This window comes from Phacochoerus africanus, chromosome 10 (assembly GCF_016906955.1).
Source record: "Phacochoerus africanus isolate WHEZ1 chromosome 10, ROS_Pafr_v1, whole genome shotgun sequence".
Taxonomy (NCBI): domain Eukaryota; kingdom Metazoa; phylum Chordata; class Mammalia; order Artiodactyla; family Suidae; genus Phacochoerus; species Phacochoerus africanus.
The window spans coordinates 103,920,111-103,992,199 of record NC_062553.1 but is presented as its reverse complement, the minus strand read 5'-3'; the positions used below and the strand labels follow the sequence as shown (position 1 = coordinate 103,992,199).

The 72,089-nt window shown below is 37.3% G+C and overlaps 2 protein-coding genes and 1 non-coding gene across 3 annotated transcripts in view; all 3 read right to left on the bottom strand.

Moving 5' to 3' along the window:
* Window positions 1-26,951: 26,951 nt before the first annotated feature.
* On the bottom strand, window positions 26,952-54,886 carry LOC125137477 (rho GTPase-activating protein 20-like). Its single transcript, XM_047798141.1, is given in 14 exon segments — window positions 26,952-27,058; window positions 27,945-28,074; window positions 29,605-29,788; window positions 30,321-30,430; window positions 33,156-33,317; window positions 34,688-34,863; window positions 37,494-37,670; window positions 40,185-40,251; window positions 42,427-42,504; window positions 45,552-45,636; window positions 46,227-46,268; window positions 48,756-48,905; window positions 53,647-53,814; window positions 54,771-54,886. Coding segments are annotated over 14 exon segments (1,752 nt in total).
* A 5,667-nt stretch (window positions 54,887-60,553) lies between these two features.
* LOC125110458 (U6 spliceosomal RNA) lies at window positions 60,554-60,660 on the bottom strand. Its single transcript, XR_007130632.1, has one exon. It is a non-coding gene; the product is annotated as a U6 spliceosomal RNA (small nuclear RNA).
* An 11,427-nt stretch (window positions 60,661-72,087) lies between these two features.
* Window positions 72,088-72,089, bottom strand: part of MAD2L1 (mitotic arrest deficient 2 like 1) — a 9,571-nt gene continuing 9,569 nt past the window's right edge. Inside the window, exon 5 of the mRNA XM_047799322.1 lies at window positions 72,088-72,089. This exon is cut by the window's right edge and continues 831 nt beyond it. The gene's annotated coding sequence lies outside the window, so the exon portion shown is untranslated.

The following is a 72,089-nucleotide window of genomic DNA, read 5'->3' as shown; positions in this document are numbered from 1 at the left end:
GGGATCCAAGCCGCGTCTGTAACCTACACCACGGCTCATGGCAATGCTGGATCCTTAACCCACTGGGCAAGGCCAGGGACCGAACCTGCAACCTCATGGTTCCTAGTCGGATTCGTTAACCACTGCGCCATGACGGGAACTCCCAGTTTGTCATTTTAATAGAAAACAACATTTTGGTACTGTGTTAATATATTTTAGCAGTAAAGAATTCAGAGTTTTTCTTTTCAGCTTTTAATAAACTCATAAAAGCTGAGCCTACTTTGCCAACATTTTACTAGCTTTCATTGCTTCTCTTCAGACTGATAGTTTGCAGTTATTATAAGCAAAGTTATTTTTTTACAAACCTTGTGAACTTACTCTGACAATACGTGTTTCTCTCTCACTTGCTACAGAATTTTTGCTTTAAGACAAAACTACTTTCTTTCCCCGTTGATAAATAAAAATACATCCCATTCCTTTGTCTACCAGTTTAGTTTTTTTCTGGAACCATTGTTCCCAGGATAGCTTTAATGCTCATTTTAACTAAAACATCGAATTTATATTTCACATAGAAAATTGAGAGCCAAGTAATGACTGTTTCATACTCAGTCTTGTTAGCATACCAGTAAATTTCATGAGCACACATAAAACAATACTGATAGGTATAAGCATCATTTGTACACCTTCCTAAAGTGGCAAAAATAAACATGTTCAATAGATTTATAAGTATTTCATAGCATATGTAAATAATAAGAAAATATTGGTGATCAGTATTTCAGTATTCTACTTTATATAGAAATTATCCAAGTATTCAAAGATTATTCATTAATCCAATGTAATATTCGTACAGGCTTTTAAAGTTAACTGAAAAACTTGGAAACTATGTCTAAGCAGACACACCACTGAGTATAATTACTGTTGATATAAGAAGTTTGTCAGAACTATATTGCAGTTTAGTTGAATACAATTTATTTGACATTAGTTTCACCACTCCCTACTGCACGCTTTTCACATGTTGTTTCAGAACTTACAACCATAGAGTGAAGTAGATAGATCCTCTTAGCCCTGTTTAAAGATGAATTAACTGAAAAACATGGTTAGTAAGTGGTGGAACTTGTATTCTACCCTCAATCTATCTCACCATCCAACTTGCCAGGCTGCTTATGAATGTCTGTGTAACTTGAGAGCTCGTATTCCACATTTCACACTTCAGCACTTGTTATATATCTTGCCTTATATTGTTCCCTGATTCACATGACGAGTCTTAAATAAGTCAGTGATATGTAGTCTTTAGAATATATTAGGATCACTTACTGAGTATTTAAAAATATATATTCTTGCTCTCCCCACTCTCTGCCCACAAGGAGTGGGGAGTTGGATTAGTGGGTCTGTGGTAAAGCCAAGGAATATGCATTTTAACAACTTCTTTCCCTCTCCCACACTCACAATACTAATTCAAATTTCTTTTTTAGATAAACTAAGTTTGAGGGACAAAACCATTACATGTTGTACATGGACTAGTGTAAACTTTTGGCAAATAACTACTGATATATTTCTATTTCAACTGATACTTTTAGATACATTATTAGATATGGTGCTTTTGGCTGCACATAACAAAAAATCTGAGAAAATGGCTTAAAGGTAAGGACATTGGTTAGCTCACATAAAAAAATACAGTTTGGTTAATTTAGAGGCTTAACCCAACATTCTCAAGCTCCCAAGTGTTTTTGTCTTACTTTTTCTCCTCTCATCTCCATTCCCTTCCCTTCCTTTTTTTTCCCTTTTCTTCCTTTCATCTTTTCACAGCCTTTATTACCTCTTTATCCCACTGCCCCCTACCCCAGCTTTGGAAACCACCAACCTGTTTTCTGTATCTATGCACTTGGTTTTTATTTTTAAATTATTATTATATTTTGAAAAGTCCGCATAAAAGAGAGGTCATATGATATTTTTTTGCCTTTTTCTGCCTCACGTATTTTATTTAGCACAATGCCCTCAAGCTGCATCCATGTTACTGAAAATGGCAAGATTGCATTCTTTTTTATGGGAAGATAATATTCCAGTGTATATGTGTGTGTAAGACCTTAACTGCTTATCAGATATATGGTTTGCAAATATCTTCTCTCATTGGATAGGTTGCCTTTTAATTTTGTTCATGGTTTCCTTGAGCTTTTTAGTTTGATGTAGTCCTACTTGTTTACTTTTGGTTTTGTTACCTTTGCTTTTAGTGTCAAATCCAAAAACTTATCACCAAGACCTATGTCAAGGAGTTTACACCTATTTTTTCTTCTAGGATTTTTGAGGTCAGGTCTTGATGTTCAAGTCTTTAATCTATTGTGTGTTAGTTTTTGTGTATGTTGTAAGATAGTGGTTGAGTTTCATTCTTTTACATGTGGCTATCTGGTCTTCCCAACACCCTTTATTGAGAAGACTCTCCTTTCCCCTTGTATATTCTTGGCTCCTTTGTCATAAATTAACTCACCTTATGTGTGTGGGTTTGTTTCTGGGCTCTCTACTCTATTGTTTTCATGCCAAACTATACCAGCTGTTTTGATTACTACTGCTTTGTAATAAAGTTTGAAATCAGGGAGCATGATGCCTCCAGGTTTGTTCTTTTTCAAGATTCCTTTGGCTTTGGGTGTTTTTTTGTGTTTCCATACACATTTTAGGTTTGTTCTAGTTCTGTGAAGAATGCCATTGGTATTTTGATAGGGATTGCCTTGAATCTGTAGAATGCTTTGGGTAATATGGAAAATTTTTTTTTTGTCTTTTGTCTTTTTTGTTGTTGTTGTTGTTGTTGTTGTTGCTATTTCTTGGGCCGCTCCCGCGGCATATGGAGGTTCCCAGGCTAGGGGTCGAATCGGAGCTGTAGCCACCGGCCTACGCCAGAGCCACAGCAACGCGGGATCCGAGCCGCTTCTGCAACCTACACCACAGCTCACGGCAACGCCGGATCGTTAACCCACTGAGCAAGGGCAGGGAGCGAACCCGCAACCTCATGGTTCCTAGTCGGATTCGTTAACCACTGCGCCACGACGGGAACTCCGGAAATTTTTTAGCACAGTAAATTGGTATGAAAATTTTAGGAAGCTCAGATTAATTGGCCTCTTCATGAGGTAGTACACTTAAGTCTTAAAAAATTACATCTGTGCATGTACTCCATACTCATAAAATAGGGGAGACTCACGGAAACATTCTTAAACCAAAATTATCTAAGCAATCTGATTTATCCAAAAATTTACCTTGATTATAGAAACATTACAGAAAAAATTGGTAAGGATTTTTTTCCTTAATAGATTAGCACAACTAAAGTATTAGAAGTCAGTTCCTTTATATTTAGGAATTCTAGGAATATTTTATTTATGTAAATACTTAACATTTTATTTAAAACAATCAGAATTGATCTTTATTTTAAAAAATCTTATATTTTTAAATTTATAGAAATTAGTTTATTAATGTACATTGATGTAGGAAAATATTTCATGCTTACAGTGAGAGATAAAGACTCTTCTCAATTATAGATACAAGAGAATGTATATCTGTAGTTCTGTACCTTTAGTAATAGGTCACAAGTAAGCATCAAAACACAGCATGAAAGTAGTTTATATCTCAAAGTTCTATTTTTTCTTTCCAACAGAATTGAGACATATCCCTGCACCATAGGACAAAAAAGATGAGGGAAAAAAAAAAACTCTTTGATATCTCTCACTGACAGAGCTCATCTCTTGTTCAGACCATAAAACCAGATATTCAATCTTTACTGCTACCCAAGGGGAATATTATTGGTTGTGCCCAAATTAGAATCAAAACAAAACTTTGCCAGAAATCAGAAACAAGAGTAAAGTCTTGAATCCAATAGTACCAGCAGCACTACTGCTAATCTCTGCTCAGATTCCTGTTGACTTCTCATGTCTGCTGGAAAGGGTGCCCCAAATATAGCTATCCTTTGAGATGGGGTCTGAACTAATTTACATATTTTAGGTACTTACAGTAATGACCACCCTCCTTAGAACCTAGCAATAGAGAAAAAAGAATGCATAAATTTAAAAGTAGTGAAGGGGAAAAAGAAAATGAGGAAACTTGCTTAGTCTAATAGAATGTGGTAGTGGGATAGAAAGAAAAGGGCAAAAAGTATCACACATAGAAATTACAAAATAAGATATAGAAAAAAATCATAACATGTCAGTGTTTTCAATAATTTTCAATAGAATAAACTTCCCAATTAAAGATGGTCAAGGGCTATGGAATTGGATGTTAGGAATCTTGTTATATATTCTCTTTATAAAAGAGATAACCAGAGTTCCCATTGTGACTCAGCAGGTTAAGAACCTGAGAATGTGGGTTTGATCCCTGGCCTTGCTCAGTGGGTTGAGGATCTAGCTTGAATCTGGAGTTACTGCAGCTCCAATTTGACCCGTAGCCTGGGAACTTCCGTATGCCACAGGTGCAGCAATAAAAAGATAAGAAAAGAGATACCTAAAACATGACAGAGATACCTAAAACAAAATTTCATTTAAAGAGAAAATAGTTCTGGGAGTTCCCGTCGTGGTGCAGTGGTTAACGAATCCGACTAGGAACCATGAGGTTGCAGGTTCGGTCCCTGCCCTTGCTCAGTGGGTTAACGATCCGGCGTTGCCGTGAGCTGTGGTGTAGGTTGCAGAAGCGGCTCGGATCCCGCGTTGCTGTGGCTCTGGCGTAGGCCGGTGGCTACAGCTCCGATTCAACCCCTAGCCTGGGAACCTCCATATGCCGCGGGAGCGGCCCAAGAAATAGCAACAACAACAACAACAACAACAACAAAAAAGACAAAAGACAAAAAAAAAAAATAGTTCTGTCAGGCTATTACCAATGAGAAAGGAGCTTATGTGGCTGTGTTAATAATGGGTAAAATATATCTTAAGGTAGAATATTTTCCTAAACAAAGAAGTTAAGATCTAGTGATATATACATTAGATTTTTCTATGTATGATAGAGATTTATCTAATATATATTATAGATTATTATATATTTTATATTCATATATAATCTAACATATTTAAGTATTAGATATCATTAGATCTTAAACTTCTTTAGTCAGAAAAAAATCTTAAGATATGTCTTTCCTAGAATTAATATAGCCAATATTAACTTTATTACATATCAATATATTAGTCAATATAGATATACCTTATATAATAAAAAGTAAATATTAATATATAATATGTGATACAAATTGATAATACTATTAATATAACAATATTAGTACAATTAATATGACATTAACATTAATGATATTATATCTAGTTATATCTAGAATATAAATATTTACATACATAGGGACTATTAGTTGTTAGAAAAAAGCAGGAGTATACACAGAGAAAGTATAATGAAGAGAATGATCAAATTAAGAACAAATTAGTTAATATAGGCTGATTTCACTTAAAATATTAGAAACCACAGTGCTCAATGTCAAACAAGATCAGGCAATGTGTTTGTGTGTGTGTATAAATATATAAATATAATGTGAAAATACTAAGTGTGTTAGTAAGATAGGAACAGAACTCTCATGTGCTGTGCTAGGAATGGAAATTGGTAAAATTGCTTTGAAAAAATCTTAGCAAACTTTAATAAATTCCTAAATTGAAAAAATACATCCAAACCATAAAAGGTCCCAATATTGTTTTTAAGAACTTCTGATAATTCTCAAAATCATTACTCAGACCACCTCAATTTTTCCTGACATTTTTCTGAACTACTAGAAAAATACAAATATGAACAACACATACTTCTTGCCATAAAGGGATTCATGGATAATTTCAGGTGATAGCCCTAAAGTTACCCATAGCGATGATCGTGAAAGTACTTCAGGTGTTTACAAAACAATATTGTGAAAACAAAGTAGACGTTAAGATTAATTCTCCTCAAAGAGGTATGGACAGAAAGTAGATAAAGAATACTTCCCAGAGTGGTGATATTTAGGTACGGCCTTGCAGGATGAATATGAATTCTCTTTGCAAATCAGCTTGGGGGAGACATGGAGATAGAATTTTAAATAGCATCACTAACACTAAAGGTGCAGAGATAAGTTTATGTTGGAAGATTATGGGTAGTAGTCGAAGAAACTGAGAAAGTATAGTGAGACCAAATAACATATATATTATAAAAAGAAGAAAATTACTGTGACTTCTTAGTATATCAAATTGCTTAAAATATGTTGCTATGAGAAATGATACCTATTTCCAGACATGCATCATATCACTACTTTATGTTTGAATATCATAAGAAATTTCTATTTTAATTTAAAAGCCTTAGGCCATTTTAATAAGAAGATAATTCTGATGAGGGTAAGATAAAATCTGAAATGCTATGTGCATTTTTAAAAATGCCCCATTGTTTTGAGAAATTTGCTGAATAAGAGTGTTTCTCTTTACTTATATTTTTATCAGTAAACCTGTTGGCTGTTGAAACAAGTGTCATGTTTTTTTCTTTCTTTTTTAGGGCCGTACCTGCGGCATGTGGAAATTCCCAGGATAGGGGTTGAATCGAAGTTGCAGCTGCTGGCCTACACCACAGCCACAGCAGTGCCAAATCTGAGCCACATCTGTGACTGACCTATAACACAGCTTGTAGCAATGACGAATCCTTAACCTACGGAGCAAGGCCAGGGATTGAACCCTCCTGGATATTAGTCGGATTCTTAACCTATTGAGCCACAAAGGGAACTTCAGTTTCATGGAGAATTTTATAGAGAAAATACTTTTTAGTATCTTTATCATTCTGTATTTAATGTTTAGAACATACAAGAGCCTAATGTATTACTGACAAACTTATTATCTTTAATTTTTTAGTTTAAATAATAAACTAGTATTCTTTAGGTTATGTGCAATAGATAGCCACTTGTGCTTGCTTAAGCTGAAAGAGGAAACTTACAGGGGGAATATTCAGATGTATTGATAAAGAGAGAAGATTTGAACAGTCAAGTCTCAAGAAGAGTAAAAACCAGGGTAATTCTACAAAGCTCAGAAGTAAGAGTTCTGTGCTTTCTTAGTTCCAGCAGGCTCTCAGGAATCCAACTGGCTGTTGTGTAAATCAGCTATAGTCATCTTGGCAGGGCGTATAACAGAGAGCAACAGAATCTGTATATGTGGGTGAAAATATAAAATTTGGAAATGAGTCTTCCTCCAAATAGATATTCCAAAGAATTAAAAGATTTTTCTCTGTATGGGTGAATGAGTCTAAGGGTCTTTACATTCTTTTTTAAATCTCACTGAACATATGCATCCTCTTTATTCTAGCACTTCACTATAAAGGAAAAGATATGCAAAAATAGAACAGGCTGAGTTGAACATTTTCTTTATATTTTGTTTGGGAAAATGTCTGCCAATGTTTGTCAGAGGCAGAAGTTTCCAGAGAGCTAGTTAGTGGCTATAAAAAGATTGAGAAGCATTGTATTAAATATTACCCTTGGCCAGTAGATCTAGCTGAAGAAGAAAGTGACAAAAGAGAGGGATATTTTAGACTCCAAAGGACATGGTGAAATGTCACTATTCATAGTTTGGAGAAATCAAAAAGTCCTTGTTTGAGTTTTAATGGCAGCCTTTGTATTTGGTTGTATTAACAGAGGAAAAGGGATTTAAGTCACAAGGTGAGTATGTGCCTAGGGCTTCCCTAGGCTGGCAGAGGGAGGAGAGGAGGGAGGGAGGGAGAAGTGTATCAGGTGTGTGGAGCTGGCTTGAAGGACTAGACCAGTTCAAGAAAAGTTAAAAGGATGATGTTGCCTGAGGGCTCTGGAAGAGCCCAGACGAGAGAACGTTGTGCTTCATAACACAGGTTAATAGTAGCTGATGATAACCGAGGGCTTAGTATGTGCCAGATACCTCACTTCTCTTGCTTTATTTCACATAAAACATTCAAAATAATTTAATAAGATAAGCACTATTCTTTACTCCGGTTTACTGAAGTGGCCTCACAGAAAGCCCAAGCTTTTGAAACACATAAATTTATTCTAATACTCCCTATAAACAGATGTCAGCATAAAGAATTTAAGAAGAAAACCAGTCCCTTCATTGTTAAAAGTTTACCCTGAACTATATGAAGTGATGACAGTTTCTCAGGCAGCACTAGACCTTAGAGAAGCATTAACTTTGTGCCATGTTAAAGATGTATAAGTTTCACCAGGGCTATGAATTTGATTATTTTTAAATGGCTGGAAATTCAGCAAGTCTTCTTTGCCAAACCCATCGAGGCTTTTCTTGAAATTATAAGAAAGGGTGCCTCGCACTTTGGCAAGTGTATTTCTCATTTGTATGCCTATCTGAAACAGGGGATATAACTGTATGTTCTCATTTCTATTTCTATATATTAGAATCAGCAATGATATCAATTATTATTCTGAGCATGCTTGACAAAATTATTATAAAATTAGAGTTAGTGAATTATAATATTTCTGTAATTTATATATTATAACTTAAAACATACACTTACTTATTATAATTAACATTTAATGATAATAGGAGGCAATTAATACTTTGTAGAATTATTAATTCCCACATCACATGAGTTTTTTTTTTTTCCCTTTGGGCTTTTTTTGTTTCTTGTATTCTGATTATTTGGATATCTCCCCTACTGTATTATAGGTACCATTAGCCAGGGATTATAATTCAGTTGTAGTCCTAGCATTTGTATCACAGTGATGTTTTCCCCAGTTATGCAAAAAGTTAGTAGTCTTTCATTTTTGTATCTTAAGAACACCACTTTTACAGTAGTTTGGGGATAAGTAATTTCCATGTCTGAGTTTCTGCATCACAGCAGTGCCTTCTATTGCTTATTTCTATCCCAGGACCTATAAATTGCTTCATAGTAGGGTTTTCAATACTAGATTTTGTGAACCACAAATATGTTATCTGTACTGTTATCTAATTAATATTTTCTTTAAATAAATTTAGGACTTTTATCTAAAATTTACTTATGAAGGAACTATATAACTGTTGCAAATGGGGACCTAGAATATGGCGAGTGATTGTGGTTTTCCCATTTGCAATAGTTATGTAGTTTATTCATAAATAAGTTAAATATATTTATATAATTTATAGATATGATTATATATAATAATTATATAAATAAAAATGATACACTGAAAACAAAATGGTATATTTATTTTTTTACCCACCCTTAGCTGAAATAAGGAAAAAGAGTAGTAATTGTTAGAGAAGGATTAAATATACACTGGCACTAATCTGAGACTTTATCTTTGATGTAATAAAATTAGTCAGAAGGAAGTTTTTAAAGGAGTAACTTTCTTATGATCTAATGCTGTGTTATTTAGTTGCACTTTAAAAAAATATTCATAATCATGTTGTTTATAGCCATGGTTCACTTTGGGAAATATGCCTTATAACATGGCTCCCAAACAGAATGTGCATCAGACCTAAGTTCAGTTCCTTCCTCCTTAATTGTTTGATTTTTGAAAAGTTACTTCATTCCTCTAAACCTTGATTTCTTACTGTAAAAGACGGATGATAATATTTACATTTCAAGATCATTTGGAGGATATGTGATGTAATATTCACAACGTGTCTAGATTTTGTACCCAGAATTTATTCTAAAAAACATCAACACCTCCTGTGTGCCAAGCATGCTCCTTTGGTGCTTCAGGATCTAAAAGAGCACATGACAGAGAAGAGCTCTGCTTTCATGGAACTTAATTCTAGTATGGGAAAATCAACCATGAACAACTCAACAAAAGAGCAAGGTAATTTCAGGCAGTCCAATTAAAAGACAGTGAAGTAAGAGGCATGAAAGAAAGTGAATGCTAATTTCCTTCCTTGACTCTCACCTTTATATGGTTGGTATTTAATATATGTGTAAGAAGATGAAGACTTGAGAATATATTTGTCAACTGCAGTAACAAAGGGATGAAAACAGAATGAGTAACAGTTGTAGTTTAGAACAGAATTAAATACATGAGCCAAATTTTAGGTTTCTGTACTACTCTAAGATCTGCTTTAAGTTACTTGTTATAGAACACATGATCTTCTTTGAGAAATAGAGAACATTTAATTGATCATGTCATATAAATTAAATGTATCCAGGGCTTTATCATCTACTTTTGTCATGATTTTTTTAAATCTCCAGAACTTATTTATTATTTGCCTCATGGATTTGAGTTCAAGAAAGTAAAAAAACATTTTATAGTATAATTTAAGTATATAAATATACTTTGGGGAAAATGTTAAGAATTTTTGTTTGAATTATCCATATTTATCCATAGATTAATTTCACTAGGTAATATAAGAGAAATAGTTTTGGGAGAAATTTCTAAAAATTTACAATGTAAAAAGAATGGACCACCGTCTTAAACTGAACTAAGTGAATCTTTTATAGACTATCTAGAAGTGAGAAGTTACTGTGAAATTCAACAATCGGGAAATTCCTTGAGTTAGCTCTGGGTCAGAGCCTAACAATGCTAGGATGAAAAACCAAAATAGAATAATTAGATTTTGTATGTAAAACACAGGATGGATTTATATAGATGAAGAGAAACAAATTCTGGTGTTCCATTTGTGGCTCAGTGGGTTAGGAATCTGACTGGTATACATGAGGATAAGGGTTTGATCCTTGGCCTCAGTGGGTTAAGGATCCAGCATTGCTGCAAGCAAGCTGTGGTGCAGGTCACAGATGCAGCTTGGCTCTGGTGTTGCTGTAGCTGTGGTGCAGGCTGGCAACTGTAGCTCTGATTTGACCCCTAACTCAGAAACTTTCATATGCCACAGGTGCAGCCCTAAAAAAAAAAAAAAAAAAAAAAAAAGAGGGAGAGAAACAAATTCTGAGATTTCAGAGACCTGTTATTTGTCCTGGAAAAGATAAATTTGGGACATTGCAGATTAATTTTGGAGGGCCAGGGGAAAGATGTTTCTTTTCCAATTCCTTTATTACTTTTCTACTTCAGTCATTTGCAGTGGTTTTGAGTTCTTTTGCTCTCACTGGACTCTGTTAACATCTTTCCAGTGTCTAACTGGGTTAATTACTGGAATTAAGATTTTGAAGAATCAATTAGAAGAGTATCTAGTTGGAGACAGAATACCCAACTAGGAAATACTGAAAAGGCAGCTACTCTGCTCCCAGTGTCTTTCATTTCAGCCATTATTGAAGCCTGTTTTTCCTTCCCAGATAACAATAACTCTTTTGATCTCTGTAAAAGAAGCAAAGATCAAGCTGATCTCAGAATCCAGAAATGAATCTCTTACCCTGCTCCACTTCTTCAAAGATCCAGTAAAATTTGACTTGCAATTATGTTTTCAATGTAATTACCAGGCACAAAAGAAAATTGGCTCCTTTATTTTCATAACTGAAAAACACCATTTCTTCTTCCCTTTCTTAATGTTACATTTTAAATAAGTGATATTTCATGTAAATTTTATTTTTTCTCTCGCAACTCACAGTAAGAGACTTTCAAAGTAATGCCACAGTTATCTTTTTCTTTTTTTTTTAAGAACACCTATCTCTAAAACCAAGTAGTTCAGTGCTGTTTGTCTATAATTTACTTTAGAAATATAATGATTTTTATTTTCCAGAACAGTAATTACGAATGTTTAACAGACTAGATGATGTACTGGAAAAGATTCTGACCCCAGTATTTACTATTTGTCCTTTAGTAAGTGAAATCTGAATTCTGAATCTCCGGTTTCATAGCTATAGAACAACAATATTTTGTCCATGGTGTTATTTGAAAGGAGAATTAAATGTGGAAATGCCTATGTGCTGCTTTTTAAACATACATGGACTTTAAAAATAAGTTTTATTGTTACCATGGCACTAGAAGAAAAACTCAAGCAGCATGCAAGGGCTCATAAAGCATGACAGTGGTTGACTTTATTTTTTAGTGCTCATTCTCTGCAACTACTTGCATTCATTTGGACAGTGTAATTTTGGGAGCTTGAATTATGAGGTTGAGTACCTCAGTTCTGCTCTGAATAAATCCATGGAGATGACTGCTGAGATTCCAAACATAGGGGGAAAGAACAGTTCAGATCCACTCTTACCCACACTCTCTCAGGCTTGACCTATGCACCTTGCCAGTGGACTGCCTCAAAGAACTTCATGAAAATTTACTTATAGCAATAATGACACAAATAACATGCTGTCTATAATAACACTAGTTCAGCAACAAGCCTGTATTAATATTTTGGGGTCAATCTGCCTCCTGTAATCCATTTCTCTTTCCATTTTCTCTTCCACTAAACCTACTAGCCAGGAAAGCCTCTGACATGCAAGGTTGTCAGGAATTTGTGTTTGTAGTTGTATCATCCAGAAGCTCTCTGAAATCTACATTAGTTCAGGGATTTTAGATATTTAGCAAATTGGAGGCCCTTAAAATTAAGTTACATTTTATTTTGTGGAGTAAGATGGAACTGAGTAGAGCGGACTGAAGAAAAGATTTCAGAAAACAGAGCCTCACAGGTAACAAGACACAGATGGTTAACTTTATATGTCACCTTGACTAAGTGCACAGTAGTTTGGGCAAACACCAGTCTGACCAAAGTATGTCCTCCTTCAAAAAAGAAGGAATTTGGCCTCATGACTCCCAGTGTAGAAACCCTGCCTGAGTTTCTCACCTGCCTGATCAGGTTGCAGAATTGGAATCAAGACTGCAACCACAACTCTTATCTGAATTTCGAGGCTATCAGCTTGCCAGCCCTTATTGACTTAAAAGCTAGTTTCTAATCATAAAGTGCTTTGCATGCTCTCTCTGTCTGAAATAAACAAACAAATGAATAAACAATTTTCAGTACAACAGAATAAAGGGGGCAAAATAGACAACTGTCTAAGGTATAAATTCACTCACTACATAGTCTTTTCAGAATTTACCAATCTTTACTTCTTGCATCTGAACTAAGTACCTAATTTGCAATTCCACCTCAGTAAAATTGTGTTTAAGATGCCAAGTTTCTAAATAAAACTTGTGTTCTTTTCCTGCCAAATTCTAATCTTATCTCGAGAATAATGCCCTTTGATCTTAAATTATAGCTATTTTCAGATCTCCTTAAAATCCATCTGTGTGTTTTGGAAAGAAACATAAAACTTGCTATCTATAAAGACATAGTAGAGCTATAATTCATGTTCATTCTGAGAGGCCCAAGACATCATTTTTTAAGAAAATGAGAGAACACAGAAAGGAACTAACATTTAGGAGACTGGCATAGAGTTGTTTGAAAAGATGTAGTCTGCATGTTTGCACACAAACCACACAAACCAGTCAGAAACAAACTGACCCAATTATTGGGCCATAACTGTGCCAGGCCCTTTGCGTCCAGAAGCCTGGAATCTAATGAGAGAGGCAAAGCTAAAACATACTGAGCATTTACATAAATATTTTCAGATTCATAAAAACCTTTGTTCAGATGCATTAAAAGAAAAAACAAAAAATTACACACAAAAAAGAGTATGCTGAGCTGCTCATTCAAGGCTGTAGGAGTGACCAGAGCAGGGCTCCACTGGTTTACCTCAGTTTCTCCCTGCTTTAGCCCAGCTCTTGGTGGCTCCAGGAGGTGCTGTGGAGGACCACCTGAAAACCTTTGAGAGTCAAGATTTCCTTCTTCCTTAACTTATAGAACCTATGGATTATATAAATGTGTTATTCGTTTAAACATTTGGATGGGGTCAGAGAATCACTCAGGGAAGAAAAAAAGGTGTACATAGAGAAGACTCAATTTCAGAATTTTTTTTTTTTTTGTCTTTTGCTATTTCTTTGGGCTGCTTCTGCGGCATATGGAGGTTCCCAGGCTAGGGGTCTAATCGGAGCTGTAGCCGCTGGCCTACGCCAGAGCCACAGCAACGCGGGATCCGAGCCACGTCTGCAACCTACACCACAGCTCACGGCAACGCCGGATCGTTAACCCACTGAGCAAGGGCAGGGACCGAACCCGCAACCTCATGGTACCTAGTCGAATTCATTAACCACTGCGCCACGACGGGAACTCCCAGAAAAATTTTAATTAGAAAAGAAAGTGTATGCCTTAAAGACTACATTTCACCAAAATTAAATGGAAATGATTACAAAGCTTTAGAAATTCAAAAGTGGAAATGACATTGTGGCTGAACAAATCAAGATAGCCTTCCCTGGGAAGCTGACACTTCATCTGGACAAGGGAAGAGGACAGGAAGAGAACCATCTTGGAGTGGTAATAGTGTGAGCACAAGTGCAAGAGCAGGAATGACTGAAATTGCTATTGGGAGACTGATCAGTGTGGAACAAAGAGCCTGGGTTATGAGTAGTTGAAATACTGATACTTTGGACAGATTGAGAAGCATTATTATGGGCAGTGCACCTGAAGTACTGAATTATTTTCATACGCCCAACATTTAGAACTTTCCCCAACACATATTGGATGTTTCAAATTAAGTGTAAAATGAGGAAGCTTTATTTGATACAAGAGGTAATGGGAGAACAATTTTTTCTTTTTTTATTATAGTTGATTTACTTGTTCTTTCAGCTTCCGCTGTACAGCACAGTGACCCAGTCATACATACTTTCTTTCTCATATTATCTTTCATCATGTTCCACCACAAATGACTGGCAGTAGTTACTGTCCTATACGGCAGGACCTCATTGTCTATCCATTGTAAATGTAACAGTTTGTATCTATTAACCTCAAACTCCCAGTTCATCATACTCTCTCCCCCCTTAATCCCCCACTCTGCAACCACAAGTCTGCTCTCCATGTCTGTGAGTCTATTTCTGTTCTGTAGATAGTTTTATCCGTGCCATGTTTTAGATTCCACATATAAGTGATATCATATGGTATCTGTCATTCTCTTTCTGACTTCACTTATGAGAATCTCTAGTGCCATCCATTGCTGCAAATGGCATTATCTTGTTCTTTTTATGGATGAGTAGTATTCCATTCTGTATTTCTGTTGCTTTTGGCGACTGACCTAAGAAAACATGTGTATGGTTGGTGTCAGAGAGTGTTTTACCTGTGTTCTCTTCTAGGAGTTTGATGGTATCTTGTCATGTTTAAGTCTTAAAGCCATTTTGGGTTTATTTTTGTGCATGGTGTGAGAGTGTGTTCTAGTTTCATTGATTTACATGTGACTGACCAGTTTTCCCAGCACCACTTGCTGAAGAGACTGTCTTTTTTACATTTTATATTCTTGCCTCCTTTTTTGAAGATTGATTGACCATAAGTGTCAGGGTTTATTTCTGGGCTCTCTCTTCAGTTCCACTGGTTTTGTTCTGTCTGTTCTTGTACCAGTACCACACTATCTTGATGACTGTAGCTTTGTAATATTGTCTGAAGTATGGGAGAGTTATACCTGCTGCTTAGTTATTTTTCCTCAGGGTTGCTTTGGCAATTCTGGGTCTTTTGTGGTTCCATATGAATTTTTGGATTGTTTGTTCTAGTTATGTGAAAAATGTCATGGGTAGTTTGATACAGGTCACATTAAATCTGTAGATTGCTTTGGGCAGTATGGCCATTTTAACGGTATTAATTCTTCTAATCCAGGAGCGTGGGATATCTTTCCATTTCTTTGAATCCTCTTTATTTTCCTCGATTAGTCTTTCATCTTCTTGGTCAGGTTTATTCCTAGGTATTTAATTTTGGGGGTGCAACTTTAAAAGGTATGTTATTTTAAAACTACTTTTCGAATATTTCATCATTAGTGTACAGAAATGCAACCAATTTCTGAATGTTAATCTTGTATCCTGCTACTTTGCTGAATTTGTTGATCAGTTTGAATAGTTTTTGTCTGGAGTCCTTAGGGTTTTCTCTATATAGTATCATGTCATCTGCATAGAGTGACAACTTTCCTTTTCTCTTCCAATTTGGATACACTTTATCTCTTTTGTTTATCTGATTGCTGTGGCTAGGACTTCCAATACTATGTTGAATAAAAGTGGTGAGAGGGGGCATCCTTGTCTTCTTCCAGATTTTAGTGGGAAGGCTTTCAGCTTTTCTCCACTGAGTATTATATTTGATGTGGGTTTGTTGTAAATGGCTTTTATTATGTTGATAGGTTCCCTCTATACCCACTTTGTTAAGAGTTTTTATCATGAATGGATGTTTAATTTTGTCAAAGGCTTTTTTAGCATCTATTGAGATAGTCATGTGGTTTTTGACTTCTCTTTTGTTAATGTGGTGTATGACACTGATTTGTGTATGTTGAACCATCCTTGTGAATTTGGGATGAAATACACCTTGTCATGTTGTATGATCTTTTTTATATGTTGTCGGATTCAGTTGGCTAAAATTTTGTTGATTTTATTTACATCTATATTCAAAGATAGGGGCCTATAAGTTTCTTTTTTGCAGTATCTTTGGTTTTGGCATTAGAATGATGGTGGTTTCATAGAATGTCTTTGGGAGTGCTTCTTCTTCAGTCTTTAGGAAAAGTTTAAGAAGGAAGGGTATAAGTTCTTTGTATGTTAGAAAGAATTAGCTTGTAAAGCCATTTGGTCCAGGACTTTGTTCATAGGGAGTGTTTTTATTGCATATTCAATTTCATTTCTAGTGATGGGTCTGTTTAAATGATCAATTTCTTCTTGAGTCAGTTTGGTGGACTGTTTGTCTCTAGAAAGTTGTCTATTTCTTTTATGTTGTCAAATTTGTTGACATACAGTTGTTCATAGTGTTCTCTTATGGTTTTTTGTATTTCTGCAGTATCATTGAGATTTCTCCTTTTTCATTTCTTTTTTTGCTTATTTGGGTTCTTTCTTTTTCTTGATTGAGTCTGGCCAGAGGTTTGTCAATTTTGTTTACTCTTTATTTCATTTTATTTTATTTATGTATGTACTTATGTATTTATTTATTTATTTGGTCTTTTGTCTTTTTAAGGCCACAACACATCATTTTATTTTATTTATGTATGTACTTATGTATTTATTTATTTATTTGGTCTTTTGTCTTTTTAAGGCCACAGTGGTGGCACATGAAAGTTCCCAGGCTAGGGGTCTAATCAGAGCTGTTGCTGTGGGCCTATGCCAGAGCCACAGCAACGCCACATCCAAGCCACGTCTGCCACATACATCACAGCTCACAGCAACACCAGATCCTTAACCCACAGAGATAAGCCAGGGATTGAACCAGCCGCCTCAGGGTTCTTAGTTGGATTCGTTTCTGCTGCTCCAGGATGGAAACTCCTCTATTTTATTGCATTTATTTTTTATTTATTTATTTTTTGCTTTTTAGGGCTGCACCCATGGCATATGGAAGTTTCCAGGCTAGGGGTCAAATCAGAGCTGCCAGCTGCCAGCCACAGCCACAGTCTATGATCTATGCCACATCTCATGGCAATGCCAGATCCCCGACCCACTCCTACTTTCCTGTCATTCTCATAAAATATAATTTTCCATCCCTTCTCTTTCAGTTTATATGTGTCCTTTGCCCTAAGGTGAATCTCTTGTAGGCAGCATATTGTAGGCTCTTGTTTTTTTAATCCAGTCTGCCACTCTATGTCTTTAGATTGGAGGATTCAGTCCATTGACATTTAAGGTAATTATTGATAAATATGTATTTATTGCCATTTTAAACCTTGTTTTCTAGTTGATTCTTTGTTTCTCCTTTGTTACTTTCTTTTGGGGGGGACATTGAATGATGTCCTTTTATTTTATGCTTGTTTCCTTTTCTTTTTAGTTCTTGTGAATGTATTTTTGGTTTTGATTTGTTGTTGCCCTGCTTTTCAAGTATATTAACCTCTTCCTATATCTGCTTGCTTTAGCCTGATAGTCATATAGGCTCAAACACATTCTAAAAAAAAAAAAAGAATCTAGATTTTCTTACTTTCCTTCCCCACATTTTATGATTTTGATGTCCTTTTTTACATCTTCATGTTTATCCTTTTGCTGTTCCTTGTGTTTATCATCACTTTTATAAATACTTTTTTTTCCTTTTAGATCTGTATACTGGCTTATTTAAGTAATTGCTCCATCCTATATCTTCTTACTTCTTTCCTATTTAGGAAACCTTTCAGTATTTCTTTTAGAATGGGTTTAGTATGGCTGTAATCTTTTAGGTTTTTTTTTTTTTTTTTTTTTTGGAGAACTTCGTTATTTCTCCTTCTATTTTAAATGATAATCTTGTTGGATAGAGTATTCTAGGTTGTAAATTTTTCCCTTTTAGAACTTTGAATATATCTTGCCACTCTCTTGTGGCTTGTAGCATTTCGGTAGAGACATCAGCTTATAGCCTTATGGAGGTTCCCTTACAATTAACTCTTTTTTTTTTCCCTCTTGCTGCCTTTGGAATCCTCTACTTATCTTTAACTTTTGCCATTTTTATTATAATATGTCTTGGTGTGGGCTTGTTTGGGTTCAACTTGTTTGGGGCCTTCTGTACTTCCTGTATCTTGATATCTCTTTCCTTCAGATTTGGACAGTTTTCAGCCATAATTTCTTCATATATATTTTCAATCACCTTTATCTTCTCCTTCTGGAATTTCTATTATGTGTAGATTGACCCACTTTATATCATCCCATAGATCTCTTATATTGCTTTCATATTCTTTCATTTGGTTTTCTGTCATTGTCCTGATAGGGCGATTTCCCTTATTCTATCTTCCAAGTCACTTATTTGTTCTTCTGCATTGTTTATTCTTCCCTTCAATGCCTTTAACTCAGCTTGTGATTCTGCAAATCAGTTTTCTAATTTTTTCTTGGCTCCTCCTTATATTTTCTAATTCCTTTCTAAAGTAATCTGCATTACTGTTCATATCTGCTCTTTTTTTTTTTTTTTTGGTCTTTTTGCTATTTCTTTGGGCTGCTCTCGCGGCATATGGAGGTTCCCAGGCTAGGGGTTGAATCAGAGCTGTAGCCGCCGGCCTACACCAGAACCACAGCAACGCGGGATCTGAGCCGCGTCTGCAACCTACACCACAGCTCACGGCAACGCCGGATCGTTAACCCACTGAGCAAGGGCAGGGACCGAACCCGCAACCTCATGGTTCCTAGTCGGATTCGTTAACCACTGCGCCACGATGGGAACTCCTCATATCTGCTCTTAATTCCTTCATATCTTCTCTTATTTCCTTCATAATTTTCACTGTCTCCTTTTTGAACTCAGTATCTGTAAGGCTGCAGAGGTCTCTTCCATTGTTTGCTCCATCAGGGGAATTCTCCTGTTCTTTTAACTGGGAATGGTTCCTGAGCATCTTCATTTTGCTTACATATTTTTTTATTCTGTAATCTTAGGGTAGACAACCACTGTAGTCTTGAAGGGCTATGTTTATGTGAGAGTGCTCCTGCATAGTTTGTGAGGGCTCACTATTTTTTTTGTGTGTGGGGCTGCTTTTGGTTTGGATGTTTGCTGTCTCTTTCCTCAGTGTGTGCAGGCTGTTATCCCCTTGATAGGGGATGTTGCAGTGTAAGGCCTGCTCTTGCTCCAGGAAGATGGAGGCAGTGGGCAGGGGTAGTAGTCAATGCCTGGTTGCTAGGCTCTTGACAGTGATAAGGACCTATGGGGAAGTGGCACAGGCTACTCCTAGTTGCAGAGTTCTGGAAAGTGGCAGTGACCCTCAAAGAGGTGTGGGTAGCACCCAGAGCCTTTGGCAGTGGCAATGGCAGGGTGTGTGCATTCCCAGGGGAATGAGGGCAACAGGTGGCTCTTTGTTGCAGTGGCCTTCTCTGTGGTGACCCCAGAGGTGACTGTGGCTGTAGATGGTGCCTCTTCAATGACCCTAGTGGTGGCAGGCCACACCTACCTCTAGAGTCTTTGATCCCTGCAGTGGTTTGTCCCCATCACCCATAGCCCATGCAAGAGGTACTCCACTACCTAAGAGCCTGCGCATGTCCAGAGAAAGGTATTCTTACGCTGGCCCCTCCTCCTCTTGCCCTCCCAAATAATGGCACCTTGCTCCTTGTGTGCGCCCAAGCCCTCTCCCGTTCACCCTAGACTGTGGTATTATGCTCCCAAGCCTTTGGTGCACTCCCTAGCCCCTTGGACTCTTTCCAGACAGCCAACTTAGTCCTTTTCCCAGAACTGACCTTGGAAGCCTGTGCCTCATTGCCCAGCCCTTGCCTGAGTGTTTCAGACTGTGTTGTCTGAAGGCAGTGGTACTGATGGTCTGGGCAGATCTCTTTCTGCTTTGCCCTCCTCAATCCAGCTGCTGCATTTTTCTCTGAGGCTTTGAGGTTCTGCCTCCAGGACCATAGCTTCCCAGGGTGTGGGTTCCTTTTCCTTTTTCACAGCACCCTCTCAGGAGTGCTGGTCCCATACTGTACAGCTCCCTTTTAAGAATGCTAGTTCCATCCTGAGTCCACTTTTTTTTTCCTCTTCTCTTTTTCCTCTTCTTTTTTTCCCCCCTTTTCTGCTCCCCAGTTATGTGGAGGGTTTCTTCCCCTTTTTTTAGGTTTAAGATCTTCTGCCAGCATTCAGTAGATGTTCTGTGCCAATCATTCTACAGGTGCATGATTTTTTTTAATGTGTTTTTGGGAAAAGGTGAGCACCACGTCTTATTCCCCTGCTGTCTTCATCCCACCCCTCCAGAACAATATTACTTTTCAATTAGAAAAGTACCCTGTGCTATTTTTACCTATAGGCTGCATATATAAACTGTGTATTATTAATTCAATTACATTTTAAAAGTAATAATCCAATATTGATTCCAGTTATTGGGGTCACAGTCTTATAAAAGCACACATTACCAAACCCCCAAAACTTTGCAGTTATGGTGTTAAATCGACTAAAGTTAACCAAGTATAGAACCATGTTTTCCACTATCACAAGTTACTTTATTTTTCTATCATTTACATAGTACATTATAGTTTTAACGGTATTTGGAATTTATTTTAATCAGGTATGGAAGATACGCAGACTTGGAATTGAGTGTTTGTGAAGCAAGAACTCTCATGGGTACTAGAAATGCGAGGCTGCATGGAGAAGCATCAGAGTTGGTTGGGAGGCAGAGGGGTTGAGGGAAATCATGGGCAAGGGCCTTTGGTGTGATTTCCATGGGCAGACACAGGTGAAGCAGTGTGATCAGGTTTAGGATTGGCCAGTTTAAACATTCAATTTCAAAAGTCTCAGGGCTTGATTTTCTAGTACCCAGCCTTTGGAATGATTGGGACAAGGAGACAAGGGCTTTTAGTGTAAAAGCCCAATAAAGAAGGTGATTAGGGATATGGGCTCTGGATTTGTGGTTTACATTTGAAAGGCACATGCAAGGGAGAGTTTTTATTATCTGTAAGAATTGTCTATCTGTGGGAGGGGCAGTTCTTTCAAAGTAGCAAAGTCTCAGATGTCAAAGTATCAATACAAAAAATAAAACAGGGTTAATACAATCATATAGTTATGCTAGTGTGCAATCTAGGAACTAAGACTACCTAGGAAGTAGCTCAGATCTACTGACTAGAGACTAGAAAACCCCTGACATAAAAATCTTTCTTTAGGCTATTAGCTTCAGGGGGCTAGCTAGAGGTAGCTGAAAAACATTAAATGAGATCAGCAAGGTCAGAAAAGGAGCTTTAAAAAAATCTATACAAGGTGATCCATCAAACTAAAATAAAACATACGAGAGAGATGAATAGTTTAAAAAAATCGGCCAGGAGATGAATTCATTCCAGGTAAAAATTTTGAAAAATTGAGCTATCTTAAAATGACTTTAAGTCTGTTTAAAATCCTGTCTTAGTCTGCTCAGGCTGCCATAGTATAATACTGTAGACTAGGTGGCTTAAACAATAGAAACTTATTTTCTCACAGTTCTAAAGGTTGGGAAGTCCCTCTTCCTAGCTTGCAGTGGGCTACCTTCTCACTTTGTTCTCACATGGGGGAGGGGGAAAGATCTAGAGAGATCTGACTATCTCTTCCTCTTTTATAGGAATACCAGTTCTAATATATCAGATTACCATCCTTCTGACTTCATTTAATCTTAATCATGTTCTTAAAGTCTCTGTCTCCAATACAATCACATGGAGGATGAGGGCTTCAACATATAAAATTGGGGAGGAGACAAAATTCATTTTTCAAAGCAGTATGCCTCTAAATTCCCCAAACTCATATCTTTATCGTGTACAAAATATATTCATTCCATCCCAACAGATCCTAAAGTCAATTCATGAGCATCACCTCTAAGGCTAAAGTCCAAATGCTAATCTAAATACTATCTAAATCAGATATGGATGAGACTTAAGGTACAATTCATCCTGAAACAGAATTCCTCTCCAGCTGTAAACCTGTGAAACCAGACAATTTATGTGCTTGTGAAATAGAATGGTGGGAGAGACATAGATGTTCTCATTCCAAAAGGAAGAAATAGGAATAAAAGGATGGAGTGACAAGTCTCAAGCAAGACCAAAACATATCAAGGCAGATTTCATTAGATCTTAAGGCTCGTGAAGAATCCGCTTTGGCTCCATGTCCTACCTTCTGGACCCACTAGGGTGGCAGTTCTTTGGCTCTGCCAGGTGGAGGGTCTCATCCCCAAAGCTTCAGTTAGAGGCTGTATGGCCTGTTGAAACCAAGGTGATAGTCCTACCCTTTAAAGCTAAAGAGGCAGCCCTAATGATCTCTGAATGGCCTCTGGGGTCATTCTTCCCTTTTATTAAAGAATAGTGTGCATTTGCAGCCAAACAGCTCTATGGTCCTAGCCTGTAGAATCTAAGAAGTTGGACAGTCTTCTTTCATTTCATCCTATCTCAGTCTCCTTAACTGGCATTGTTTCTTATAATATAATCCCATCTCTGTTGCTAATTTTGTTGAGGTGGCTGAATAAATTTGCAATTTGAGTTCCTGCGAATCTTTTTAAATGGTTGTTCAGCCATACCTTCTGTGTTTTCTTTAGAACAAGCTTTCTCATTTTTTGTAAAATGAGTAGACAGAATATTCTTAGTCTTCAATTTCTTTTTTCCTTTTTGCTTTACAATTCCTGCCTTGATTCATCTCTCTGTTCTTGCAGTTTACTAGAAGCAGTAAGGAAGTATTATGCTGATCCTTTAACACTTTGCTGAGCAATCTTCTCAGCTAAATACCCATTTTTTAAAAAAAATTATTTTTTAATTGAAGTAGAGTTGATATACAATGTTATGTAAGCCACAGGTGTACAATATAGTGAGTCACAATTTTTAAAGGTTGTATTTCATTTATAGTTATTATAAAATGTTGACTATATTCCCTGTGCTAGACAATATATCATTGTAGCATATTTTGTACCTAATAGTTTGTACCTCTTAATCCCCTACCCCTATTGTGCCACTCTCTGTTTCTTCTCCCCTCTTTTAACCATTAGTTTATTCTCTGTGAGTCTGCTTCTTTTTTGTTTGATTCCCTAGTTTGTTGTATTTTTTATATGTATCCACATATAAGTGATATCATACAGTATTTGTCTTTCTCTGTCTGACTTATTTCATTTACCAGAATGCCTTCCAAGTCCATCCATGTTGCTACAAATGGCCAAATTCTTTCTTTTTATGTGGTTGAATAGTATTCCATTGTGTGCATATATGTATATATGCATTTTCTTTATTCATTCATCTGTTGATGGACACTTAGATTGCTTCCATGTTTTGGCAATTGTAAATAACGCTGTTATGAATATTGGAGTGCATCTATCTTTACGAATTAGTGTTTTTTGGTTTTTTTTGGATATATACCCAGGAGTGGGATTGCTAGCTCATACATTCTATTTTTAATTTTTTGAGAAACTTTCATACTCTTTTCCACAGTGGATGATTGGATGCATAGAGCGAGAAGTTAGAAGTTTTTAATAAAGAGAAAATATAAAGAACAACCAAACAGAAATGAAGAGTAACTGAAGTGAAAAATACACTAGAAGGAATTGGCAGTAGACTGAATGATTCACAGGAATGGATCAGTGAGCTAGAAGATAGAGTAGCTGAAAATCACTGCCACTGAACTAAATACTCATTTTTATTGCTCGTAAGCTCTATCTTCCATAAAATACTAGAACATCAGCTCAGCCAAGTTCTTTGTTCTTCATAACATGGTTATTTTTTCTTGTAGTCTCCAATAACACGTTCTTCATTTCCATCTGAGACCTCACTGGGATGATCCTTAACATCCATATTTCACTAACATTCTGTTCATGATTATTCATGTATTCTGAAATAAGATACAGATGTCTCTCAAGCTCTCCTCTTTTCTTTCTGAACCCTTACTAGAATCACATCTGATATCTATAATTTTACCAATATTGCCTTCATGACAATCTAGGCTTTTCATAGGATGCATCTCAAAACTCTTCCAGCCTGTACTCCCTACCAAGTGCAAATGAAATCTGAGCCACATCTGCGACCTACACCACAGCTCATGGCAATGCCGGATCCTTCACCCACTGAGTGAGGCAAGGGATCAAAGCTATGTCCTCATGGATGCTAGTCAGATTCATTTCTGCTGAGCCACAATGGGAACTCCAAATGCTGCTGTATTTTCTAGGATTACTAATTTGGTACTTTTCCTATTCATACAATCTTATATTTTTTTCAACAGAGATCATTCCTTTTCCTCTTTGAGTTTGGGACCAAGTAGGATGCTGTTTAACAAATACATAAAAATGTGCAAGAGGCTTTTCACTTGGTAGGGAGTACAGGAATGGTCAGGGATGATTTTGTAAAATTTCTGGGAGAGTAGAACCCAAACAGCTACCTAGTTTCTGGATATATAGAGAACAAAGGGAGTTGAAAATTATACCTAGGAACACCAGTGTATCTTGTTTAGATATCAGTGAAGTGTCTGACCTAGCTAAAGAAAAGGATCAACACTGGGAAATAGTGAAGAGGAAACTGATTACTTGAGCAAGTTGTAAATGATCTTCAATAAGAGGACATTTCTCTGGGAAGGAAGAAAAACCCTGAAGATCCAATTGAAACTCAGTTGAAGGTTTTTGAGCAAGTGAGTGAAATAGTAAAATCTATGACTTCAGAAGATTAATTTAGAGCAAGGTTTGTTAATACTCGCTCCTAGGATCATTCATTAATAGGGTTCCTCCAAAATGATCTCCCAGGTCAAATAAATTTGGAAGGTACTGGGTTTCTTTAATGTGGGTCTTTCTCTAAGATATTGATATGCTAATGAGCATTTTGATTTCCAGAAGGAAACTATAGCATTTCCCAAATGTGTTTGACCATGGAACTCTTTCTAGGAAAAGAATGCCTTGGATCAAGTATTCCCTATGTGTTGATACCAATCTCAGTCTCCAGACTGATATTTGAAAGATATGTCTGTTCTATATATATATATTTTTTGGTCTTTTTGCCTTTTCCAGGGCTGCTCCTGCAGCACATGAAGGTTCCCAGGCTAGGGGTCCAGTTGGAGCTGTAGCTGCCGGCCTGCAGCAGAGCCACAGCAACGCGGGATCCGAGCTGCGTCTGCAACCTACACCACAGCTCACGGCAACGCCGGATCGTTAACCCACTGAGCAAGGGCAGGGACCGAACCTGCAACCTCATGGTTCCTAGTCGGATTCGTTAACCACTGCGCCACGACGGGAACTCCTGTATTTTTTAATAACTCATTTGATTTCTGGTTTAATTCTCTGTTCCCAGGTTGGAAAAATATTCAAGATTTCTCCATTTTTTCCATGTGTGTGTCTTATGTCCTGGAGTGTTTTAGTGCCAAGGAGTTAGGAGATTGTGGAAACATCCTCTGTGTCATCTATGTATGCTGAGATGTCCTGATTGCTATCTGGTCTGTACAGCTGTTGCTAACTCCAGTGGCTCTCTTTATGCCGTCCACACCATTCTCATATTTATGGGAATTTACCTTATCTGTTCCATGTTGAGGTATAAGAAATTCTATATGAATGCACAATGCCCCATCTTTCTTAGACATGTTGTTTAGCGGCTCTGTAAGGGCTTCCTGATTCTTCTTGGTTTCTGTTCAAGAAATGGGACACATGTCCCATATACCTAAGGGTTTAGGGCTTTTCCATGAGATTTCCACCTAAATCTTTACTCGGTGTCATGACATGTTTTTGTTTCTTAGGAAACTAAATTTTTGAAACTCATGAGCAACTGAGAGCTATCTTTTCCACATATTCTTCTATAACTTCTCTTCCCTGAGGAAATGCTCTGGCTCTCTCTTAAGACATCTTAACACGGGGAGAAGGGTAGAGGCAAGAAATACCCGATGAAAAAAAAATCATTATTTCCAAGATGTTTCCTGCCACACTTTCTAACATCCTCTGTGCAATACCAGTCTAAATAATAGAGGGTTGAAAGTGATGAATAAGAGGGTGTGTGTAGTAGTATTGCTGTCTTGAGTTTTATCATGTGTGGTAGATTACAGTAATAGCTCTCAGTAAAAAATTGATTATCTCATTGACTACTCATTGTAGTCCTTTGTGGAGTTGTCTCCTGCGTTGACTCTTGAAAGGCTTCTCTCATTGGGAACTCTTCCTTGACCATATGAAGAAGGCTGGGCTAGCTTGTTGAAGACACGGGGATCAACTCAGACTCAGCACCAATGGACAGACACGTAAGTTAGCTCCAATTGAGCAGCTGACTGCAAGTGCATAAGTGCATCTTAATTGAGACCCGTACTGCCCAGATGAGTCTCCACCAAAGTGTTAGTATGGACCATGAGAAAAATAAAATGGTTGTCTAACCCATTTTTATTAATATTAAAAATACAATACAGAAAAATATGGTAGGAATGGAAGATTGAAGAGATTTCATAGGAAGATTTTCTCAAATTTGGATACATGGGATCAAGGAAAGGAAGAACTCAAGTGGGTTGAGCTGGAAGGTCTTATTTTTCATCCAGTGATTGAAAGTGGTTTTTTTAGTTTAAGGTGCCTCATGTTCTTCTGCCAGGAAATTCACTTATTTCTGGATAGGATCTGAGGATTTAATCCAAACTCAACAAAATCATGTAAATGTTTTAGAAAAAGAGTTCTTGGTGAGATATTATGGGGAATAAAGAAAAAGGAAAAGTCAAGTATGATTATGGAGATTCTAATCTTAAGACTTAGAAAATTGTAGAATAGCTAAATCAATAAAAAGGAAGGATCAAAATGTGATTATAGAAATCCTCATCCTCAGTGACTTAGCCAGCTGTAGATATGTAGCTGGGTGGCCCCATGCTAGGTGGAGGCTTGGCATCATTCTGCAGTTGTGTCACTGGCTTGGGTTCAGGAGGTGGTTTTGCTGTCACTGATGAAGTGAAAAAATAAACAGTTGTCTTAGTATAAGCATATTTTCAGATAGTAGGCACATCTGAAATGGGTTTTCCTAAAGATTTACTTAAAGCAGTGAGGTAAATGTCATAAAATCTAGAAATATCAAAGATATGAAGGGACTCATTATATATGTCCTCAGGTTCTGAATCTAAACTCCGTATTATAAAATGGACTAGTTAGCTGTGATTAGCTAGGCTCAAATAATACCAGCTGTGGTTTCAGGGGAACTTCTACTAGCCCTATTAATTGCTTTTTTTAACAAATTTATTTTGCATCTATTATCTTATTTAATCTTTACAACATTCCTAAGATTTAGAAATTATTTTTATTCACATTTTAGAATGAAGAAACTGAATCTGTGCTGGAATAATCGGCCAAAGTTAACGCAGCTGGTAAATAGTAGCACAGGAGTTTTTGGTCTGGAAAGGTTGTTTGACATTAAATTGTGTCCTTTTTCTCTCAGTGATGCCTATTTCAAAGGCATTGGTAACCCATGGTGCCTCAGGGACCACTGAGCAGAAAAAGGAGGGAGAGAGGAATGTCCAGGCAGTACTCTGAGTCCCTCACTCAAGTTTCAACCAGAGCACATCCAATATATATGAGTCCCATTTAAAGTTTTTTAAAAAAATTCCAAAATGCTGTATACCACAATGTCTCCTAATGCTGTACTAACAGCACTTGAAGTCATACCCAAGATTGTGTGTTTGATCTCACAGCAGTGTGAAACCTCCCCTGACCTGGAGCACATGGAACTTATTGCCCTTGGGATGTGCTTTAGACTCCAAAACAGCACTAAAGATGTCCCATGGACCTTGGCAGCCTTGCCCTCCTCAACAAAGCCAATTAAATTATCATAGTACCTGCAGGGTTCTCACTGCTGTCAGTGATATCACTGTTATCACAGCTCATTGAGCTCTCTCCCAAGAGGGAAGTGATATCTTCGCCAAATATCTTGAGGCAGTTTTCAATGAGAAATTGTACAAAAGAAATCTGTAAAACAAAAGGGCAAAAAACCAGGGTGTTCTTTTACATATAGCATAGTTATAATCATATTTCATATATGAATCTTGGATCGTACAAAAAATACAAAGGAATGCTGAGAAAAATTGAGATGATTTCAAAAAATTATATGTTATATATACACATATGTAATATGCATATATATAACACATATGTATATATAACATATATGTATATATAAACAACAGTTTTCTCTAAGAAACAACTGATATTTCCAAGAGTACTTTGGGCATAGATTTAAAAATTCTTTTAATCAGTGGGCTAAAGTTATAATTTGTGGCCTAGTTTAATAGCTGACATTTTTGTAATGATGGTTACATCTTTAAGACAATTTTCAAGTAAGCTCTATAGGATGTTTGGGGTGATGGTGTATATTCTCTTATTAAATTTTATTTTTATTATAATTTTCCAGTTTTATTGAGATATAATTCACATATATCATCTTATTAAAATTGATAAAGCATCTAATAGACAAAAACTTGTGAAATTTTCTTAAGAATTACCTGAAACTTGGGAAACAGAGTTTCTGTGGTTTTTTTGTGAAGAAAGGAAACAGCTAGAGAGAAAACATCTCTCTTGGTGTAACTGCATTGCCTTGTCTCATGCTTGCCATCTGAGTAAGCTTGGGGAAGGGCTATGATCTTATTAGGCATGTTGTGGCTCAATTATGATGTTCTGAAATCTTTGCCTAGTTTCCTCATCCTGTAATGGAGGTGAAATAGTAGCCAAGTATTTTTCTGAATGAGCCACAACTGGCAGCAGAAGGCCAGTGTGTATGGAGCCATGGGTGCTCAATATTGCCCAAGCCACCTAAGATGTTCCAGCAATGACCAGAGGAGCTGGGTGTTGTCATCATTGTGTAATGATGAAATCATGGCTTGAAAACTTTGCCCAACTTTACACATCACTCCCTTAGTGATTAGGCTAAGAGTTGAACCTTGGCTATCAGACTCTAAAGCCCAGGTTCTTTTCAGTCATCTCATCTGACTCTATTGTTGAGACTCCTGGATGGGAAAGGAGAAGTGATTCAGCTGCTCCCAATTAGCAGCTTGACAACCTACCTTCCCAGACCCCACCAGAGTAGGATGAATGACTGTCACTCCATAGGAGTATAATTAAAATGTGTACTTTAAAACTTTGGTCCAGAGTTCCTGTCGTGGCTCTGCGGTTAATGAACTCAACTAGCATCCATGAGGACGTGGGTTCAATCCCTGGCCTTGCTCAGTGGGTTACGGATCTGGCATCGCTGTGAGCTGTGGTGTAGGTTGTAGACATGGCTTGGATCCCACGTTGCTGTGGCCCTGGCATAGGCTGGCAGCTACAACTCTGATTGGACCTCTAGCCCAGGAACTTCCATATGCCATTGGGTGCAGCCCTAAGAAGACCAAAAAATTAAAATTTAAAAAAATAAAAAGCTAGCCCATCAGAGTTAACACTGCAGACTTTATGTTCAAGTGGGGATTCTGCCCTGAAGGGCATAAAAGTGAAAGATCTCATTACCTTGTTTGTGAAGTTGTTTTCTGAGATGCTGGAATTAGGTGGACAAAAAATACTTGGGGCTATACACACTGATAAATTATAAGCCGTCATCTGATTGGATGAGGAATGTTGCTCAATGTTGCTTAACACTCCAAAAAGGTATCGTAAGAGAACAACATTGGCTCTTGGCAGCTGGTCTAAAAGCCTAAAGACAGAAAAACACACTTCTAAATAAAGCAAGTCATTTTGCTTAGGAAGTGGAAATACAGAGAGAGAGAACAGAGTACTCGTTTATATACTATGTACACAAACCATTCTTGAAGAGTTTCAGGCATGAATGCATATAAAACTGTTTCATTGAATTCAGTTCCTGAACCAGATAAGAACTTCTCTGGTTAGTTAGGTGTTTGACAAAGATCATACCACTGGCAGATTGGTCCTCTAGCATCTCTTAGACCATTGGATTTCAGCTTCAGTAGTTTCATGTATTTAGAAGGTGTAAAATGGTTGAGGATTCCACATTAATACGATCAGGAGAAAAACAAGAATTCAGTATCAGCAGTAAGGCATGCATCTGTTTTTAAAGTGGCCTCCATGGATTATGATCAAAAGAAACCTTTGACATTGGTCATTATTTTAGTGGACAAAGCTGTAAACTATAAACTCATATTTTCCTAAGAGTATATTGGTTGTATTTTTGAGATGTGACCAGAGTCAAGTAATTATTGCATCATTACCTCTTGGTCGCAGTTATTTTCTCCTCCTCATTTCCTTGATCAATAACACCAAGCCATTTATCATAGAGACTGGCTGAGAATATACTTCCTTGGATATTTCGAAGAAAATCCTTATATAGATAAAAAAAAATGCATGTATATTATTCTTATAATAAATATATTGGAGAAGTTTCAGAGAAAAAATTTGGTTGAAGAATTCAGTTCAGTCCCCACTTGCATCACAATTACCCAAACTGTGACCCAAGTAGAACTTGGCTCTGACTCTGCACAGCCTTGCACATCTAGAAGTAGGTGCTTGGATTGTCTCCAACTATAATTTGAAGCATAAAAGTAGAGTCTAGACTGTAGTAAGAATGAAGCTAAGGCCTCTTTATCATCTGGGACTTACTCTTTGTGTGCATTATAGCACACTAGTACAAACTGACATGGTCTCGTGATAACTGATCCTAAATCCTGTTAGCTTTTTGAAAAGAAATGTCCATACCCATTTTGCTAATTTATTTTAGATACAGTGTTTGCTCTTAATTCAAGCAAGAAAAGTTCTGAAACAAAATAAACATTCCCCAGCCCCCTCTTGCATACATATTAAGACAGAACTGGGCTTTCTGACTTGAGGTTCATATGCTCCTTGGGAAAAAAACTACTCTCATGAGAGCTTCAGTCTTCCTTTGTTTAACTGAATAAAAGTTCAGTTCTACAGACTTTTGAGCAGCAGGCAGAAATATATCAAAATATCCAATGAGTAACTACATGTTACCTGTTACAACTGCTTGAATGGAACATATCCTTCCAGGAAAGGAAATTTAAAATTTAGATGTATCACAGCTTCAGGCCTCTGAGTATCAGGGCTAAGTATAAGCATCCTAAGTGGAGGCTTGTAAGGTTCATCACTTTAGAGGGCTGATGAACAAGTCTTAATGTCATAGAATTAGGCCTATTAAAATTTATGAAGTGGTAATGTTTTGTGCAAGACTGAGGGAAAATTATTACATCACCTTGCTAGTTTCACAGGTACACCTTGCTTCCACTGGTCTTATTATATAGCCTGACATGTCTTAATAGTAGTTTGTTTAGGAAATGCCTCTAGGCAACTTTCATGATTTTAATCCAGTAAGTGTTCACTTGTTTCAGTACTCATTTGAGCTGCTATTTGTGCCAGGTGTTCTTTTGAGTATTGGAGATGGAACAGTGAAGACATGGACAAAGTCTCAGTCCTCTCATACCCTTACTATGTTGTTGCTATACATTACCCACTTATGGTCATTAGGATTTTTCATGGTGTTTCCTAGGGAGTGGCCCCAATATATTTGGAGGGAGGAAGCACTCTAGCTTTAGCTAGTCCTGAGAGTCTGGGAGGGTGCAGCAAGGCCTTTGATATGTGTACCAAACTACATGCACTTGCACCAGGTGTCTCCTCTCTTTCCTGGACTCTGTGCAGTTGCATTGATGAGGTTGAATGTGGTTAAACCAGAACATGACCCCCACAGAATATACTAAGGGTATTTGCTGTTAGGCCTCTTTTTATAGATATCTTAATGGCAGACTCAGTGTGATACTGATGATGTATTCATTTCTGGTGTGAACCAACTCTCTGGTTAGTTTGACACATGATATTATCAAGGCCTAGGTTGCAAAGTCTGATACCCCACCAAAACCAGTCAACTTTAGGAAGAGAAAACTTTAGGAACGTCTAAGAACTGTACCTATGAGTAGTCACTCTCTTTCTAATCTGTGCTTATAACGTAGATTTAGGCAAAAACTTACTAACTCTTGGTAGAAAATCAAATGTGTGCACCTTACAAAGGGCAGCACTCATCTCGCTATTTGCATACAGGGGTCAACTCTAAGTCATTTCTGAACTGTTGCTATTTATCATACAATCAAGTACGATTGAACATTAATATGGGACAAGGAAAGATCAAATATAACTGAGTTTTTAAGATAATTTTAATAACCCATTTGCAGTTATTACTACACTAACATATTTTTGTTCAGAGCTGCTAATAAGTACCAGGATGGATTAATTTATTTTCTGTTCTATTATTCCCCTTGTAGACATGTAACTAGATACTTGTGATTTAGCTGTATCATTTCAAAATCAAACTATTTTTTGTATAAGTCTACTGAATTTCCAGAATTCAAACTAATTTAAACTGCTGCACCCACTTTAAAAGTCAAATTTATAAAAGAGGCAGGAGGTGGGAGCTGGTTACCATGTAACTATAACCATGGCAATGGGTCAAACATAACAAATATTAACAAAAGATGCCAAAGGTGATAAAAAGAGGTGAAAGGAGGCACAAATGGTGGAGTCACCCCTACACTAATTTTAAAGTAAAAGGAAGGAGGGATGATGAAGTGATCAGAGATTTTGGTGGTCTCACTGAGCATTTTTTGATTCATCATAAAGCAAATGTTTACTTACTGTTGTGAAATTCTATAACTATTTCCAAAAGCATAATATGAATTTTCTTTTGGAAACTTTGCCTTCATTAGGAAGGTGGTGAGGAAATCATTAAAAGCAGGAAGCTTGTTTTGGTGAAAACAAAACAAAAAACTCTGTATGTATGTGTTTTGAAATGTATAATTATTCTTTTGCAGTGAATGTTCAGAAGTGAAGATGGGGAGAGTGTTGTATGATGAAAAAGTAAAGTATATCTAACATATAGGGCTTTTAACACCCAAAGTGGCTCCTTTAAATTTTGACTTTTTTCAGTTTTTCAGATCCTTTAACTTTATGACTATTATGGTTCTTGAGTAATCATGATGAAGGACCAGAGGATCATATAGTTTCGGAGTTACTCCGTGTGTGGATAATGCTAGAACTTTCTCTACCTTTAAGACAGATGCTACCACAAGAACAGATTCATCATCCAAGTTCACTTTGTCTCCAGAGTTTAGTTTCTCCTTTAGGGCTCTGCATGCTTTTATACTGGCTGATTTTCTGAAGATGCCTTCTGTGAGTGGCCCTTTTTGATTGATAAAGGAAAGTATATCCTATAGGGAAGAAAAGAAAAGGACATGGCATTTCATATCTACAAGCCCAGAGCACATTTTGCCCCCTTTTTGATAGAGCTAGGGTGGGTGAGGATACAGGACTAGAATTAGAAAGGCTGAAGTCAATTTGTATTTTTTTTCAGTGTCTCTAAATATATTTTCAACGCAACAATCCACTTTACATTCATACACTGAAACATTTTAAAAACTTACTTAATCATATTTTTCCTTTTAAGTGAATTTTCACTGTTATCTGTTTTGAGGACTTTGTAGAATCATCCTCTCCTCCTTCACTGTTCCTTTCTCATTATTCCCTAATATAGATGCTCTTGTCCAAATATGGAATTCTTTTTGCTATACTCATTTCCCATTTGTTTATCCCTCTTTCAGTGAGAGTATACCCCATTCCAACTTCTTGTATTTCCTCCTCTCTTAAACTCAGGCTCCAAACCCCTCTCCTTCTCTGATCACATTCCCTTCTCATCAGTTTTTCATTTCCTTTTGCTGTGTCTTCATGTCCTCTGTGTACAGGGTAGAGAGATAGCAGGTATTGGAGTCAGGTAATCCAAGGTAACTGGTATCTCTTAGGCTACTTATCTGCTGTGTGACCTTGGGCACAGCCATACTTTACTGAGGCTTTTTTGTTTTTCAAGATTGAAGTGGGGATGATGATAATTATAGCTACTCGCTAAATTTGTTGTGAAAGATGCAAGGCTTGGGGTAGTAGCTAGTATGTAACTAGTATGATAATTCCTTCATATCTAACATAAAATTCCCTGTATCTATTATAGTGTTTGGAGAGACAGTGGACAGTGAATAAATGTTAATGCTGATAATTCAGTACCCCGATTTGAGATAACACAGGCCAAACTGTGAATTTCATTTGACACATTCTATCAGGATTAAACCATTCATATTTGCCAGAGGATGAGTCTTTACGCTTAAGCACTTGAATTACAAATCAAATCCATGTGGAGGTATTTAGAGTAGACTCAGCTGAAGGAGACCTGAGATTAGTATGGAGGTTTAAGGAAGGAGAGATAGGAGAGAATATGAAGAGGAAGTGGAGTCTCAGAGATTCATACGCACAGAGCCCATTTAATTGATCTGAGCAGGTTCATGTAGGTCTTTGCTAAAACCACTGCAATGGATAAGAGTATCTTTTTCTGTTGTATTTGCCTTATGACTCTACAGTATCTAAATCAGATTTTATTCTTTGAAGTAATATTAACAAGAATTTTCAGTGAAAGCCAGGGGCTATCTAATGACTTCTACAGTTGGGATAGATTTTTAGATGAACACTTGCCCTCTCAGAGCTCCCCTCCTTAAAAAGACTACAGAAGACCCAAAAAAAAAAAAAAAAGAGTTACCAGAATTGGGGTGGGCAGGTTGTCATCATCACAGATATCAGAGAGGGAAACTCCAAAGAGCTCTCTTGGCTTTGCAGGTGGTGGAGCTGGGCATTGCTTATCCTGGCGAGTGCTGGACCTCCGCCAAAAGGCCCAGTTTTTGACAAGATTCCTCTTAATTGTTTTCTGGTCTGAATCTAAGGAAGAAAGGCGCTATTACTAGTAGTAGTTTCATTTACCCTTATTTCCACCATTTCCACTTTACAGCATGTTCATTGCAATGGCTGGAAGAGAGAGAAACTGAGTCATTTGTTGGGTAGAATTTTCTTCACTCTGAAAGTGGTTAATTGCATCCTGGCATGTTAATGTATTCTTCTTCCCCACATCCTGCAAACTGGTAGTTAAACCTAGAGGCTTAATCAGACTTGAGGTTGGTTATTCCAGTGACCTTACTTCCCAGACATTGCTGTCTGCTGCCTATGTACTGTGTTATGAGGCATTTAACCTATAGTTATACAAATTTCCTGATTATCAAGTATTATCAGGGGATTCAGGTATCGAATCTCATTTTAAAAGCTAAAGCAGTTTGTTATTTAAATCAAGCAGAGTTTGGTAATCATTCTCCCTTTATAATAAGTTTCCTCCCATTCTTAGATTTCCTGTTTGGCTTTCTGAGTACCCAACCATGGTCAACATTCTTCCATTAAAAACATCTGGCTTTCATGACACAACCTATCTGACCTCATTTCTCAGCCATCCTCTTGGCCCTCTCCTCTGGGAGGCCACAACCCTCAGGTGGCTCCATGGATGCTTTCTGCAGTCAGGGTCTTTGGGACGTAGTCATTAAATGTTGGCTGTATGGTAAGATGCCAGGTGGCCATGTTCCTGTAACACCCTACCTAGCTACCCAAAGTTGACTTTTAATACCCCAGCAGCCCCCGTCAAAGGAATGCTAATGAAAGGCTTTTCAAGGAAAAGTGCTCAGCAGTGAAGAACTGAGTTAGAAATTTCTACTGCTCATCTATAAATATTTTCCTGATATCTGCTTAAATAACCTGCTTAACATTTCCTTAAATAACCTGCTAAAAAAGTCAGCAGAGGAGTTTGTAGAAACAAACAAACAAAAAACAGATGAGCAGCATTTTACCAAATATCCTTAAACACCCATCCACTTGACTTTTCTTAGATGTAGTGAGTGTATCACCATGTCCACTCACATAGATGAAACACTCATTGTGCTGGATGAATCAGAAGGCTCTTGCTTCTGCCACTCAGTTGGGTAAGTTACTCAAAACTCTTTGAGGTTTGGATTGCTCAAATTTAACATAAATGATGCTGCCTACACCTCACTGGACTAAATAATACAGTGTACTACTCAGCACAAGACATGGCTCATAGCAGCCTTGATAGAAGTAACTTCCCTCATTCTGAGGGCTTATTGCAGCCGAGACACCAGTCTCCTCCCTTTAAAGCAGACCCCACCCTCATTCTCCATTTGATTTTACAGTCTCCAGAAGGTATGCAGTCAGAAAGGAATGCCACCACTCTACCTAGCTAAGGCTCTTCCTGCCCTGACATTCACACCTCCATCATTTTAAAAGGAGAGAAGGAAGAGAGCAAGTACCTTTTTAAGTCCAGGAGGAGATTCCTCTGTATTAACATGTACAAATATTTGTTAAAGATATATGTTTATCTTCCTGATTTTCCCACTCTTAACCTGGTTTTATTATTTCTAAAACTATCCAAATATATTCTATTATTCAGCTTTAATATGAAAAATGCTCTTAAGAAGAGTGCTCCACCCCTTGTTACAAAGCTGGATACACTATGAGCAGAGACAGAAAGCAAAGAAGACATTGAGTCCTGTACTTTCCAAAGATATTTTCAGGCTTAGCTGGACCTTCAAGTAATGTGCATTTTTTGGTACTAGAGCTCATGTTGCCTCTGTGACCAATAAAAATATATGTTATAGCCATGAGAAATACAGAGACTAGTAAACAAGCTAACTTTACAACCTCACCTTTTTAAAATAGTCCTGGCAAGATTTTAGGTTAGTGTTTCCTCATGTTCAAAATTTTTGAAATTTTGTACTTAGAGAATAAAAATCATAATAATAAAAAGATTAAGTAGAAGTTCTGTTCTGGCCCATATACTTCCCAAATTAATAACACATTTTTCCTAAGGGAAAGAAATAGCAATGGGACAATATTAGAATGGTAGAGGAAAAAATTGCAAGACGGAAGATTAAAACAAACACACAAAACCCAACCCAACCCATAAACATTCAGTCTAGTTTCAGTCATGCCCTGAGTCTGAAGCAGGCGTGGAAAGTGAGCTTGCTGTGGAGGTAGAATTGTGAAGTCAGTTCAGCCTAAGCCCAGAACAGATTCTAATTCAGTTCTAAAACTCTACTCCAGTGGAGTTTTCTTGCGTTTCAAGTGTTATCTAAGCCATACAATCATCTAACCACCTCCTGTGAGGGCCTGAGATGCTGGACAAAACCTTGGGATGGGGAAGATGTGTTCCCAGACTGTAGAAAGCCCATGTTCTAATGAGACACACAGATGTGGACACACATAATTATATGTGGGAAGTGCTCGGGACTACACAGAAGGGAGCTGTCTGCTTAGAGGAATTAAAGAGAAAAAACTAAACCTTCCTAGAATTGAGTCGGGTCTTTCTTTGAGCTTGATTCTGAGTGGGTATTGGATACCTGCCTATACTGCCTCCCCACCAGACATGGAGAATTGGCTCTATGTATGAGTTTGCTTTCAGGAATAGAGACATGAGCCAAAAGAGGACACTTGGAGAAAGGGATAGGGCTCACCTCTCTCCTGCTGGTTCCTGGGCTTCAGAATAAACTGGCCTTGATTCTCTGGGGACCCCTGCTCCAGGAGAAAGCCCTCTTGGAAGGCTGAAGGAGAGGTGGAGTCCTCTGGTCCCTGTGGCATGAGCACGCTAGCTGGAAGATGGTTCATTTTAATTCTGTAGGGATGTTCATGTCCTGTATGGAGAAAAATCTAAATATAGATTCAGGCTAATGGTGATGAGTGCAATCAAACCTACCTTACTGTGAGAAAGTACACCACAGTAGTGTGGCTGCCATTTTTCTGGGGCTTCTGGATAAGGAAGGCTGTGACTCCTGAGTGAGCATGATGTGCATTCTCATGGGGGAAGCCCTGCAAAAAGCAGGTGCCCAAGCAAGAGTTTAAAAAGTAAAGGGAGGAATTCCCATTGTAGCTCAGTAGGTTAAGAACCTGACATAGTGTCTGTGAGGATGCAGGTTTGATCCCTGGCCTCACTCAGTGGGTTAAGGATCGATCTGGCTTTGCCACAAGCTGTGGCATAGGTTGGTAGCTGCAGCTCCAATTTGACCCCTAGCCTGGAAACTTCCATATGCCACAGGTGCAGTCATAAAAAGAAAAAAAAAAGTGAAGAGAAAATGTTTTTAGACATGTTATTGATTCAGGACATATAGATCTGTCAGTGTATTTATTGTACAACGTTCACTTCATTGTGTTTCCATCTGAGAACATTGAAGGCCCTTCTAATTTTTGCCTTGCTACTCACTCGATCTCTATATTTTGGGCAAATTATGTGCCTTACATTCCTCCTTTTAAACACTTACCCCACACACAGACTCAGAAGGATCAAAGTAAATAATAAATATTGGTGCTTAATATTTTTTAAATAATTGACTATATTTGTTAAGAACTGCTATGATCACTATTCTCTCACCCTTCAGTTTAACAAACAGATTGTTCTTTTCCTTTTGTCAGTTCAATAGCCAGGGCTATTCAAGAGTAGTGAGGATGATTTGCTTTTACGTTTCCCTTCCATTGCTGCCCTCCCTCCATGGGGGTCCTGCCAGGCAGTGATCAGAGGCAAGGCTGCACAGTGGTGGAAACTCAGAAGCAAAGTGCAAACAGTGTTTACAGGGTGGAAAACTATACCAGAAATCATTGGGAGTTGCCTGCCCAGTGATTTGTTTTGCACTTTCATGCTTTAAATTGCTTCCTCTCCATAGAATTCTCAAAGACCCTGTGCAGTGACATGGATTTAACTTTTTAAAAATACAGAGTTCCTTTTCTGATATATTATTGAGTGTAACTTCAGGAGCTCTTCATTTTGCTTTTCATTTGGCATAAATACAATGTCACTGCTCTGTTTAGAACAAGAATCACAGAGACTTCCAGAGTCTCTTCAGAGACTTTTGAGGCAAAAGCAGCTTCCATGACAACAATAAAATACAACCAAATCACAAGGATAACCAGGAGCTAATCCACAGTTGAGAATTGAGAGCACATTAAAAAATGCATTCAGAATTATTGCTAAGGTATCATCATAAATGATAGGCTCTTAGGAGTCCTTAGAGCCATCCAGCCATGGAGGATGAAGCTGTTCTAAACATAAATGTTGTTATCTACATTGTTTTATCTAAATTAATGCATTTTATTAAAATTAATATACTTAAGTAACTGATTTTTTTTCACTTTACTGCTGACTGATTTTTACGAATATGTGAGCATTAAAAAAAAAAACAAACATGAAATTTTGTCCTCAGCTATGTACTTGGTGACTCCATATACTCTAAGACTGGGAATATATATTTCATAGAAGAACTCGATTGTTTAGATTTTCCAGATTACTTGAGAATGTTCTTCAGATTGCTCACAGGATTTTTAAACAGATTGAAAAAAATATAATACATGTAAGAGGGATACTCTAAGATTTCTAGTAGAAATCATTGTCACCTTTACTATATTGCAAGTTCTGCTATAGGTCCTGTCCTTTCCCTTATTTTAATCCTTGTTTTTCACTGACCACACTGAACAGATTTCCTGATCCAAAAATACCTACTATTATTTTTAGCTCGCTTGCTCTGGTAACTATTTTAGGAGAGGTGTATAATCTCTTTATCAAAAACTTCAAAAGCATTGCTGAAAAACTCAGCAAACGACAGGTGGTTTAGTCAGTGAAGACTTGAAGAGTCTCAATGTGATTATCTCATTTTCTTTATGATGCTAAGAAAAGTTTTGGGCACAGAGCAAGTGCTAAATAAATATTTGCACTTGGATTCAGAGGAATGACTGGATTTTAGAAGATTCTCATAAAATAGAGGATATGTGGTAGTTAGGAAATGGAAAAGAGGACTTCAAGACTGGAATATGAAAAATAATGTATGAGGAAGAGAGACTCCAACTTAGTTTCTTTCATACTCAAGTAAATGAGTAGGGAAATAAAGTTTTTCAAGACAGCTGCTTATCAAGTAAAAAAGTAGGGGAAAAAATTTACATTTATCTCCCCAATTAGACCATTACCTGCTGAATGAAGAGATATTATCAGTGACTGGGATAGAAGTGTTTGGAATTATTTAATAAATGTATGAATTAATATTAGATGAGATTTTCACTTTTAGAGGTATTTAAGCTTAAGGCTAAGTGACCATTACTTTGAGACTTTAGAGTTAGAGTTTTGAACCCAATCAGTCCCATCTTCGGTTTTCCCTTACACTTACCAATGAGTGGGTATGAGGCCTCTTTCTTGCCAGAACTGACCCATAGCTGGTAATTTTTCTCGGAGCCCTTGGGAACAGAAAGAAGCATTTGTTACAGGAAATCTTTCATAGTAGATACTTCAAGAACACATTTCCTCAGTGTATCTATATTTCCAAGAAGAACGAATTTGGACCAGTATAAATGTTCTTTGGTCCATAGGGGTGGTGACAAGTTTTGAGTTAACAATACTGATTTCAGTAGCCTCTTTTCCCCCTTGCAGCCTCCAATGGAACATATGAGATTCTTGTTCCTTTTGATAAAAGCTGGGGATCTGTGGAACCATAGTGCAGTCAGCCGCTCACTTTGTGGATGACTCATGGCATTAAAAAAAAAAAAAAAATCACGGTAATGGCCCATCACTGTGGAGAAAGAGTTTAATCTCAAGTCTTGCTTTCTGCTATCTACAGATTCCTTGGAAAATGTTGGCTTTTGCCTTCAAATGTCCCTGCTCAGACAAGCATGTTGTCCAGAGAGCCATATACTCTGCCATGACTATTTCTGAGTAAATTAAACTTGAAAGGCATCATTAGCTCAGCAACCATGAGCAAAAGGAAACAAATGCCCAAGAGGCCTTATGGAATGGCAGAGTAAAGTCAGCCCACTGGCTTTGATGCAGACAAGCCCCTCTCAAGGAGAAAATGGACAAGGACTCCAACCTAAAGATGCAGAAAACAGTTTCTCCCAGCAGAATCACTGCCTAGGAATATTAGAAATCCCATCTGAAACAAGTCAAAGACTTCTGAATTAGAGTCTTAAAGGAGAGAATAAAGCAAAACATGTTTCAAATAGAGTTAGGTACAGTGCGTTCACTTGACTCCGGATTACAAATCATGGCCTTGCCGTGGAGGAGGCAGGGTCCCAGGTATGGAAGCAATCACATATACACAGGAAAATCCACTCAAAATTATGTTGCAAATAAGTAGGAGTAATAAAAATTTTTCTTGTAAGATAAAGATTGGAGATACTGTTTTGGAATCCTTTAAATCAAGCATACATATATAGGCAAATAACCTTAATTCTTCATCAAAATTATGTTTTTTCTTGTCCAGTGATATTGATAACTTTAAGCAAAGGAAAATTACAAAAATGAAATAAAATGAGCTCTATCAGTAATAAACCTCCCCAACCGTATCCCTAAAACTACTCAGATCTCTTCCAATATTTAATTCTTATTCAGGGAAAGTATATGTAAGTAAGAAATCAAGGCAGAGGGGTGCTTTAACTCAGTACATATAAATTCAGTTTTATTTAAAATGTATTATTAAGTTTCATTTGTTCAGAAATCATTGATTTCTTATACCAAATTCTGGCTGTCCTGAGTTTTTAAGGGGTGTTTTTATGCCATTGAGTCAGACAAAACCTAAATATAAATATTGTAATTATGTCATATCACAATAGCATGACATTTTCACATTTACAGAGAATTTTTATAAGGAGCATTGCTTTACAAGTGCTCCCTTCAATTCTGTTCGTCTGAATGTTACTCTCTTCCTCCCTATGCACTCTCATCCTCAAATATGACCATCTCTTTCACCAAAAAATTTGCAACAAGCCACAACTGCCCTATCAAAACATACTAGAACTGACACTTGAAAGCAAAACAAGATGAAAGTGATGTATACACAAATGTCCCCAGATCCACAGGCCTTATTCAGAACTTGCCATCTTTACTAATTTGCAGAAGGCATGAGCCATCTCATTCTCAGAACCTGCATCAAGGGGATGTAGCTTCTAGCCAGGTGGTGTTTATGTCAAAATTTACAACAAAGCATATCATTTAGGATTAATCACACTGAGATCGAGTCTTCAGGTGGCAATCAAGAAATGGGATGGAAGAGATCAGGAAAGAAGATACAGAAAGAACAGTCCAATAAAAGAGAAAATATTTAGAATCTTAAATTTTATCTATGTATATAATATACATAATAAAAATGCATGTTGTTATTAGTGCCCTAAAATTATAGCCCAATTTCATCATGCTATGGCTTTCAATTCACATAAAATTTAAAATGGGAATACAAAAATAACACTCATGTATAGACTAGTAGTATAGCTTTGCTGCCTTAACTTCTAAATTTAGGCAGACAAATATGATTTATATATCTGTAAAAATCAGCTGTATTGTCATGGGAAGTATGTTACAGACACATGAATCTCAAAAATCAGTTTGTTTTTAACAAAAATAACTTGCAGATAACTTACAGTTATTCCTAGCTTTAGGAGTGACATGTTGATAACATCATTCACTGTGTTTGAATTTGTTACTGTTATAGTTACAGACTGTAAAAAAGAATTGAAAAAAATGGCTTTAAGTTATAAAAAAATTTAAAGCAGATAATTATTGTCAAATTATTATCCATATTCTAAAGTCAAAGCTTGTATTTGGGTAATGACAAAGTAAAGCAGAGGTAGAGCACAAACCTCTGATTGTAATTTATTTTCATTCCTTTATGTAACATGAAGTTAGTAGAAGGCATTTTAGTAAAACATATTTTTCTTAGAGGATTTGTGGCACACAAAATATAACAACTTAAGCAAGAAAGAGAAAGACTGAGAATTCTGAGAGGACACGTGCTAGTCCTCAGCACCTTTAGGCTGTTTCCATAGTGGAGGAGGGATAGTTTAAAAAGGAGGGCTGGACCGTCTTCTCTCTTCCCGAGTTGCATTTTTATCGTATGGCTTTATTTCACTGCATTATGTATTCAGTTTCAGAAACATTAGATTAAGAACTGACTATAAAAGACATTTAAAAAAAGGAAAGAAGAGCAAAAAAGGAAAATATTTGAAGTAGTAAGGAGTAAACTTTCCCAAACTTGGCGATAAACATAAATTTACATATTCGAGAAGTTCAGAAAATGCCGAACAGGTAGATTAAAAGAAAACCACAGTTCAGTACTTCATAGCCACATTGCTAAAACCCAAAAATTAAGCGAAAATCTTGAAAGCAGCTGAAGAGAAATACCAAATCACCTAGAGGATTAGAGTTTAAATGAGCACAGAATACTCATCAGAAAATATTGAGACTAAAAGTGCAACATCTTTAAAGTACTGAAAAGAAAATTTTTATAAACAAAATTCTATCTCCAGCAAAAATATCCTTAAAGAATGAAGGCAAAATAAAGACATTTTAAGATAAAAGGAACTAAGAGAATCTGTTGGTACTAGATCTTTCCCTAATTTATCTGGTCTATATGATAATTTTTTTTTGGCATAAGGAGCATATTATGTTCAAAATAGTAATTTCAGTTATGTATATATTTCTTCCTGCATGTTGTCAGTTCTGTACAACAGATTAGTTCCAATAGATAGAGCTCTTTATCAACACCTTTTACTTTTCCATCTGAGAAAGTTTTACTTGATATATGAAGAACACAGAAAAATGTGATCATTTCTCTAAAGTTTAGGTCAACCTCAAGATCTAGATGTTCAAATTATTAATCAAAAAGTTATCACAATTATGCTCATTGATGTAAATGAAAATATGTTCATGATTTAGAATTCTCAGCATAGAAATTGAAAATGTTTAATAGAATTTTTTAAAATCTGAGAAACATCTGAAAGAAAAAATTTACTGGATGGGCTAAATTGCATAATGGAGATGACAAATGGCGGAGTCGGTGATTTTGAAAATAGATAACGGAAATTATCCAGTGTGAAGAAGAACGAGGGAAAAATATTGAAAAAAAGTAACAAAGCCTGAGGAAACTGTGGATAGTATCAAAGGGTCTAGTATACATATTCCTGGAATCTGAGAAGGAAAGAAGTGTGAAAAAGAGGATGAAATGAAGTAGTGCTAGAGGGAAACTTGGATCTTCAGGAATGAAGAGCGTCAGAAATATTTATTTTATGTGTATTATATATAAATGAAGTTGATTTTTTGTAATATCAAGGTGATTTTCCATGAAAAGTTCTGAATGTAACCCACTGCCATAAATCAAAGCAGCAGAGACAAGAGTGTGTTTGCTACAGGAGAACCTCTGGTCTCATCTCCCTCAAGCGTTGTATTTATCCGGTACTCAGAAGCAGATCAGAATATCTGCATGGCTTTTTCCGTTGGCCAGAAAATAACTGTCTTAAAACTATCTCTTTTTCTACCTTTAAATACTATTTTGTATGATCTAGACCTACTCTAAACTGTAGTGGAACAATGCATCATAAAAAATACTTCAGGAGTTCCCGCTGTGGTGTGAAGTGATTGGCAGCATCTCTGCAGCACCAGTATGCAGGTTTGCTCCCCAGCCTGGCACAGTGGGTTAAGGATGCAGCATTGCTGCAGCTGTGGCATAGGTCTCAACTGTGGCTCAGATCTGATCTCTGTCCTGCAAATTCCATATGCTGTAGGATGGCCAAAAAAGAAAAAAAAAAAAATTACCTCAGATATCTTGTTCATCACTGTAAATGTTTGGGCAGCTGCACTACACTCTCAGAAATCAAATTATATACAAATAACTGGGACTAATGGTGTGATTTTTCTCCCCACAGCATAAACAAAATGAGGTAGAAGTATCATCCTTCTCAACTCAGTTCAATCCTGACATTCCTCAGAATGAAAGTCCTTTCAAAAGTCTTCTGCCTTTGACATAACTAAACGTAGTACCTTCCCTTGAGTGGATCTTGTACTTGATAGGGGACAACTGACAAGATAGGAACATGAATGGTCGATTAAAGTAAAACATCACCGTTGAATTTACTAAAGGCCATAGGCGTGTGGTGGTTATATGAGAGAATGTCCTTATTCTTAGAACATACCTAAGAATTTAAGGCTAAATGGCCATGGTGTATGTATGAGCCTCAAAAATAGTTAGACACATATACCATAAGGAGAGAGACAAAGATAAAGGAAAGGCATATGGAGCAAAACGTTATTAAGTAGGTGAATCTAGGTAAAGAGTACATGAAAGTGTTCTTTGTACTATTTTTATTTCTGCAACTTTTCTGTCAGTTTGCAAATAAAAACATCAGAGTAAAGAAAAAACCAGTGGAAACAATCCAAACCACAATGTAAGTAAAAACAATTAGAGAAAAAAAAAATGTTTAATTCCAATAGGAAATACTTGCTTGTGAAAATCACTTTATTATAATGACCACTCTAATTGCTGTTAGAAGGATCCACAGAAATTTTATGGACATTTAACAGGCAATATCCTTTACATTTTTATAGGAAACTACATGCTCCCACAGAGTGCTTTCTAAATATCCCCCCTCCTCTCTTTCCCCTCTCCTTCTTTCTCCCTTCCACCCTCCCTATCTCTGTCTCTTTCTGTTTATCAGTTTCATTCTGCTAAGTCGAGAATTTGGAATTCAATTTCTGGTCTTAAAACACTTACACAAGCACAGTTCTTGATGTCCTCAGTGAAGATTTTGAGCGGAATGTTTTTGGGATGGTCCTTCTCTTTGGCTGGATTAATGTACCTAATCAAATTCAGTAATAACACAAAATAGAGTAGATAACTTAGCTATTAGCTTATTTTCAAATCAGTTTATGTTGCTAATATATTAAATATTCTTTGTTACTTTTAAAAAGCTTATAGATTCAGCAAAATCAAATTAGGGGCTGGAATAAAATATGCAAAAAGATTTCAGGACATAACCCAGAGAATAACAGGTTGCCTTTATTATCATGCGAGATTTGGGCAGAAGAGCCAGTCCTCAAAACTTTCCTGCCTAGATTAGAGGTCCCAGCACCTTCCTGAGTTCAAGGAAGTAGCAGTTGCTTTGAGAGTAACTCAGTAGAGTAAGTAAACTGCACTTTGGAGATTTAAAATATGCTTTGAGAATAATGTTAGCTCCAATCATTAGAATGGAGAGAAAGGGAAAACGAGAGTGATAACCAAAACTTCCTCAGAAATAAGCATAACATGCATGTAAATGAGAGAACTTTATTTGCAGTAGCAGCCAGTGTATATCTAAGCAAGAAGTTATTTGAGGACAGTCTTATAATTCCTACCAAGGATTTTTTTATCATGGATTAAAAAATTAAGATATGTATACTAACAAAATACCTTTGAAGGAAAGAGTTCCACTTTCCCTTTAGTTCTGAAGAACTGCAATATTTAAAAATAGAAGAAAAAATTAAACTACATAAAATGCTTGCAATATCATATTGAGACTCGTACTAACATATTAAGTGTCATTCCAGATAAAAATATCAGCAGCCAGTTGTTACTAATGTGGATGCATGTGTAAGTTGGACCCTCCTTGTAATTGGGCTTTTGATGGGCTCTACTCTCTTACAAGGAGTATTGCAGTGATGGGAAGTAGATCTTAAAGTGAGAGAAGTTGGTTTGGAATCTAAACAATTAATGGTAACTGTATAATGCAAGCTGTGTAATCATGGGCAAGTCACTTAACCACTCTGAGCCTCAATTTTCAGAACTGAAAAAGGGATAACCATACCTCAGGGTGTTCTTGCCGCTGGAAGTACTGTTCAAATACAAAGAACATTATTATTCAAATTAAATAATACTTAGCAATGGCATTTGGATGGAACTATCTTTTCTCAGAAACAAGAGTATCTTCTTAGGAAAAAAAAAAAAAACAACCCTACAGTACTTTATTCATTTATGTGTATAGCATATGGCAGATTGTAATACGTTAAATTACTTTCTAGAAAACTTACTCTGCATCACTGTAATTTTCTGATCAAGATCAATCTACCTATTGCTAAATTATTATAAATTAGTACTTTCTCGGCTAAAATTTCTGCAGCATTTAGTATCCAAAGCTGCAAATGTTTTAAGGCTTATTCATACATAAACTTATCACTTACTGACTTTTATTTATTGTGGTAAATTACACATAACATAAAATTGACTATTAGTGATCTTCAGTACATTAACAATATTGTGCAACCACACCATTATCTAGTTCTGGAATATTTTCATCACCTAAAAGCAAATCCTATGTCCATTAAGCAATCACTCCCCATTCGCCCTATCCTCAGCCCTTACACCACATTTTGTTTATCCATTTATCAGTTGATAAACATTTAGGTTGTGTCCACTTTTTTTTGACTCTTATGGATAATGCCACCATGAGCATTTGTATATTAATTTTTTTGTGGATATACGCTTTCATTTGGGTATATACCACAAAGTGGCATTGCTGGTCATGTGGTAATTCTGTTTTTAAACTTATTGAGAAACCACCAAATGTTCTACAGGGGCTGCCCCATTTTATATTCCTACTATCAACACTTCTCCTGCCCCCTCCATCACCATTTCAGGACCTATTTCATCAGGAAGTAGAATGCCCACCCAGCTCCCCAGCCTGCATGTGTGCATGGACATAGTTTCTAACTATTCATGGCAATCTGCAGAAGGGTAAAATAGCAAATGGCAAAAGCATTATGTGACAGGCATTGTTGTAAATGCCATATATGTACTTACACAGCTTTTTAACCACTATAACATCTGTAAACTTGGCTTCCACATTTCCCCTCTCACTGGAAAAAAAGTTTTTTGGACACTCCCTCATCAGAAACTTTGAATATTCCCAATTGAAACTGCTTCCCTGCTTGCAACATGGAAAAGATGTTAAGCAATAGGAACTGATAATCTTTAGAGAAATAAGGCGTGGAAAGAAGACGTAGCGAATGATACACATACTTCTTTCTTTCCCAAAAGCTTTAAAATTTTTCCTTAAGTGGACAGCTGCATTCTAGAATTAAGCAAATTAACAACTTGGCAACATTTTAGTTGTCTTTGTGATGGTTCACGAGATTTTGGTAGAGGTGAGCAAGGAGGAGAAGAAAGAAGAGTGTTGAGTGCCTGTGGTGAACATTTGACGTGCATAACAAGAATGAGACTTGGGTTGTGCTTGTCCCAAATGGCAGAGATAAACGTTCCGTGACCCCTGTGAACTCAGGAGTGTCGACTCAGGATGCCCACATTCCCCATCCCCACTCCAGCCTAAGAGTGGGTTTTGGAAAACTGACCTGTACTCCATGGAATACCTTTGTTTTAGATTGTCACTCCTCTATAGACACCAAATAAGATAGATAATCACTACTAGCAATTCAGGCATCCAGTATTTGATGATACCTTAATTTTATTTGTGTAATTAAATCCTGTTTTTAAAACAATTTGGAAGTGTAAAGGCAATTTTTCAAACATAATTGGACTGTTTAATAGTACTTGCTCAAGGTAGACATTCCAGTGAATTAAAAACACAGTTACTCCCTGGGGATTAGGGTCCAGGATGCTGCAGAGGTGCCCTAAAGACTTGCTCTCAGGATCCCTCTTCCACACACATGAATCTCACGAACACATGAAGATCCAGTGTCCCAAGTAGCTCATATAGCCAATTTGAAAAACCACTGATCAAAACCAAAGGAAATTACTCCAACAGTTCCTACGGTTTGTTATCAATATGCATGCATTTGCACATAAAAACCTTTCATGGGCAAAGTATAAGGCATATAAGTGTCATTATCGGGGGTCAAAAAAGTAAGTCACTGGCTTAATACACAGTCAGTAAAATATTTTCCTTTGTTAACTCATGTAAACATGGGACCAAGCTGTAGGCCTTACCTGAAGGTGGCCACAAAGTTCACCTTAGGCCAGCCCAGGGCAAAGGACTTCTTGGCACCAGTGTTGTCTTCCCCAACTTTGTTTGTATTGTTGGCAGTCCACATGGTGCTCAGTGGTATTCTGTTTTTTATTGTAAAGTCCTTTTAATACCTGGAAAGAACCAGATAACATCTCTCTCAGTTTGTTTCTTAAATGTAATGGGAGCAGTTACATTCAAGATAAGATGCTAGTTCTCATTGCTCCAGGGAAAAGTATTCCTCTAGCATGTCTGTTACTCTCTGTGTACAGTACAATGAGTGGGTTGGTAGACCTTTTCAAAGTGTGTGTTGAGCAGAGGCTGGTCCAGGAAGATCATGACAACGCTTGATGGCAGGAAATAGCCATTTTCTGGATGTTGAGTGTTGAGTACAGACCATACTTTATATTTTAGAACTTTTTTAAAGAGCCATTAACTCATTTATTATTCTTATATTTGCTATTATTTATTATTACATATTATACATGTATTTTTATAATCATTGTAATTAATTATTCATGCATGTCTTGCTTACTTCAAAAATGTATCAAGGGAACGAATAAAGACACACCATACATGCTTTGTAAAAATAGTCACACAGTTTTTTTCTTAACAGAGAAGACAAAAAGAAAAAAATCTAGGGTTAGAGAGATTTAAAGTATATTTTTAACCTTAATTTTTTTTTCTTTTTTGGCCACACCCATGGTATGTAGAAGTTCCCAGGCTAGGGACTGAATCTGAGCCACACCTGTGTCTTAGGCCATAGATGAGCCAATGCAAGCCCTGAACCTGCTGCACCAGGCCATAGAGATAGTGCTGGATCTTTAACCCACTGCGCTATAGCAGGAACTCCTTAACCTTAATTTTTAAAAAGATTTTCTAGCATAGGTTATTTTAAATTTCCTTAAGATTCTGTTCATACCTTTTTCTCTTAGATTCTAGCTAAAACTGAAAAACTGTTAGTGTACAGACTGAACCCAACTTGAAAATCAATCAGTCAATCAGTTAATCTCAGACCAGTGGCCAGGATGTCACTGGTGGTGGACATACTTCCCATTTATCCCTGGAGAGTCAGAAAGTTAATACCCCAGTGAAATTTCTTTCTGACAGTTTCTGTCTATTCTCTTTTGACTTCTGACATGTAAACCACCATATCTCTTGGTTAATTCACAAATTTAATTCTCAGGTAGGCCTAGGATTTAAATGGTTTCAACCCCTGTGAAGGCTGTCTGCAGAACTTGGGTACACCACTATGGCACGCCCTACTATTCAGAACCACATGTAGAAACACTAAAGATAAAATGAGATCAAAGACACCTCGTGCAGAAATCCCTGTGACTCCATTGATTCATAGAAAAATTAAAGCTTCAGCTCTTCAATGTGATCTATAAAATGAAAATAATTCTGCAGGAAGCCCACCTGAAGGATAATCTAGATTCAAAGCTTAGGGCACTATGAATATAAATATGATGGAAACATCCCTTGTGATTCAAGGTGGATTTTTTCAACATTTAATTCCAACATTTTTACCCTCTATGTATTTGAATATCTTTATGAAATACAATCAATTGTCAGATAAAATTATTTTTTCCAGATAGTAGCTCTAAAGGAATTTACCCTCAAGATAAAAAATATATGGCCAATGGGAAATGTAGCTACATATCTGTTGGATTTTACAGATTTTTTTTTTTTTTCTGATGTAGATATCTATGTGGACAGACACCCAAGATACTGTGTGGAAACTTCCAAATACACTTACCTGGAAAAAATTCATTTCAGTAATTCTCTCCTTAGTGAAATAAAGTGCAGAGATTATTCACTCCCTTGAAACCAAACAAGGCGTTATCCAAAAACCCAGAGCATGGTTTCCACTCTCCTATAACACTGGGCACTTAACCATTTGCCAAGCACTGTTCTAAATTTTGTTGTTGTTGTTGTTGTTGTTGTTGCTATTTCTTGGGCCGCTCCTGCGGCATATGGAGGTTCCCAGGCTAGGGGTTGAATCGGAGCTGTAGCCACCAGCCTACGCTAGAGCCACAGCAACGCGGGATCCGAGCCACGTCTGCAACCTACACCACAGCTCACTGGCAACGCCAGATCCTTAACCCACTGAGCAAGGGCAGGGACCGAACCCGCAACCTCATGGTTCCTAGTCGGATTCGTTAACCACTGCGCCACGACGGGAACTCCTGTTCTAGATGTTTTATTAACATTATTTCATTTGTCAAACAACTTCACCAAGTAGTCTTTATTAGTCCCGTTTTATAGATTTACAGAGAGGTTATGTAAATTGCCAAAAGCAATAGAAACAAGGTTTGAACTCAGACAGCCTAACTCATGAGCCCATGCTTGTAACCACTTGGCATCCATGGGTGTCGACCTATAGTTCCTTGATGTGCCTTCCTCGTTTTTCTTAGCTTCAGCCTCATCTCTTCCCCTGGAGCCACCAGCCTCTCTGATGGGATTGTTCTTTTATTTGGGGAGTGAGAGGCTAAATCTCATGACATTATACCAACAGAGCTAGGTGCTAGTGTGGCAATGTTTAAAATGTATCACAGCAAAGCTTTATACTCCAGTGGATTCTCCTAGGGTCTCACCATGTTTCTTCACAATCAGTCATAACTCAAGGAGATTTACTCAGTGGAAATTAGAAAGAAGGAATCTAATGTAAACTGGCTCAAGGAGGAGAGGGGGGAGAAGGACTGCGGTTTCTGTTTCTACTCTGTATCCCTTACTGTGCATCTGTGATCATGAGGATACCCCTCTCTTTCCCTCTACCTCAGCCTTTATACTGGGGGGTTAGCCCTAGTGATCTGTGGCATTTATAGGGTTCTAGGGAGATTTCCCCTATTCCAACACAGGGGTGTTCTCTTTTATGCTTGGGAGTTGGGATTGTGGTGTGTTCTGTAAGTATCTGCCCTTTAACTGATGAGTTAATAGTAATCTTCATCTTTTGACCTAAATGCAATTTGTTTTTCATTGTCTCTGTGCTCTTTAATAACTAAATATGAGGATAGTGATGCCTAAAGATGGTATGAACTATGTACTCTCCCTTCCTATTTGTAAATTCTTCATAGGCCTCTGCTAGTATTAATATCTTAATATTTATAAAGCACATTCTATTCTAAAAGATAAAAGTAATAATTATATTTGAAAAATAACAAGAATTCTGATGAATATCAAAAGTGATATTGAAGGTTTACCTGAGTTTAATTCTTGAGGAGTTTCTAATGTATGCAGTATGAAAAAAAAAATGAGAAAAAAAAATCTCAGAACCATTTCCACTGAATATTATCATCCCCTATAACTGGGATGAGATATTTCTTTGTGGAGAAGGAAACATTTAAACTCCCTTTATTATTACATAAAAGCTAAAATTTACTTATTCTGACCAAATACATAGGTAGCCATTCCATTTGTGTTGATTTCTATAGCATCAGCTTAAAGATGAGTCAGTTTTCAACTGAAGTCTGAAGGTGAGCTGAGGTAAATGGAACCTCAGTTCCCTCACCCTGTCTTATTAATAGAAAAACTAGGCCAGAGTATTAATTTGAACAGATTGATTCAGGGCATAACACAATCCTCCATCTAAAGAGTGAGGCATGACAGGGAAGAAATACATTTGTTATCACAGGAGGCTATTTCATTTTAGTTGTTCTTTCTTTCTGGAAAAAAATTTTTTTTTCATATTAACAATGATCATGAATATACCTAAATGTTATGGGAATGATCTCGTAAGTAATTTTCTAAAAATTGTGGTGAAAACTTGTACCAGATGGCAGCACTCAGTGCTGCTGGTTATTGCTGTGGATGGAATTGTGTCTCCCCCTCCCAGCCCATATCATACACTGAAGGCCTCACTGCCAACATGACTGTATTTGGAGATAGAGCTTTTATGATGTCATTAAGTTTAAATGAGGTCATAAGGGGAAGATTCTCATGAGTAGGATTGAGGAGGGGGAGTAATTTCCCTCTCTCTCCTCACCTGCATGCACTGAGGAAATGCCATGGAAGCACAATGAGAGGACAGCTGTAAGCCAGGAAGAGAGCTCTCATGAGAACCTCACCATGCTAGTACCTCACTGTGGATTTCCAGCCTTCAGAACTCTAAGGAAATAAATTTCTGTTCTTTAAGCTACCAAATCAGTGGTATTAGTTGCATATGTGTTTAGGCCTGAGAGGAAAGTGTACCCAGCTGATTCTGCCTCCAACATGTATTCTACATCTATCTTCTCCATCTTTCATGTTCACTGCCAGTCCCAAGATAGAGCCCTTGTTAATTGTTCATCAGGACTGTTGCCTCTTCTAACTAGTATACCTGCTTCTGTTCTTGCTTACCCCCAAATTCTTTATCTACTGAGAGCCAGAATACTTTGCTAAAAATGTAAACCAGATATGGTCATCCTTCAGCATAGTATTTCAACCCTTACCATGGCCTGTGGAGATCCTGTGTGACTGGCCCCCTGACCACAGTATATTTAACATCATGCCCCAGACTTTGGCTTCAGTCACATTGGCCTTCTCTGAGCTCCTCCCTCCAAGGGACCAAGCTGCACCACTCAGGCCTGCTGCTCCCTGAGTTTAGAAGTTTAAGCCATCTTGGGTAGGAGTGGTGGTGGCTTCTCACCCCATGGGTCCAGTTTAAGGGTGGCCACCTTAAGAGGTCTGCCTAGACAACCCTCACCTTCTCTACATGGCACCCTGTCTATATTTTGTCAGAAGCAGTGATCACAATCTGTAATCTCCTCCTCTTATTTTTATCATGTGTCTGTAAGCCCCAGACAAGAGAGACCCTGCCTGCCATATTTTCTTACAGTACAAGTTAGTGTACATGCAATTTTGTGATAACTGGGAGAGCATGTAGTGTATACATACTTGGTATTAGACGTAAGCAATGAATCATTGAATAAGAAGAGGTGCCGTTTCTCCCTCCTGCAGCCTCTTTTGAGTTCTAAGAAGCTGTCGATCAGCAGGGTATGATTGGCTCCCTCAGGTGACGTAGTACTTTCACTGTGGATGTTCACCTCAATAGAAGCGCTTCTCCTGAAAAACATCAAACACCACTGAACCAGCTAGTCACTGGTCAAATACATGATGGAATTTATGTTAAATGTTAAGGTTTCACTTCAGTGTCCAAAACGGTGCTTCACAGCCCAAATTCAGGAGTGAGCAAGTTACAGAAAGAAATGAAGTCACTGGGGAGTTGACGTGGACAAAGAACAGTTTCGGGGACAAAGCGCTGAGGCATAGTGACTCTTAGACGCGAGGAAGAGGAGAAGGCAGCAAAACTCATCACCAATTGCTAGGAAGAGGAGAGCCAAGAGGCCAAAGGAAGACAGTTTTACGAGATGGTAAAAAAAAACAACAAACAATTTATGACCTAATGTAGATAAAATTATATAGAGATTTGCCAACAGTGATTATAATTTGATTTCATGTTAACATAAAAATTTAGGTAACTAAGGATTCTAAAAAACTGACTTCAATCTTAAATCAGTATTCATATTTTGAGGAAAATTCTTAAAGATCAGCAAATAATACTGGAAACACCGAAAAGTACCTAAATACCGGGCAGTAATTAGCTTTGATTTAATTGAGCTATGACTGAGCTCTAACAGAACTCCCTGGCCGTAATAGATAAAACAAGTAAATTGAACAGAACATAAAAACTGATAGAGAAGACATTTTCAGAGATCTACAGAAAATTCTCTCTGTGGAGCCAAGAAAGTGTCCTCCCCTCCTTCCCTACCCCCCAAAATGAAAAGCCTGCTCACTTGTGCTCAGCAGCACTGCATCTTATGAACATGAGTGGCTTTTCATGAAACCAGTACTGAAGTTAAAAATTAGTTCAGACATTTTAGAAGCAGGAAAACAAAACACCCCGTGACCACCAATCTGTTTTGATGATCAAAACCAGTATATTAAAAGACTACCTTATGCGGTGAAACCTTCAATGATCACCTAAAGGCTCAAAGCGCTTTTTGATTGATGGGAACAACCTTTTTTTCTCCAGTTCTTGGCACTGAAAACCGAGTATGTCTACAGCACTTGGCAGAGTACTGTGAACAAATCCCTGAAGCTTGTGGATCCTGCAGTAGTCAAGGCCACTGGCCATTATGATGTCAGCATTCTGAGGTTCATGTCAGAATTGACAAACCGACATACTTGTTTCCCTGACTTTGCCTCCCTCTTTTGATTTTTTTCAAATTAATATTCAAAATAACTATATTTGTGTAAAGGTTTTTGTGTCAACCTAGGTATCCCTTTCTCTGGGCTAAATGCCCAGGAGTGCAAATTTCAGGTTGTATGATAGTTATCTTCTGTTTTTAAAGAAAGTGTCAAATTATTTTCCAGAGTGGCTATACTCTTTCACATTCTCGCCAGTACTATAAGAGTGATTTAGTTTCTCCATGTCCATACAAACATTTGGTGGTGTCATTTTTTATTTTAGGAATTCTGAATAGCTGTGCAATGTAGTCTTGTTGTGAATTTAATTTCTGTTTCCCTAATAGTGATGCTGAACATCCTTTCGTGTGCTTATTTGCCCTCTGTATATCTTCTTCAGTGGTACCTATATTAAATCTGCTTTATATTTATACATATAAAACATTTTTTGTAAAGATGGCATTCTTTTTCCACTAGAAAGTTGACCATTGTACAGGTGAGGAGGCTGCTGCACAGACAACCTAGGTATTGGGAAGCCAAGCAGCCCAAGTAACAGGAGGCTTCAAATCCAGATGACCCAGGAGTCACACAGCCCCAGGCAGTGAGGCCCTCTAACTTCTTCTCACAGGGACAGTCTCTTTCCTTTGACAACTTTGGAGGACTGAAATTTGATCATACTAACAAAGTTTGTGATTTCTCTTGTAGGCTCCTGTAATAGTTATCTGAATACACATCTTTTACTCCCTCAGTAGACCCTAAAGACCTCAAGGAATGAGTCTTTATTTGATTTATCACTTAATTCTCACAGGCATTGGCACATTGGAGAGTTTTAATCCCTAAGTGAAAAAAAAATGAGTTTATTTTTTGCTTTTTCATGGCCACACTTGCGGTATAGGGAGGTTCCCGTGCTAGGGGTTGAATCAGAGCTGCAGCTGCCGGTCTACACCACAGTCACAGCAATGTAGGATTTGAGCCACATCTGCAACCTACACCACAGCTCACGGCAAAGCCATATCCTTAACCCACTGAGCGGGGCCAGGGATCAAACCCCCATCCTCATGGATACCAGTCAGTTTTTTAACCTGCTGAGCCACAATGGGAACTTCATATTGGAAGATTTAAAACATTCTGTGAATAAATGAATGAAATAGCTTTCTGCCGTGGATGAAGAAAAAAAGGATAATGTAAAATAGCCTCTCTTTTACTTCATTCATTCAGCAGAGAGTATTTGAACCTGTACTAAAAGAAAGGTACTTGGTTAGGTCTGGGTAGCAGGGAACAAAAGGGACTCAGGCCCAACTCTCTCACAAAACCTAGATTTGAATGGAGAAGATAGAAATGAAACAGTTTCACCAGTAAATTTTAGTACCAGACTCTGGTAATTCTTACAAAGGAAAGGAGTGAGATGAGCAACTGTAAGAGGGACCAGACAGCTGACTTTGATGGTGGAGATGGCAGGCAAGGAAGGCTTCTTAGAAAAGCCCATTTAAAATGAGCTTTATAATTTGGAAGTAACTGGGGAGAATGGCAGGGAGGGAAGGAGGGGAGAAGGGAAGGAGGTAGAAAAAGAGATAGAGGGGAGAGAGAAAGGGAAAGGGAGAGAGAGAAAAAATAAGAAAAGGAGAAAAGAATGTGTGTTGGGAGAGGGTATTTCATATTTCATGCCAAAGGGATGCAATTTGAGTGTATGAAATTTCAGAGACATGAGAGTTTGCTATATTGGAGACACTAACAGAAGGTACAAAAAAGTGAAATAAGTCTGGAAAGGTAGGTGGGGGCCAGAAGCACAGGTCTTTTTAGTCCTTTTTGATCTTGTTAAGGCCTCTCATCTTAAAACCAAACAAGCACAGAAGCAGCATATAGACAGTGGCCCCCACAGACAGCTCACCACTTTTAAATGGACGATGCTAGTCTGGACACGCTCGACTGTATTTAGAACCATGGAGGCTCATTGGGCGACACTTCCTGGCCTCTCATCAAGCATCTGTCAGAATCTATTTAAGGCAAGAAATGTAGGCAGACGTATCTCTGCGACTTCCCCAATTCCTGGATTATCTCCCTTCTCTGCCTCTCCCTTTTGTAGAGGTTAGAGGTAGGAAACGCCTGCCCTTCTAGAGTCTAGTTGCTGGTAAATAATTCTACTATGTATCAGAATTGTTTGGGGGATTTTTTCTTTTTAGTCTGTGCCTTCCCCACCAGATGTTCTGAATCATCAGATCCAGAAAATCTGTATTTAAAAAAAGCCTTTTGTGTGATTCTTATATGTAACCAGGATTGTGACTGTTTTTTAGGTATCCATTGAGAACGAAGTGGTGTTCTTACACCATCTTCCCCTTGTAGTGAAGTCAAAGAGAGAAGAAGACTTTTTCTCAGACAGATCAAGAGAGCTCTTCTTAGTCATGTAATAGTTACCTTTAAATGTAATAATAGCTAAAGCTTAATTTCTTCCAAAATACCATTGTTAGTTATTTTGATTTTATGAAGGAGCTCTAAATGGAATAACACTGACTGAGTCTATTTTCATCTACTTCCTTGAACTTTTGTCCTAAAGATCAAATAGAAAGGTGATCCTTTGCCCATAATACTAACACTTAAACACATTGTAAAGACAAGACTGTTTTCTTAATTCTTTTTTTTTCCTTAAATTTTAAAATCTTTGATTAAATGTCTATATTGGAAAACATTGTAGTAGATTCAGGAGCATGGGTCATGGAATCCAGTTACCTAGTTTTGAATCCCTCCTCATTATTTACTGCCTGTGTGAGAAGACTAGGAAAACCAGCTGTGCTATTAAAGCCTCAATGTCCTCATGTGTAATATAGAGATGATGGTAAAAGTAGTCACAGGGTTGTTCTGAGAATAAATGAGATAATACTTCAGAAAACTTACTGTGGTACCCAACACAGTTACCCCTAAACTAATGTTAATTATGCTTTTAGGAGCCAGTGAGATTTTTATATTCAAAAATAGCAAGCAGTGTCATGGATATTCTTCCATGACCAGAGAGAGGGAGATAGGACAGTAGTGTTGAACTACAAGTTGTCAAGCTCTTTGCCAGGCAGTTTATGTACATTATCTCATTTCTTTTTTTTTCCCTCTTTAAATGATTTTTATTTTTCCCATTATAGTTGGTTTACAGTGTTCTATCAATTTTCTACTGAAAGCAAAGTGACCCAGCCACACATACATTCTTTTTTTCATATTATCCTCCATCATGCTCCATCATAAGTGACTAGATATAGTTCCCAGTGCTATACAGCAGGATCTCATTGCTTATCCATTCCAAAGAAATAGTTTGCATCTCTTAACCCGATTCCTAGTCCATCTCACTCCTTCCCTTTTCCCCTTGGCAATCACAGGTCTGTTCTCCAAATTCCCAAGTTTCTTTTCTGTGGAAAGGTCCATTTGTGACGTTTATTAGATTCCAGGTATAAGTGATATCATATGGTATTTGTTTTTCTCTTTCTGACTTACTTCACTAGTATGAGAGTCCATCTATGTTGCTGCAAATGGTATTATTTTGTTCATTTTTATGGCTGAGTAGTATTCCATTGTGTATATATACCACATCTTACCACATCTTCTTAATCCATTAATCTGTCGATGGACATTTAGGTTGTTTCCATGTCTTGGCTATTGTGAAGAGTGCTACAATGAACATATGGGTGCATGTGTCTTTTTCAAGAAAAGTTTTCTCCATATAGATTCCTAAGAGTGGGATTTCTGGGTCATATAGTAGTTCTATATTTAGTTTTCTGAGGTACCTCCATACTGTTCTCCATAGTGGTTGTACCAATGTACATTCCCACCAAGAGTGTGGGAGGGTTCCCTTTCCTCCACACCCTCTCCAGCATTTGTTATTTGTGGATTTATTAATGATGGCCGTTCTGACTGGTATGAGGTGGTACCTCATTGTAGTTTTGATTTGCATTTCTCTAATAATCAAAGATGTTTGAGCATTTTTTTCATGTGTTTGTTAGCCATCTGTATATCTTCTTTGGAGAAATGTCTATTCAGGTCTTTTGCCTATTTTTCCATTGGGTTGTTGGCTTTTTTGCTGTTGAGTTGTGTAAGTTGTTTGTATATTTTAAGAGAGCAAGCTCTTGTCAGTTGCATCTTTTGAAACTATTTTCTCCCATTCCATATGTTGTCTTTTTGTTTTTTTTATGGTTTCCTTTGCTGTGCAAAAGCTTGTAAGTTTGATGAGGTTCCATTAGTTTATTTTTGTTTTTATTTCTGTTGCCTTGGGAGAATGACCTAAGAAAAGATTGTAAGGTTGATGTCAGAGAATGTTTTGCTTATGATCTCATCTAGGAGTTGGATGGTATCTTGTCTTACTTATAAGCTTTTAAGCTATTTTGAGTTTATTTTTGTGCATGGTGTGAGGGTGTGTTCCAGTTTCATTGATTTACATGAAGCTGCCCAGGTTTCCCAGGACCCCTTTCTGGGAAGACTGTCATTTTCCCATTTTATATTCTTGCCTCCTTCGTCAAAGATTAATTGACTGTAGGTGTTGGTTTATTTCTGGGTTCTCTATTCTGTTCCATTGGTCTGTATGTCAGTTTTGGTGCCAGTACCATACCGTCTCGATGACTGTGGCTTTGTAATATTGCCTGAAGTCTGGGAGAGTTATTCTTCCTGGTTGGTTTTTGTTCTTCAGGATTCCTTTGGCACTTTTGGGTCTTTTGTGGTTCCATATAAATTTTTGGATTGTTTGTTTTATAGCTCTGTGAAAAATGTCATGAGTAATTTGAAAGAGATTGCATTGAATCTCTAGATTTCTTTGAGTAGTATAGCCATTTTTATGGTATTAATTCTTCCAATCCAGGAGGATGGAATATCTTTCCATTTCTTTACGTCCTCTTTAATTTCCTTGATTAATGCTTTATAGTTCTCAGTATATAAGTCTTTCACCTCCTTGGTCAGGTTTATTCCCAGGTATTTAATTTTTGGGGTTGTTATTTTAAAAGCTATCATATTTTTGTATTCCTTTTCTAATATTTCATTGTTAGTATACAGAAATGTGACTGATTTCTGTTAACCTTGTATCCTGCTACTTTGCTGAATTCGTTGATCAGTTTGAGTGGTTTTCGTTGTGGAGTCCTTAGGGTTTTCTATATATAGTATCATGTCATCTGCATACAGTGACAGTTTTTCCTCTTCTCTTTCAATTTGGATACCTTTTATTTCTTCTGTTTGTCTGATTGCTGTGGCCAGGACTTCTAATACTATGTTGAATGAAAGTAGTGAGAGTGGGCATCCTTGTCTTGTTCCACATTTTATTGGGAGGGCTTTCAGCTTTTCTCCATTGAGTATTATATTTGCTGTGGGTTTGTCATAAATGGTTTTTTAAAATATGGAATGCTTCATGGAGTTCCCTTCATGCTCAGCGGTTAATGAGTCCACCTAGGATACATGAGGATGTGGGTTCGATCCCTGGCCTCGCTTAGTGGGTTAAGGATCCAGCATTGCCATGGGCTGTGGTGTAGGTCACAGACACACAGCTCAGATCTGTGCTTTGACTGTGGCCTAAGCCAGCGGCTATAGCTCCGATTCATCCCCTAGCCTAGGAACCTCCATATGCCTTGGATTCAGCTCTGAAATAGCTATTAAAAAAAAAAATATGGACCGCTTCATGAATTTGCATGGCATCCTTGCGCAGGGGCCATGTTAATCCTCTCTGGATTGTTCCAATTTTGGTATATGTGCTGCTGAAGCGAGCACACATTTTCTCATTTCTTTGTCACAGATTTGTAAGGTAAAAGTCATTATTTCTAGTTTACAGATGGAGAAACTGAGTCTCAGAAAAAATTGAGAGGCATAGACCTAACAATTCATAGTTAAGTTTGTCTCATTTCAAAGTCGTATAGTGTTTCCACAGCTAAACAATTTTTGCCCTCTGGAGGAGGATAAAAAGTCTGTTTAAGCCACATCATGTTTAGGTTAGCCCGAACTGTTTAATTGGAGTGTTTCTGAGTGTTTTCATGAACTGTCAGCATATATAAGTGGTGCCCATACCCCACTCTCTCCTCAGAATGGCTGGTTGTAGAATGCTTTATTAGCTAATGCTGATAAGTAGGGACCAACTCTCAGGCAGGAGGTTTGTATCAGTTCCCAAGGTAGATAAATAGAATCATCTTACCTGAAGGAGCCACACCTTGGGCTTTAGACAGGCTGGAAGTAGCAGTCAGGACTGTGAAAGTGCTCTAATTGATGATTCACCTCCTGATGTCTAGTTGTTCCCATCTCTATGACCAATACTCGGCTGTGACTTGTGACCAAACCTTTCCATTGCCTCAGCCTAGTGCCCATTCTGTATCCCTGTCCCTGTGAGTGATTTATCTCCTGATCCTGGCATCCTGAACCTTCTATAACCTGCTAGTCGATTTTTACCTCCACTAAGGGAAAAGAGAGGGATGCCCAGGCCTTGGCAGAGAACACCTGCTCTACTACCCTTTGCTGCCCTCTGCTGACCATATCTGGGAATTATGTTTAACTTTCAGGCCCTGTTCCAAAGCAGATTCATAATTTGAGTGAGTGTATCCTGGCATACAAAATTTGAGGGTGTGCCAAAAAGTAAGTAAAACAAATGATATTTTAACTCAATATTTTTAAAAGTAAATATTCAAAAATACAATGAAAAATATGTTTCAAATACAAATAAAAAATTTCAAATACATTTCAAACATCAACCCCTCCCCCCAAAAAAAACCACATGGTGCATGAAATATCTAAATATACCCTTAAAGAATACAGTCATCCCTCAGTCAGTATCCGTGGGGGATTAGTTCCAGGATGTCTTGTGGATACCATAATCTGCAGAACTGAAGTTCCTTATATAAAATGCCATAGTATTTGCATATAACCTATGCACAACCTCCTGTATGCTTTACATTACCTATAGATTACTTATAATGTCTAATACAGTGTAATTCTATGTACATATGTGCCGGTGCACAGTACATTTCAGTTTTGCTTTTTGGATATTTTTTTTAATAGTTTTGATCTTTAGTTGGTTGAGTCCCTTGATGTGGAACTTGTGGATACGTAGGGCCGAATGTACTAGCTTACATGTACATGAACCCTGCCATCCATCTTTTCATTCAAGGGATGGTGTAATACCACAGTTGAAAATCATATGCCCATATTGATCAATCTTTTTCATCATGCATATGTATGAAAAAAACCCAGAAAATTTAGAGTAATGCAACAGCAAAAATGAGAAAGTCCAGGTAGAAAAGATATACAGTTGGATCCTGTAGAAAATAGTTAATTAAGAGAACAGGAAAAAAAATTGATAAATCCCCCCCCCCCACCCAGTCCTAACATCTTTAGAATCAAGAAGTCAAGGAGTAGGTGATTAGGAAACAAGAGCAATCAAAGAAAAAAATTTACTTGGAAATTAAAGGTGTTACTGGCTAAACGAGTAATTTAATAGAAAATCTTGAAGACTGAATCTAAGGAATCCTGTCTGACCTTGATACTTAAAACATGTATCTTTCCATTTTAATGACAGATTGCCCTTTTTTCTTCAATAGGTAGAGCTATTCAGTCCTTCAATAAGGAGTAATTTAATAATTGGAATAATGTAAATGCTCTTTCACTTTGTAGAACCAACATATAAACAAAACTTGGAAGACAGTAATAACTTTTAAAGAGAATCTAATATGAACATTGATAACGTTAGAAAAATGGAAATCTGAATGTTGAGGCAGCAAAGAGATGTGGAAGATAATGTCATTCACTGATTTTTTTTCTCAACTTATCTAGTAAGGAATCAAGATGCACTCTCTCAGAGTTTTAGCTTAGCAGGTTAAGGACCCAACGTTGTCTCCTTAAGGATGCAGGTTTGATCCCTGGACTCACTAAGGGGGTTAAGGATCTGGCATTGCTGTAAGCTGTGGCATAGGTTGCCATCACTGGCTCAGATCCAGTGATGCTGTGGCATAGGCCGCAGCTGTGGCTGCAATTTGACCCCTGGCCCAGGAACTCCTATATGCCACAGATACAGCTGTAAAAAGAAAAAAAAAAAAGATATACTATATAAAATTGAGGTAATGAAATACAGAGTTTAAGAATATTCTTTAAAATTATAGATAACCACCAGAAGTACCAAAATACTATAACAGGAAAAACTTAGTAGTGGATGGATAAAGAAATATGTACTAAATTTACTGTCTTTTGATAGATATATCTAAAGCTGATGAACAAGAAATGGAAGAATTAACATATTTTTCAGAGTTGTGTGGTAACATCTAGCAGCAGAATAAAAAATGTTTGAAAGTAGGGAGCTGGATTAGAAATGGAGAGTGGGAAGTCCCATCATGGCTCAGCGGAAACAAGTCCAACTAGGAACCATGAGGTTGCAGGTTTGATTCCTGGCCTCGCTCAGTGGGTTAAGGATCCAGCGTTGCCATGAGCTGGGGTCTGGCATTGCTGTGGCTCTGGTGTAGGCCGGCAGCTGTAGCTCCAATCTGACCCCTAGCCTGGAAACCTCCATATGCCATGGGTGCGGCCCTAAAAAGACAAAATACCAAAGAAAAAAAAGAAATGGGGAGTGAAGAAATGAGGTCAGGTAGAGAACTTGCTTTTCATTTAGTACCCCTCTGTACTGTTCAATTTTTCTTATGCTTTTGTATGTATTAATTTTACACTTTAAAAGTGAAAAAAATTGAAAAACAAAAACCATTCTGCAGCTGCAGGTTCTTGGCATCATTTACCTCTCCAGCTGCAGTCTCTCTCCCTCCACGGATGGTCAGATACAACTGAGACAGGAAGGAGTAAGAACAGAAAAGCTTCTGCCCTGAAGTTTAGGTTTAGGGTTTCTTTTTTTCTTTTCTTTTCTTTCTTTCTTTTTTTTTTTTTTTTTGTGCTTGTGTTTTATCCTTTCAATGGCTCAATTGTTTGGAATACTAACTTTTGACTGTGATATCTAGAATCTCTTCAAAGTTTTGCTAAACTTTGGTGTCCTTCTGTTACTTTTTCTTCTTTTTTTAACTGAGGTCAAATTGGTATTTAACATTTGTATAAATTTAAGGTATACAACATTATAAATCAATATTTATGTATGCTACAAAATGACCACCATTGTAAGTCTAATTACTATCAATCACCATATAGTTGATCTCCTGCATTTATCTCAGCTTTCTTCGAACCCCCTTCTCTTCTGGTAACCACCAGTCTATTCTCAGAATCTGTGAGGTTTTTTGTTTCTTAGATTCTACATAAAAGAGAAATTATGTGGTATTTGCCTTTCTTTATCTGCCTTATTTAACTTAGTGTAATACTCTCAAGGTCCACTCAGGATGTAGCAACTGGCAGGCTTTCCTTCTTTTATGGCTGCATAGTATTCCACTGCATGTATATATACTGTATTTTTCTTTAACTATTCATCCATCAATGGACATTTAAGTTGTTTCCCTATCTTGGCTGTTGTAATAATGCTGAAATGAACATAGGGGTGCATATATGTTTCAAATCAGTGGGTTTTTTTTTTCAGATTAAAAACCCAGAGGTGGATTAGCAGTCCTAGTCTTAATTTTTTAAGGACTCTCTACACTGTTTTCCTTAGTGGCTGAACCAGTTTACCTTCCTACCAACAGTCCAACAGTGTATACAAGTAATCTTGAAGCACACTTCCTTATTATGATCCTGGTGTGTTTTTTTTTAAATTTTGACTCTGCTCACTTACTGTCTGATTAGATCCAACTCAGTCTGCCTAGGTATCAAAGAAAAGTTTATGGAAGTATGATGACTATTAGTATTTTCATAATAAATAAAAGCATACATTATTAAGTTAAAACATAGTGCTCAGGGAGTAGGGTGATGGTCATTAGCCCATTTCTCATGTTTTCATAAAGAAGAGTATACTTCACCTAGAGAGAACACATTTGGAGGAACTGGGGAGTAGAGGTTTTCTCTAGACCACAGTCTTGCATGAGATGATAGATATGAGGAAATAAAGAAAGTAGAATACCTAAATTTTCTAAGAAGGCAGTAATGTCTCAAATGTCACAGAGAAAAAGTAGGCAAAATATATGGAGAGATCCCTGCAAGCATCACCCAAACAAAACAAAACAAAAAACACTAAGAAATACCACTCACATATTTAATATGTAGGAGCATAACTGTTGGGCAATTTCTGCTTAGTGAATACAGATTCCCAGGCTGTGGACTAGACATTGGTGCCACTGGATGGTCTGCCCTGGGATTGAGACCAGCTGTTCTCAGGTCTTCATTGTCTCCAACACAGGTACCACTAAGTTATTGGTCATACTCTTGGGCTAAACAATAGAAGTGCTGAATGACATTACACCATTCACTTAATTTGGGGACCATAAATTTTGCTTGTGATAAATGCTGTAGTAGGGCTGCAGTTTATTTGGTGGCTCCTGACCCTTTGGAGAGTAGAACTAACCAGATATTTGAATTAACTTTGAAGAGGCTGAAGAAGCTACATCCATTCCTATGAAAGAGAGCCTAGAACACAGCTGCAAATAAAGGGACATAGACAGCTGAGTAAGGCCCTCTGGCTAAGACTGAGCCAGTTGTATAAAATTGGGAGTGAATGCATTGAATTTCTAGGGGCTTTTATTTGCAAGGGGATTTAGTTTTGAGGACATTGAATAATAAGAGTTTCCTGTTCATATTTGGGACATTCTTATGTTTTTGATCCAATCTTTGTATTCATTTCATAAAGTCTGGTGATCTATTTTAGATAACATGACTGGATATAGTTAGGGATAATAATAGAATAGGGAGTGAATTTTGAGCTTAGGTGCTGCATGGAATCCTATCTGACTCATGTTGCTAAGTGGGCAAAAAGTGAAGTGCCCATCAGCAGTTCCAGAGGGAAACTTTGTGTAGAAGGAAGCAGAGTGTAGGATGATGAGAGCACAGTAGGACTGTGAGCAGGCAGCCTGCCCTGCGGAGAGGGACACCTGCCCTGACTTCCGACTTGCTTCCGTGCAATGGGTTATGACATTGTTTTCCAGCCTTCCTTCATGTGGGTACGGCCTTTGTGATTTTTCTTTATTTGCATATCACCCATACTAATATTGATACATTTTTCTTTAAATGTTGTGTGTACTTTAAAAAATATTTAGCTTATACTGTGGCATAGTGTGTTAAAATGTGTTCTATATTTTTCTAAATACAGATTAAAAAACATTAATTAATAAAATTTTTAAAAATGCCTGTCACCACAGGCTACATAAAATCAACTGGCATAATGCCAGTGAAACAGACACTCAACCTGGCAGATATTGGGAGGGGTGCATGCTTTTCCACTCTTCAGGTTTCTGTTTTAATCCTATTGATGGAAAGTGATATTGGAGGAATATTTTGGTCCCCTGTCTCCACCTTCTCTCTCACACCATCCCAAGCAACAGAAAACTCTTTCTGAGACTTATAGGAGCTCAGGTAGAGTGCTTTCTAATCTGCCCTTGGCATTCAGGGTTGAGGGCTTCTTACGCACCATGCTGAAATTGGGCTTAACTGGAATTACGGAAGACTGGAGTTGTCTGACTGCTCCATAGTTTATATATGGAGGAACAGCAACAGCTTATTTCTGTGCTAGGCCTAAGCATTATTCTCCTACTCAGCTTTACTAGAGAACCCCATAATTTGGATGATAATACATACACTTCAATGTCTGTTTTCTGTGTCTCTTTCTCAAACTGGTTAAAGCCCAAATTCCAACACAGCACTTAGTTACAAAAACAAGTGAAAGAATGAGACAAGAAAATGTTGATGGAAGAAAATGAATGTATATAGCAAAATATTCTGTTTATAAACATTTAGTTATAACTTATTATGAAAAAGTATATATATATATATTTTTAATGGCTGCACCAATGGCATATGGAAGTTTTTTGGCCAGGGATTGAATGGAAGCCACAGGTGTGACCACAGCTGCAGCAATGCCAATCCCCCACTGTGCTGGGTGGGGGATTGAATCCATGCCTCTGCAGTGACCTGAGCCACTAGAGTCAGATTCTTAACCCCACTGTTCCACACTGGGAACTTCAGAAAGGTTTTTTGTTTTTGTCTTTTTAGGACCACACCCGAAGCATATAGAAGTTCCCAGGCGAGGGGTCAAATCAGAGCTGCAGCTGCCAGCCTACACCACAGCCAAAGCAATGTAGGATCTGAGGCATGTCTGCAACCTATACCACAGCTGATGGCAACGCAGAATCCTTAACTCACTGAGCTGGGCCAGGGATCAAACCTGCATCCTCATGGATACTAGTCAGGTTTGTTTCCAGTGAGCACAAAAGTAACTCCCAGAAAGTATTTTTTAAAAAGTTAATACACCTCTATGCTCAAATATTGTGGCTAAGAGTTGTCACTTGGATTCATGTGGTATTGTAGTCTCCTTGGCGGAGGCTACACACTGGAGCAGAAGAGACTCATCCTTGTTCCCCAGCCTCTGAGATATAGTAGCAAGAATATTGGCTTTGGATTTGGGCCTGGAAGTGAATTCTGAATGTTTGATGTTGGGCAAATTACTTAACCTTCCTAAATCTGTTTTTAACATGTGTAAAAGAGATAGTAACCCTCATAGGGTTGTTGTGAGATAATACAGATAATTATTGAGATAATGCATGTAGTATACTAATTTGATGCCAAATTCCCTCCCTGCTTACAAATTGAGCTAAAGATATACTGTGAAGGATTCTTTCTTCACTCAGTGTTTTTTTCATGGTTATCCTCTGTGACTCCCTGGGCATCAGCAGTTATAAAACCTTCATTTTGTATCCACTCCTTCTCTTTCCAAACTCTTCTTCCTTCATAGCCCTGAATTGAGATTTTTGGGCTTATTCCTTTTTCCACAGGACTCATCATTTGGGACTCACACTTCATCATTTTCTTTATTTCATGGCTCTCTCCCCATGTCTCATCACCAGTCTCCACAGGGTGTAGCTCAGGTCTACCACTTCACCACCAAGCAACCTCTATTCGCCTAGAAGGGACCAGGCTGAACATGTGCACAACACCCAATTGGTGCTTGACACACAGTAGATAATCATTGCCTGTGAATTTCCTTCCCTAGATCTGCAAGCTGTGAATTGGTTTTTACAGAGCTGTATTGACTATTGTGATTAAGTACAGTGATCCAAGAACTGTATTTTAGACATGACATTTTTTGGACATCACTGAATCAAATCTTTAAAACCACTGACTTTTGCATTTAGTGAGACTGTCATTCAGATAGAAATCATATCCATGTCTGGGCATCCACTTGATTTGTCCATATCTAGTTTTTAAATGTTTGAAATCTTTCCCTTGCATGGAAATGGAGTATGGGTGGCCTTCTTATACTTGGAGGTCTTTTTCAGGACAGATGAAATTCCAAGACAATAAACATTTTAATCTGATATTAAGTTCCTTTGCACAAACAAGCTTGCATAGCAAAATGGTGCAGATAAATGTAGAAGAAAATGGCCCTCACACAAATAAATGAAACTATATTATGTTTCTCTAGTATAAAAATAGATCAAATGGTAGGAGGACAAAAATAGGTGAAGTGGTAACATAAACTGACTTGTGTAATCAGAGGGTCAACTCTGACATTTTTCTCTCTGGGCCTTTTCTAATAGTTTTGTTGCTAGGGCTACAGTGTTTTTGCCAGATTGGAACAGGATTGTCAACTCTAATGGAGAGTAAGTAGCTTTCCCAGCTAGATTTTTTTTTTTTCTTTAAATAAGCATTGGTTAATACTGCTGGCTTTCAAAGCTGTATTCATGAAGAATGGAAAGATCACTAAAGATCTGTTTTTAGAAAATATAACTAATAAAATTTGAATTTTAGTAGACAGGTTCTACTCCATAGTTATTCCAACACAAACTTTTTTTCGTACTTACATTGAACAAAATAAGTTGAAATGTAATGTTATACGTTGAATAAAAAAAAGAATGGGAAATTTAGATTAAGCCGAAAAATAATACCCGAAGGAGTAACTGAACAATTATTCTGATTAGTTAGAAAGTGTTTCACAACTGCTTGAAAATTCGCACTTTATTCTGTTAACATTATAGATAAGGTACTGTCTTTTGTTTCCTTCCATTCATTGGTCCAAGTCATCTGAGGAAAGGGTAAATACAATCTCACCCAGTGAAACTCAGAGCCCAGTAAAGGAAAACTAATTTGTTTGGACACTCAGTTGCTAAAGGGATGTATATCAGAACCGTAAGAAAAGGATGAAGAAACATTCCTTTTGATGTGCTTGTTATGGAGTCAAATGAGCTTCCTTGGCTGCAGGCAAAAAGGGACCATCTAAACTTTAAAAAACATGGTACTGTTTGCATGTTCATTGACCCCCACAATTCTGCATGTGCACTAAAGCATGAGAATTGGATGAAATAATCCATGTAAAGTGCCTAGCAAATGAAAAATGTGGTGTTTTTCCCCCTGAGTCTTTATATTTTTGTAGCCAGAAATCCAGTGTTAACTTTCAATGAGAAAAGCTGAAGATCAGCCTTTAGTCAACTATCATGGCATTAGTGACACCTGGTGGAAAATATAGGCATTGCAATTTAGCATTATTATAGCTATTCTGAGCTTTCATGTAAATGAGTAAAACTAGATAAATTTTATAGACTAAGCAATAGAAACAGAGGTAAAGAAAAAAAAAATTAAATGTCTGTGTGGATACCTGCCTAAACCAGTATTATTTCTATTTCTGCATAACTATTCCTATTCAGGAAAAGACTTGTGAGTGGACCTGTTAGCCAGCTTCAACTACTCTTTAGGGAACAGGCTCTTGCAACGGCATTCAGGATACCCATCATCAAATACTGGCCTGTTTGTCCAGCAGCACTAAGACATGAAAGAATGCAAGAAATTGCCCTTTACTCTTAAGGAGCACACAACTGGATCAAAGAGATGAGATTATCCAGATGAAATAACAGACAGATATATAATGACATAAACCTGTTTGGTCACTTCATGGTCCTTTGCCATATATTGTCCTCTCCTTTATAAGATCCCAGGCTTCAGAAAGGCCAGGGCTTGGTTTCATTCATTCTGGCACTTGGCACACTCTATTCTGTACATTAATAGACCTTCACAATATAATTTTTGATTGAATGGATACAGACTGTGTATTTACTTAAAAATGAAGGATAAATGAGTAAAGATCTTTGAACAGTGTTGGCTACTAAGTACTTAATAAACTATTACAAAATGAGTTAAGATTTAGTATAGAGATTAGAAAAGACTTTTTAGAAGTTTGCCTTAAACTGACCTTTGAAAAATAAGTGGGAACTGAAAGAACATATGTGATGAGAGTATAAGTTATACTGGTATTTTCAACTGCTTAGAGGGCAAGTCCCCCATGTTGTTCAAGGGTCAACTATATATGGAAAATTAAGACTGACAATGAGGTAAGAGTATAGAAAGATTCTACAATCTAACATTTGCTAAACTGAATTCCAAATGACCCTAATCATTTTACACAAAGAATGTTTATTTCAAATATACTGTTATGAGATGAAGGGGATACCATAAATGCTTGTCCATTAAACTGAAGGTACCTCAAGATGTACTCAACTTTGTATCCTTAGGACCTACAATATAGTGGGCACAAGAAATAATATGCTGTACTGTAACTCTCCCAGACTTCGGACAATATTACAGAGCTACAGTAATCAAGATAGTGTGGCACTGGTATAAAAATGGACATACAGACCAGTGGAACAGAATGGAGAATCCAGAAATAAACCCAGAAAACTGTGGTCAATCCTTGACAAAGGAGGCAAGAATGTAAGAGGGGAAAAAGAGTTTCTTTAGCAAGTGGTGCTGGGAAAACTGAACAGCTGCATGTACATCAATGAAACTGGAACACAACCTCACACCATGCACAAAAATAAACTTAAGATGGCTTAAAGACTTAAAAATATGACAAGACACCATCAAACTCCTAGAAGAGAACATAGGCAAAACATTCTCTGACATCAACCATACTGATGTTTTCTTAGGTCAGTCTCTCAAGGCAGTAGAAATAAAACCAAAAATAAACCAATGGGACCTAATCAAACTCACAAGTTTTTGCACAGCAAAGAACCATTTAAAAAAAAAAAAAAACCTACAGAATGGGAGAAAATCGTTACAAAAGATGCAATACACAAGGGCTTAATCTCTAAAATATACAAACAACTCAACAGCAAAAAAACCAAAACTCAATTGAAAAATGGGCAGAAGACCTAAACAGACATTTCTCCAGAGAAGACATGGATGGCCAACAGGCACATGAAAAAATGCTCAACATCACTTAATTATCAGAGAAATGCAAATCAAAACTATAATGAAGTACCACTTCACATCTGTCAGAATGGCTGTCATTACTAAGACTACAAATAAGAAATGCTGGAGAGGGTACGAAGAAAAGGGAACCCTCCTACACTCTTGGTGGGAAAGTAAATTGGTGCAAACACTATGGAAAACAGGTACCTCAGAAAACTAAATATAGAACTACCATATGATCCGGAAATCCCACTCCTGGGCATATATCTGGACAAAATTTTCATTCACTGCAGCACTATTTATAACATCCAACACATGGAAACAACCTAAATGTCCACTAGACAGATAAATGGATTAAGATGTGGTACATATACACAGTGGAATACTACTCACCCATAAAAAGGAACAAAATAATGCCATTTGCAGCAACATGGATGGAACTAAAGATTCTCATACTAAGTGAACTAAGAGAGAGAGAGACAGATACCATATGATATCACTATATGTGGAATCTAATATATGGCACAAATGAACCTACAGAAAAGAAACAAACTCATGATATGGAGAACAAACTTGTGGTAGCCAAAGGATAGAGGAGGGAGTGGGATGAACTAAGAGTTTGGGGTTAGTAGACACAAACTGTTGCCTTTGGGGTGGATAAGTCCTACTGTACAGCGCATGGAACTATATCTAATCACTTGTGATGGAACATGATGGATGATAATATGAGAAAAAAAAATATATATGTATAACTGGGTCACTTTGCTGTACAGCAGAAATTGACAACATTGTAAGTCAACTATAATAAAAATTTTAAAAATAAAAAAAATAATATGCAGCACTGAATCCATTGCAACTATTTAACTGTATCTATACCACACTTATATACAAATATTTTAAGGCAAATT